The 72,089-nt window shown below is 39.6% G+C and overlaps 3 protein-coding genes across 4 annotated transcripts; 2 read left to right on the top strand and 1 right to left on the bottom strand.

Annotated features, from left to right (window-relative positions):
• Positions 1-6,076: 6,076 nt before the first annotated feature.
• Positions 6,077-7,582, top strand: LOC147616442 (uncharacterized). 2 transcript variants are annotated; one of them, XM_086777520.1, is made up of 2 exons: positions 6,077-6,661; positions 7,309-7,582. In XM_086777520.1, exon 1 carries the CDS (start codon positions 6,218-6,220, stop codon positions 6,653-6,655), a length of 438 nt encoding a protein of 145 aa, XP_086633646.1. In that variant the 5' UTR covers positions 6,077-6,217; the 3' UTR covers positions 6,656-6,661; positions 7,309-7,582. The 2 variants fall into 2 exon arrangements, with proteins under 2 accessions (XP_086633646.1, XP_086633645.1); XM_086777519.1 differs by having other exon boundaries at positions 6,079-6,661; positions 7,374-7,582.
• Positions 7,583-44,356: 36,774 nt separating this feature from the next.
• Positions 44,357-44,921, bottom strand: LOC147616443 (low temperature-induced protein lt101.2-like). Its single transcript, XM_086777082.1, has 2 exons — positions 44,691-44,921; positions 44,357-44,500 (listed from the first exon to the last, which is right to left on the bottom strand). Exons 1-2 carry the CDS (start codon positions 44,769-44,771, stop codon positions 44,417-44,419), a joined length of 165 nt encoding a protein of 54 aa, XP_086633208.1. The 5' UTR covers positions 44,772-44,921; the 3' UTR covers positions 44,357-44,416.
• A 21,539-nt stretch (positions 44,922-66,460) lies between these two features.
• Positions 66,461-67,012, top strand: LOC147616444 (low temperature-induced protein lt101.2-like). Its single transcript, XM_086777083.1, has 2 exons — positions 66,461-66,680; positions 66,871-67,012. The coding sequence occupies exons 1-2, from the start codon at positions 66,600-66,602 to the stop codon at positions 66,952-66,954; spliced, it is 165 nt and encodes a 54-aa protein (XP_086633209.1). The 5' UTR covers positions 66,461-66,599; the 3' UTR covers positions 66,955-67,012.
• Positions 67,013-72,089: the final 5,077 nt, after the last annotated feature.

Consider the following 72,089-nt stretch of genomic DNA (forward strand, 5'->3'; position numbering starts at 1 on the left):
AAAGCTTTGCAACAAGAAGCTTTGAAATTCTCTCATGAGAGAGTCTTTGTGAACATATCTGCTACACCATTTGTAACCACGTTTCTCATACCATGCTTTGGGAGCCGATTGAAGGTCATATAAAGCTTTTCTTAACCTGCTATCTTTAAATTCCCGCCCCTTCTCAACACAACCATGAGACTTAGATATATAAAACTCCCCATGTAAGTCACCATTTAATCCACTGATGTACATTCCAACCACAATGTAATAATACACCTAATCGTAGTCATACGAGATGTGGGTGTAAAGGTCTCATCATAATCTATGCCCTTACCTTGCACATAATATTTTACAACAAGCCTTATCTTATAGTGATCTCAATGCTACCATTATCTTTACACTACCATTAACTTTATACTTTATCTTTACACTACCATTAACTTTATACTTTAGCTTATAAACCCACTCCGTAAACGATGGTCGTTTTACCATAAGGCAAATTTACTAAATACCAAGTGTTATTTTTTAGGATTGAGTCGTACTCATCCTACATGGCCTATACCCAATAATTATTTTCATGTGCTTCCTCAAAGAAAACATGTCCTTCTTTATTGCATATGAATGGTAATGAGATCATGATCCACAAAAGAATAAGATGCATGAAATGAGAACCTGCACATGTCCTCCTAGGTAAAGGAGTAGCTAATTTTGTTGTCCTACAATGTTTGTACCAAACCATTTTACTCTTGGATGCCTATATGGCTGCCCTTTTCTCATCCACTACATCATCCATAATTACCTCATTAATAGGCTAATCAATGGGAGCTAATTTTCAGCCAGTATGGGCTGATTTATAGCACCTTTTGGTTGTCTGGCATTCTATAAAGGCAGGCGTGTATCAAAGATGTCGTTTGCATAAATTTTACTTTTTTTAATACATTAAAGTATGGGCTGAACTGAGTTCTCAACAAAGAAAACATCTCTACTCCACCAAAATCTACTTTGTGTGGCCAGATGGTATCCTTTGCTTTGTGGAGCCGTATCCCACAAAAATACATTTTACTGCCTTATCATCCATCTTATTACATTGTTTCTTAAACACAAGCACATAAGCAAGATAACCAAAAACACACAAAAATGAACCACAAAGGGCTTTTGGACATTCCAAACTTCATAAGGGGTAATTGTCTAAATGGCCTTGGTGGGGTATCTATTTAGCACATAAGTGATACACATAACTACCTCTATTTAGCACATAAGTGATACACATAACTACCTCTAACCAAAAAACATGAGGCAAAGCTTGGCCTTTAACCATGCAACATGCCATCTCCATGAGAGATATGTTCTTCCTCTTAGCCACACCATTTTGCTGAGGTGTATAAGGCATTGTGCATTGATGTTTTAGGCCTCTTTCAGCCATATATACATGAAATTCCTTTGACATATACTCCCTCCCTCAACCTAATAGTGCCAACTTTATATGCAGACACAGTTTTAGCCATAGAATCAAAGTGTCTAAGGCATGTAAAAACCTTGGAATTTACCTTCAAACAGATACACCCAAGTGTTCCTAGAGTAATCATTAATAAAATTCACAAAGGAGATATCCCATGATCGTTTTGGGAATGATTCCCATTCCACCTTGCCCAAAATGCACCCCCCTCACATACATGTTTAACGAGGCGGCCCCAAGTTTTGGCAACTCTAACACCATCTCTTGCCTGATCCATCTTTTGGGAATGATTCCCATTCCATCTTGCCCAAAATGCACCCCTCATATACATGTTTGATGGGGCCCCCCAAGCTTTGGCAACTCTAACACCATCTCTTACCTTTAAGGCATAACAAACTACCAATATTCAAGTGACCAAAGCGGGCCATAGCTTTATATCACTCATTGCACGCATTTAGTGCATTTCTAGCACACAGTTTACCTTCTAATCATTTTTTGTCAGCTTGAAATTATCATTACAAGAAAATCCAAAGCATATCGCCAATCTTGTACGAGATTAGACACTACCAATGAAGCAAAACACAAGCTCATTTGGTAAGACCTTCTCAAATGGCAGCATTTTGCACTTCAAATCCTTAGGAAACTCATCATAGAAAAATACATGTGCATAAACATCAAAAGCAAAGGAAACGTGCATTAAACACTATCATGAGCATGCTCAAAGAACAAGTGCATGAGATGACCATAGCACACATCATGGCATCCATACTAAATGCATCAAAGGCATATAAGAAAAGCAAGAACCAAGCATTAAGTGGCAACAAGAAGAACGATGTCCACATTAAAGAAGAAGAGCCAAGAGTCAAGCCAAAGAGAAAAGACCAAGAGCCAAGAAGTAGTCAACAAAGTGAAGAAGGTAATGACATCAACATGAAGAATAAAGGAAGCAACAAGGGATCTTCATTAAGCAAAAGCAAGGAGATCTTGAGCCAGCAGAAGCACTAAGCAACATCGAACTACCAACAACCACTACTTTAACCTAAATCATATGTTGTAAAGACCACCAAATGAGTAGGCCAAAACTCATTTATTATGTGTATCTACCCGACCACCTGAGAGTAGCCAGTTGAGCACCTAGGGGGGTAATGATTGTTGTAACCCTACTCTTAGAAGAGACCTCTAGACCTCAAAGATAGGTCAAGTCTCTATCAAGGGGGGGGACCTCACTCTTAGAGATGACCTCTAGGCCTCAAAGATAGGTCAAGTCACCATCAAGGGGGGGTGAAAATATGTTGTAAAACCTTGTATCATCCGACCACCTTGAGTAGCCCAAAGATTTGGCACCAAGGGGGGGTGTTGAGAAATGTGGTGCCAAAGAGCATAAGGAAAAGGTAGGGAGTGAGTTGAGTAAGCCAAGAAAGTGCAAAACATAACATAAAGCCACATGAGCAAAGGGATTTATCCCACATTGATGTACAAGCCCAAGGGTGTACTTCCTCATATAAAAGAGGGTGATTTCAAGCAATGAAATCATATCACTTGCATACATCTCAAGCCTCTTTATTATGAGTACAAGTCTTAATCTTGTAACCTAATTATGCTTGAGTCGATTGCACCTACTGATCATCATGAGAAAACTTAGATTACATCCACCTTAGATTAATTCACTCACATTAGATTAAGTGTAGGATTATCACTAATCATCCTGCTCATGCACATGATGTCCTTGGATTTCAATCACACAATCAACTAATCAAGGATTCTAAAATATATGAGACTCTAAAGTAAAAACAAAGTATGTGTGTGATTAGTATCAAGAAACCTTCCACATTTCAAAAACATAAGAAACTAGGCATATGTAAAAAGCAACAAGTTTGAGGTGTGCCCAGAAATGGTTTGCCTATGCTAGATAAAGTGATTTATGTAATCATGTAGAGTTGCAACGAGAGATGGTCTTAGTTTTGCATGCCTTCCTATAAAGGGGAACATTACAAACTAGCTAGTCTCTTAATCATGTAGAGTTGCAACGAGAGATGGTCTTGTAACCTAGTTTTGCATGCCTTCCTATAAAGGGGAACATTACAAACTAGCTAGTCTCTTAAAGTAGGCATGGTTAAATAGTATAAAGGGAAACATTACAAACTAGCTAGTCTCTTAAAGTAGGCATGGTTAAATAGTATTTTACACATCTAGCCATATTATTTAAAAAATATAGGATAAATTTATAATTGTGTTTGAGAACTATTTAACTTGATAGCTTCAAAATTTTGAAACTTTCACAACTTATCATGCCTTTGAGGTATTTAATGTGTGGAAGTTTAATATATTTGACGTGTGGAAGTTTAAATTTTCTATGACTCCATTTTCACACATAAACATTGAACACTGGCTCCATGTGAAAAAAAGACATGTTTAATTGAATCTCATATCTTTTTCAAACGAAAAAAGAATAGATAATTGATATGCTTTTTTCAATCTCATATATTTTAATTATAAAAAAGACATATTTAATTGAATCTCCTTGGATTGATATGAATGCACGCTTTGGAAATGAAGGTTGGAGGTATAATTCATGCATGTGAGGTAAAAGTTGAAACCTAAATATAAAGTTAAATATGCATGTACTTGGTCATCCTCCATTACTTATATGTACAAAATATGTACTCACTTATTGGTGGTGTTGTGAGGGATGACCTTTATAGGTTGGAAATTCAAGTGATGACTCTTTTTCAAACTTTATATCACTAGTTGATTTTTTCCAAACTTTATATCATCTAGTTGAAATTTGTACATGTTATTTAAAACTAGCTCTAGAAAATAACTACTTCTACACTATCATTTTGTATACATACATGTAGAGGGTTGTGCTCCTTCTTGGACCTACACATCTAGCTTGGAAACTTTTGTATGGACAATGTTGTAATCATATCTTAGTTTTGATTCCTATTTTCAAACCTCAAAACCTTGCCCAATATTGCAAATTCTAAAAGTAAATGCTTTTCTCTTGCCATTTTCATAGTACCTAGATAACATTACAATTGTATCTTGGTTTGAATTTCTATTTCCAAAAGTCAAAACCTTGCTCAATATTGCAATTCAAAAATACTAAATGTATGTCTTTTGGTCTTCCCTTGCTTGAGCAAGAAATATTCTTTTTGGTCACAACAACAATGAATAGATAGCATCTTAGCATTAGTTTAAATATTTTATTAAGATTCCAAGGTGTAGCCACAAGTTGGCTTGTAAAGAACTAGGTTAATGGACTAGCCATGTCCAAAAGTGGAAAGAAAGGGATGTATTTGGATGGCTTGATAGAAAAGTTGAGCAAGAATGGTGCGTAGGCTTTTCCTAAACCAATGTCTTTATTTAGATTATTTAATTTGTGCCTTGTTTTGTGCAAAACCTTGATAAAAAGGCACTTTAGAACTCATGGTGTGAGGAGAGCCTTGGATGGCTTGATAGAAAAGTTGAGCAAGAATGGTGCTTACATGCTTGAGCCCATAGCTTAGATAGGTAATAGAAAACAATATTGGAAAGCTAATCATATAGGCTACTCAACTTCCAATGGGACAACTTTAGGATAGAAGGCCACTCATTTTTTGCTTTGTTACAATTGTGTCTTGTCACTCTTCATCAGTAAACATTTCAATGAATTTGTTAGAATAGGGCTATGGTCCACATATATATAATGAAATGCTTTTGTTAGTAGAATCCCCCCATTATATCCCCCCCCCCTTCATCCTCCCTCCTCCCTCCTCCCTCCTCACACCCACACCCCTCTTCTCTTATCCCCCAAGGAAGATGTTATTAGGGCCTTTCTAGTTACGAATGGAATGATTCTGGATGTGTGTGGAGGCTCTTGGTTCTATCTAAATAGATAAAGACAACATTTTGCTACACTTTAAAAACCATGTCCTAGAGGGCTAGTTCAAAATATGAGTATATCCCCTAACAAATCTTGCATCCAAATGAACCCCCCCAAAACCTCGATAGCTCCCCCCCGCATTGTTGGCGTCACCACACACACACACACACACACACACACACAAGGAAAAAAGAACACATCAATTTTGAAATCTTCAATTGGGAAATTCGCCACCACTATTTATTTCTAATTTTTCCACACATAATAACCTTAACATTTTAGGCTTTTCATGCGAGCAAATAGGTATGCGGTTACCTGGCTTTAACTCTACGATAACATGAGATTGATTACACATAACTCCCTTGTTGTCAAGGGGATGTAGCTTGGCTTGATTCAACACTTTGGCTCATTCGAGTACTCATCCATGGGGGATGGGCAAGGAGATGCCAAATTGTAGGCTACCTACAAATATATGGATGCTCCCGGGCCACAATTTTCTCATGGATGGGCGATGTTGCTAGTCCTTTGCTTGCATGTCCTACCTGGAAGTGTGAGTGAAGGAACCTTTTTGGATGGCACAATTAAATACTTCTGTATGGGCATCAAAGGCAAAGATTGTTTGGTGAAAAGTAAGACTTGATAATTTGACATGGACACAATTAGTGGTGGGAAAGGACACAATTAGTGGGAAAGGGCTGGGGTGGGGTTTGTGTGAAGCCACCCTTAGTCTGAGGGGTGACTTATGAGGGTAGGTGAGAGAAGTTAAAACTACCCTTCACAAGGTGAGAGAGGCTGTCACGAGGCAACTCTTAAATTAAGGTTCACTTCTAGCCCACTTGTTATACTGTGTGTTGCTCTAGGTTACAATAATCGACAATTTTGTCATCCCTGTGTTGCGTGTGAAGCCGAGAGCTATGGCTACGCAAGTGGTGGCGGATGAACAGAGGGCCGGGGCAGAGGTGCTGAAGGGGCACGAGGCCTGCTTTGCGAAGGCAGTGTCTCTTTTGGAGAGCAATGGCCTGCCTGATGGGCTCTTGCCCTTGGAGGAGATCGAGGAGGTGGGATTTGTAGAGGAGACGGGCTACTTCTGGGTTAGGCAGAAGAAGAGCAGCTGCGACCACCTCTTCAAGGCCATCAAAACCAAGTGCTCCTACGCCAAGGTGGTTTCCGGCATCGTTGAGAAGCAGCGCCTCAAGAAGCTCAACGGCGTCAAGGCTAAAGAGCTCCTCCTCTGGGTCTCCATCACTGAGATCTACACCGATGATGCCCGCCCTGGCCAAACCTACTTCAAATCCGCTGCTGGCCTCGGTCGATGGCACCCTTCTGAGGCTTTCTCCCTCCAGCAAAAGTAGCAGGAGGTAAGGTCTCTTCCCCTCCTCCCTCTTTTTTGATATGTCGCTTCATGCCCATTGCTGTTCTGAAATGTATCATGCTCTCGGCCGTATGGTATGCGTCTTGTCTCGTCTGTAGTTGTGTCGAGTGCATCGTGTATCAAATGCATCATTGTGCGCATGTCCATCTTATATGTGTCATGGCATTAGGCCCATGGTCCAATTGAGTGCATCATGTATCCTTATGGTCTTACTGAAATGCTCCTTACCCTATGGGTGTATCGAGTTGCATCATCTATTGAATGTATCATGACCATGACTGTCTATAATGTATCATGATGTCGTGGCGATGGCCATATGAGTGCATCATGTATCAAATGCATCATGTGGACGGCCGTATTGAGATGCATCATACCCATATGGCCCTACTAAATGCACCATGCTCATATGGCCGTTCTGAATCTACCATGCCCATGGATGGCCTCATTTAAAGCACCATGCCCATGCCCATGCCCATAATGCATCTGTTTTGTCTACTGCCTACAATCATACTGAATGTGTTCTAACAGGAAGTAGGGCTCATGGTCCCCTACTATCTTATGTTACGGCCATGCTGGAAATGGCATTGACAGTGTGACTTGTGACGTAATACTATATTTTTTGAATGTATCCAGTTAAAAGCTTCCCCAATTTGCGGTCACAGTTTCACCTGCACTGTTTGCTTATTGTGAATGTCCAGGCAGAAACATGGCAGAAAGTCATGGTGTCTTGGCTGAAGGATACATCTCCCGTTTCTTGCTGGAAATGTGATATGGAAGCCATGGCTTTGAGCTCAGGGTCTCATCTCTGTTGCAAGACTTTTTTTGAATGTTCATGTCAAAATGTGGCTGTGGGCCCTAGTACTTATTGTGAATGCTCAAGTGATTATATGGTTGAAGGCGTTGGTCATTGCTCGGGGTTATTTGTTTTTAAGCTTTTCTATGGCCATCTTGGGCTACAGGAAGGTGTGTACCTTTGAGTAGGCTTTATTGGTTTTGTAGGTTGTGTTTGCTGAGTTTAGAATGAAAGAGGGTGGTGTACATTAAGTTGGGGGGTTATTGGTTGGCTGATTTTTAGATTGGAAGTGGGTGTATGGTAGTAGCCTAGGTGGTATTGTGGGAGAGGACTGAGAAATAATGACCTGTTGGTTGTAGGAATGTGGGGTAGATTGCCAGTGTGTGCCTGAACTCTCCTAGTAGTGTTTTGTGAATGTTCTTCAAAAAACTTTCGTGACCACTTGTTCTATGCATTGACTGCTTAAGCATTATCTCAGGAAGGTGGTAAATGAATTTCCATGTTCTTTGTAAAAAAACTGACTGCCATTTGGGCAGACTTGCATTCTCTTTGTAATGCTAAAGACTGCCATCCTATGCTTCTGGGTTGATGCTATAGGGGGTCTTTGGTACATGTATAGTTTGATTTGCCTGATGTTTTTGTGTGTGTGTGAGAGAGAGAGAGAGAGAGAGAGAGAGAGAGAGAGAGAGAGAGATGACAAGCAAGGGGCATGATTATCTTTTGTATCTTGATGATCAATAATCTAGCTGTATGATAAAACATGAGAGATTACGGATTTGGCAAGAAGTGCCTCAACCTTTTAGATGGAATGGGAGCTCTTAATGTAACAAACATCTCAAGCATAGTCACTAGAAGCGAGAAACAGGAATGGAAATGTTTGAGGAGTGGAAACGGGGAAACGAATTTTTAGGGGTGGAAACGGCCGTTTCCTGTGACAACATCACTTGGGAAACTAGAAATGGCCATGGAAACTGATGGGATCCTAAAACGGAGAAAAGCGTTTCTAGGGGCTGAAAGGGCTGTTTCCTGTGACTATGATTTCAGGTGCCCTAGACCTGTTTGCTCTTTAACCTTAGCATGCTAGTATTGTGTTTATGAGGCTGGTTCAAGGACCATGCCGCAGCAAATCAGCTCTGATGGTGGTGTGATTTTGTATGAGCTAGCTACATTACTTGATGCACAACATGTTGCAAAGTGGCTATTCAACTACATGTTTTATGTATGCTCTCTCTACATGCTACCAGAAGCAGCCAGCTACACAAGTAGTGTATGAATAGGGGTTTTCGATTAAGTCATTCTATTGCAATTTTTAATCTCTGATTGGTCTCTTGACATAGGAAAGGATTAGGATGTTCAGACTTGGGTTTGTAGAGAAGGATCTAAAGGTACAATTTGGTAAACCTCACCATCAGGCATCTTAAAAGCAACTCTAAGTTTGGTGGGGGGGGGGGGGGGTCGGAGATGCCAAATGTCCGAGTTAATTAAGGGTGATCTGTTACATAATGGATATCTGCATTCACCTTGTTTAGGAAACACCATAGCTCGAAATTTCAATGATATAGAATCTTGAAAAGAGAGAGAGAGAGAGAGAGAGAGAGAGAGAGAGAGAGAGGTTCTCCACAACAATAAAGCAATTGTTTTCATGTTGAATCAGGTTCTTTCATGACGGAAAATAGAAGTATATGATTTTTTAGGCATAATTGTATTTTTTCAAGTGCGAGTAGTAGAGTGATGTCTTTTCAAATAAGTTTGAAAAATGAGAGAATTTGGAATGGTTTTTTTGTTGTGTTGCATTTGAAAAGCTATAGCCAAGTGAGAAAGCATCCAGCGTGATATTGTTAGGGGGTTGATCATATGACGGGTTTCAAAAGCAACACGCAACATAACCATAGAAAAACATGTAGAAAATAATTTGGAAGCTCTCTCTCTCTCTCTCTCTCTCTCTCTCTCACCTCACACACTCAAAAGATAAGATAGAGTAGAGAAGCTACTACTTAATCTCATACAAGGGAAGTGTCTTCTCATTAAAGAAGTTACATTTTGTACAACTTTTGTAGTGTTAGACTTAGGGGCGAGGCTTAGTATAAATTGCACTTATGTGTTCATTCTCATTAGAGAAGTCCACCTTGGCCAAACATTATTGGAGAGCACCCAAAATTTGTACTTCGGGCAACTTGGGTGCTTTGTCCATAACTTTGGCAATAATAATGAATTTTGATAGGGTCCACCAAAGTCGTCCTCTTAGTTAATTGCTAAAATGGGGTAAACATCTCCTACTGTCCGGTGTAGGTCCATTCTCAAACCTATGCAATGAAGAGCATGGTTGAGAGATTGGATCATATATTGATGTAAAAGAAGTTGGAGACTTGAAGATGTAGTCCGCCAGTTTTGATGTAGTGCTCTAATTTGGGAATGCATCCATATGTGGTGGTAATTGTGAGAGTTGGATATCAAGTGCTATGAATGTGCATGGGTACAAACAAGAAAAGAGTATTTGCATGCATGCACCAGTAAGGTGCTAACACGTATGTGCTTAATAGAAAAGAAACATGTGGTGTAAGAAAAGCATATGGTAGGGTAATCGAGGTGATGGGTCATACCTTGGGCCAAGGTTGTCTCCACTAAATCACCCCCCCCATTTTGAAACATACTTGGATAATTTTTGATGTCCGAGTTTCTATTCTAGAAGGATTGTGCACGGTGTGTATAGAAGCTCTTTTTGTTTTACCTTTTCTTTTGATTTGTTGAATATTTTTAAAAAAGAATATTCCATTGCAAGTCTCAATTGCAAGTCTCAAAAGCAAGACTATGCCTTTGACCATGAATCTCAAGTGACTTTAGGCTCTTATATTAATATCTAGATTGGTGATTCGCTAATGTAAAAACAAGACTATGCTAATGGTTGGAAAACCAATTGGCATAGAAAATCTCAAGAGACTTTAGATTATTATACCAAGACTGATGACTCTCTACTTGCATATGTAAAAACAAGACTATGCCAATGTGGAAAACCAATTGGTGATTTTGTTGCAAAAGCTTTTTATGGTGCTTTTGGTATATTGTGCATGTGTTGTACGAGAAAAAGACCATGTCAACACCATATTGATGGTGACTTAGACTTTTGACTCTTATGCTAGGCATGACGACTAGAGCGTAGGATATTAATGCAAGAACTTTACTCTCTAGTGTAGATGTTTGAGCTCGAATATTGTGTTCTTCTAAGATTTTTGTAAGGGGGCCAAAACGTAGTGTTAGCCATAGTTTCAAAATCACAAAAAGCATATGACTTGGAAATAATTTGAGTTTGTGGGAATAGAAGGATGTTTGTTCAACATCATTTGGTTATGTGTTAAGATCAAACAATAGATTCTCATCTTACCGCTTTGTGTCTCCATGTGGCATGCCCTCAATGTGATGCTTGATAAGATGCAATGGCCACAAATGTTGCATTTGGATTTTGCTTCCAAGAATGATGTTTTCCCCTTAAATAAAAGTGGAAGGATGGTATGTTGGAAAGTTGAAAACACAGAGTGGATTTCTTTTAAGTCAAGGTAAATTATTCCTTGTTTAAGTAGGCTTTTCGCCATTCTGGTTGTATTCCGTGCGAATTCTCAGGTAGCTTGTCATGGTAACCCTTAGGCTTATTGTATCCTCCTTTGCTAGATTTAGGATGCTCATTCTTGCATTTTTTAAAAGGAATATTCTATCATGGAGGTCACTATGTGCACATCCAATAAATAAGCCATGTGGGGATTATGTAATTGGGTTTGCTTAGACAAAGGTAGCGACAAATCTTTGGTCCATGCTTTGTTCCATATACTCTTTCACACTTCCTATTGGTTGGTAGGCTAGTTAAGCTTCTTTTGAGCAACTTCTTTTGTAGGTTTAACTGCTTGCTCCTCGTTTGGATCAAAGGCTAGTTGGATCAAAAGTGGAGACTTGCATCAAAGCTTCATATAATCATTGATATCTAAGTTAAGTGTTTCTCTCTTTAAAGACTTTAAGATATGACGTGTTTGGCATGTCATTCAAAATATCAAAATTTTCTCAAATTAATGGTGTTAGGTGTTGATAATTACACAAGGAAGAGACTATACTTGGTTGGGACTTAGTATGTCCCTGTAGAGGTGGTTTTGATAGATTTGTTTCTGTTTGAGTATTATCTTTCATCCATGACTCTAGTTCTAGAAAGTCATAGTCAAGCTTACAACCTTGTCTAGCACATAAGGATTTCTCTAGATATTTCCTACATCTCTTGGTTGACATGATAGCACAGTTGCTTGGTGTTTTTCTAGACACAAGGAATTATCTGGACATGGATAAGTTAACATGCTTCACATGAGTTCTTCACTATAAAGTTCTTGGAGTTTTGGTATATCTTTTGCACCCTCTATATTCTATTCTGAGCTACTCTCTAGGAGATTCCTATGAAGTTCTTGGAGTTTTGGTATATCTTTTGCGTCCACTACATGCTACTTTACCAAATATGTATAGACATCACTCTAGATGTCATGTATTATTAAGTACTTTAGAATCTGAGAATATAGTTGGACTATGCCCAAAGGATGGAAATTACTATTGTCCTATGTTTGCAAGTGTAGGTGTGTATTTTTTACATATGCTACTCCAAACATGCTACTCTTATGTTTGCAAGTACAGTTGTATATTTGTTATGTCTGCAACTCCATATCTTTCCAAGTACCATATGTTATCGTGTACCCATTGTGAATTACTACCTAAAGGCCAACAACTCTATTGGAACTGTCAGACATTTTGTAATAATCCTTGCCCAGATCCTAAAATTGAATACTAAAGGGTGCATACTAGATCATTTGATACATTGAAGTGATGCAAATATAGCTCCTTGGTTGTTACTTCTATGCACATGATGAAGTTAGCCAATTGAAAAAAGAATGGTAAGCCAATGACCTTACCATTTAATGTGCTTGGCTATTGATGGCACTATAGTTTTTACATTGAAGTATTATAGCCACATAGATTATGAAATTCTCTTTAGTGTGACCTAGATGTGAGTGAAGCATGGATGGTTGGGGTTAATCTCTCATACTTTTCTCTATTTTTTTCTTTTACATTTTTTTAAAACATGGAAAACAAGATTGGGCTTTCACCGCATGAATATCTTGAGATATTTACGCTAAAAAAATCTTGTTCATGGATGTTTTAGTTTTCCATTTACTTTGAGATGGATGCATGGAATCCTCATTCTCTGATGTATTCCCAAAGAGTTGGTCTAAAACATAGTTTCCTACATTGTTGAGAGTACCCAATGTGATGCTTAATGTGAACAATGATACTAAAGGATAAGAACAAACCTTTATTCATTAAAAAAATATATCCCCTTATTGTTTTTATTGGGACTTGTTTAGAAGCATGTGAAGACCTTGGAGATTCACGTGCATTAGTAGAATACCCTTTGATGTAAGATTTTAGACTGCAATACAAGTCACGATTAGATTGGAGGGGTAAAATAATGGAGGTTACATAATCATAAGATGAGATTGTGTCTCCTCGTGCAAATTTGAGATGAGATGTCATCATAGACTCTCTAGATTTATCAATCTCATTCTTAGTTGAATACCGACTTGCAATATATCTATTGGAGCACACCTTTAATATTTATGCCTATGAAGCATTAGGGCAAAGGCACAAAAGGTCTAAAAGGTTATTTCCCAACTTTGTCTACTTATGGTTTCACTTTCATGATTGGTGAGGTGAAATTCCCACGAGGTCTGGAGCATCTTCTTGCATTTAATGTAGCCCACTATGTTGACTTGGGGGCTAGAATCAGGGAGAGCATTAAAGGGAGAGAATGTAGGAGTTGATCTAGGCATCTACTCACATCATCAATGATGTCACATCTATTATACTTGAGCCTATAAAAAGAGGCATCACATTCCACTAATGAAATGGTGTGATTATCATCACTTATGCCTCAACTTTGTTGTGATTAAACTCTAATCAATTTGTTAATCATGTCATTTTCATCAACATGAAGTGTATTTAATTTGAACCACCATAGCTAAATCTTACTCAATCTCCATTGATTCCAACAATTGGCATCAGTGCCTATGCAATTCCTCCTCAGTCCTCTAATCATAAATGATTAAGTGTAGCCCTCAAATCGCTTGGTTGTTGCCTTCTCTTAGTTTTGGCCATTTTGATAATAAACCAACATAGATCTACAAAAGAGAGAGCATCAAGGGAGAGAATGTAGGAGCTGATTTAGGCATTTGTGTAGATCATCAATATGATGTCACAACTATTATACTTGAGCCTTAGCTTTGTTTTGATTAAACTCTAATCAATTTATTAATCGTCTTTTTCATCAACATGAAGTATACTTGCTTTGAACCACCATAGGTGAAGCTTGCTCAATCTCCATTGATTCCAATAGTTGTAGCATTATATGTAGTCATGTGTGTGAACACACTTAGGACCGTCTCGGTACTTTTTCCCTCACTAGGTAGTTTTTTTCCCCGTGCGTATGTACACCCTCTTATCTACTCAATTTGGGATGTGTACTTATCTTTTGTATCTACTAGCACATATTTGTTCATTCTAATCTAGTGACTTTGTGTACTCTCAAGCTTCTCTATCTTGTGTGTGTGCATTGTTGCAATCCTAACCCTAATTCCAACAATTGGTAGTATCAGAGCTAACTTCTTTGACACTTGATCTAGTAGTCTGCCTCCCTCTTCAAGACCCTGTTTTTTTTTTTTGGTCTTCGATTGAGATACCCTCTTAGGAGAAGAAGGTATATACTGTAGTGTGATGTATATAAAGCATACAACGTTTTCGAGGTTCGCGACACGTTTTGGGTGCGTTTCGGGCGTGTTTTGAACATCGCATGATTTTAACAGATGTTTTGGAGAGGCATCATTTCGGATTGGTTCTACTCGATTTTGGGTGTTTGGACTGTGTAAGCGCCAAAGATTTGGTGTGCAGCAGCATCTACAGTGTCTTCAACAACATGGACCATCATACTTTCGTTAGTAACACTCTATTCTCTACTCTGTGTTATTTTTCATACACTTTGTAGGTGATTCAATCAGTTGGCAACCATCCAGGGTTGCATTCAGTGAATATTGAGTACTTGCAGTGTGTTGAAAGATTTTGCATTTGGTAGAAAGTCATAGTGATGTATTCAACATGTTGTCTACTGAGGAAAAACTTGATGGGACTAACTACCCATTGTAGTCCTATATGATGAGGCATGTATTGGTTGCTCAAGGCCTTTGGAATGTGGTTAATGATAGTGAAACTCGTCCTGTTTCACAACTACCAGTGCAACTAGGTACTGCAAGCATATCTAAAGTAGAATCTGATACACATATGGCTCCTTCATATGCACCACCAGTACCTCCCACTGCTGCTCAAACGAGATGGGATGGAAGAGATACACAAGCACATGCATTGCTTGCACTTCCTGTGTGAAGCGAAGCATTATTCATCATATTCGATCATGTTAGACTTCAAAACAGGCATGGGATGCACTTGCTGCATTATACCAGGTGTGCAATGAAGCACGTGTTGCATATCTGCGCAAACAGTTGGATTCTGAGCACATGAATGAGGAAGACTCAATGGACAACTTCTTGACTAAGATCAAAGATTTTAAGGAGCAGCTTGCTAGTATGTATGAGATATATCTTGATAGTACATTGGTGTGGCTTCAGTTCTCAATGCATTATCGAATTCTTATCAGAGTTTTGCCTCTACCCTTAGACTCATGATGAAGGGAAATCCAAATGTCCTTACATTTGATGAGCTAGTTTCAGTACTCTTGCAAGAAGAGCAGTCTAGGCAAAACAGATGTGTTATGCGAGTTGGTGACCAAGCTTTTGTTGCCAATCAGAAAAGTAAAGATAAAGCTTCTTCGCATGGTGGCTATAAGCAAAAGTCAAAATCCTCAAGTAAGGATGCAGAGAAAGAAAAGGAGATAAGCCTAAAAAGAAGGACAAGTGTCACTATTGCAGGAAACCAGGGCACTACATAAATGAGGCAAGAAAAGGCTAGAGAAGGAGAAAAAGAAAGAATCGGGCATGGCTGTGGTGGCTGATGCATCTGCACCAAGTAGTGGCAGAGAAGAAGGAATCTGTAAGTTTTGCTCAAGATGATTGGGCATGGACAATACATTGCAATTATGACCCTTCTGTTCATGATGTATGCATGTCAGTGGCAAAATCAGATGCTTGTTGGTACTTTGATAGTGGTGCTAGTAAGCACATTACTTCATAAAAAAAATTATTCTCATCTTTGGAATCTGTTCCAAGTGCAGGAACGGTCACATGTGCAAATGGTTCCTCATATCCTGTCAAAGGAGTTGGTAGAGTTGTGCTCACTGCTGCAAATGGGGGCGCATTTACTCTTTCTAAAGTTTCATATGTGCTAGACATTAAGAACTTGCTAATCAGTTTCAGCCTTAGCCTTATCAGGCTTGAAAGTGAAATTTATGGATGACAGATGTACAGTTCAGGATAGAAATGATGGTTATTCTATCATTGCCTTAGGTACCTTGTTTCATGGCCTATACAAGATGGATGTATTTGAGAAGTTGCAGCATAATGCTTGCTCAGTCTCTATACGACTTGTGCTATGAGTGATGCAAAATTATGGCATGCACGATTTGACCATTTGAATTATGGTAATTTGTGATGTCTTCAAAGGCATGATACGGTGTCTGAGTTGCCAACTCTTGAGACCCCTTCTAGACATGTATGTGAGGGGTGTATTCTTGATAAAATGCATCGCGCATCATTTCCAAAGGATGAATCTGTGAGAGCTGTTAAGAACTTACAGCTTATACATAGTGATGTATGTGGCCCGATGAGGACACCATCTATTGGGGGATATCTCTACTTCGTCACTTTTATTGTAGAAGTCAGAGGTTTTTATGTGCTTTAGGCACTTCGTATCCATGGCTAAAAATGCATGTGAATGTAAAGTTGGCACCCTTTTGTTCAGATCGAGGAGGGGAGTATTTGTCCAAGGAATTTCATGCATATATGGCTAGAAAAGGCATAAGACATCAATGTGCAGTGACATACATACCTCAATAAAATGGTGTGGTTGAGAGGAAGAACATCTCTCATGGAGATGGCACGATGTATAGTGAAAGCCCAAGATTTACCTCATGGTTTTTGGTTAGAGGCAACTATAAACTATTTGTTGAACAAATGCCCTACCAAGGCCTTGCAGTCTAAAACTCCTTATGAAGCTTGGCATGGTAGGAAGCCTTCTGTGGCTCATTTGCATGTTTTTGATTGTCTTGCTTACGCTCTTATGTCTGAGCAATAATGCGGTAAGCTTGATGATAAGCCAGTTAAATGTATATTTGTGGCATACAGTTCAGAAAGCAAGGGATATAGACTCTACCATCCGGCCTCAAAGCAGATTTTGGTAAATAGAGATGTTTTTGTTGAAAACTCAGTTCAGCCCATGCTTTCATGTAAAAAACAGTAGAACGTATGCTCACATGACATGTTTGATTCGCTCCTACCTTTGTTTAATGGAGGGTAGCCATATGTAGAGCAATTGAATGCTCAACCAAGTGCCGAAATTCAGCCTTTTGCAGGTGCAAAATCAGCCTTTTGATGAGGCAATTATTGAGGATGTAGTGGATGAGGAGAGAGCAGCCATAGAAGAATCTAGGCGTATGCCAAAATGGCTTGTGTAGACATTGAGGGATAGCAAGTTGGTAGCTCCTTTACCTAGTAGAACTCGTGCAAGTTCTCATCATGCATATTATTATCATGTGGATCATGTTCTCATTTCTACTTTATGTAATGAGGAGGAACCTATTTCCTTTGAGGAAGCACAGGATAATGATCATTGGATGCATGCTATGCAGGATGCGTATAACTCTATACTCAAGAATGACACCTGGTATTTGATAGATCTACCTCATGGCAAGAAGGCCATAAGTACTAAGTGGGTTTACAAGTTAAAATGTAAAGCAGATGGTAGCATTGATTGCTACAAGGCCATACTTGTTACAAAGGGATATGCCCAGCAAAAGGGCATTGATTATGATGAATCCTTTGCACCCACATCTCGTATGACTACCATTAGGTGTCTCATTGCTTTGGCAGCACATCATGGGTGGAATGTACATCAGTTGGACATTAAGACTGCATTCTGGAATGGTGATTTACATGAGGAGGTGTATGTATCGTAGCCTCCTGGTTTTGTTGTGAAAGGAGAAGAGTCTAAAGTATGCAGGTTGAAAAAGGCTCTTTATGGCCTTAAGTAGGATCCTAGAGCATGGTATGAGAAGATTCATACATACTTGGTTGCAAATGATTTTTGCAACAGTCCAACAGAGAGTAACCTCTATGTGAAGAGGAGTAAGGACACATTTTTGGTCATCGTTCTATACGTTGATGACATGCTGCTCACGGGGAGGACACATTTTTGGTCATCGTTCTATACGTTGATGACATGCTGCTCACGGGACCCGATATAGATCAGATTTCAGCCTTTAAGGGGCTGATTTGCATTCATCATTTGAGATGTTAGATTTGGAGCCGTTGCATTACTATTTGGGGATCATTGCATGAATTGAACAAGATTAGTAGATCCATCATATTTTCCCATGACCTTGGAAATTACTAGGACCATGATTCTAAAACTCCTCCTTTAGGTCATGTGTAATCCTTCTTGTGAAGGAAACATATAATCCTTTTGCAACATGCAATCCTTGTCCAAACCCCCTTCTTAGATTGTTCAATATTGCTAGAGTTTGGGCATCTAGGGTTTGCAAGGTTAATGGGGCACTCTTTGAGTATTTGTAACAAAGTTGGGCTAATTGTTGTAGTTAGCATAGGACTAATCACCGTGGGAATCAACATCATTAAGGGGTTGAAACTTGGTGGAAAAATTAAAGGCATAAGATTGGTCTAATGTATGGTAGATGTGATTAGTAGATCCATCATATTTACCCGCCATGAGCCTAGAAATTACTAAGGCAATGATTGGTCCAATGTATGACATATGTGATTACTAGGGCCATGATTTAAGGTAACTCCTTTGGGTCTCATGTGCAAGTCCTTCTTTTGTGAAGGTAACATGCAATCCTTGTGCAACTCACCTTCTTGGATTGTTCAATATTAATAGAGTTTGGGCATCAAGGTTTATGGGATACCATCTCTAAGCATTTCTAAAAAAGGTAGACTAGTTGTGGTGTAGTAGTTGGTATAAGACTAGTTACTGTGTAGTAGTCAGACCAGTTGTTGTTGTGTAGTAGTTGGTATAAAACCAATCAACCATAGGAATTGGCATCATCAAGGTTTTGAAACCTGTGGCATAATTAAGGTATAAGATTGGTCCAATGCATGGTAGATGTGATTGAGTGTTGTACTTAAGGCATGGGCCTTAAGGTCTGTTTTGAATTTTGATATTGGCACGTTTATTAACACCCCTAGTTTAGCCATTATATCCACCATTTTTTGTATTTTGTTTTGTTTTTTTGTTTTTGGTTTCCTTGTAGCCCAAAACAACCTTGTAGCCCAGAACAACCTTTGTATGCTTGGTCTATGCCCCTATATCTCAACCGAGGGGGTTCGTTAGTCCATTTGCATGGCTTTTCTCTTAGATGTTAGGACATGTGAACAATCCCTACGAAATATTTTTTCTAAAAAGTGTGTATGCCAGTAGCTTTCCATATGGTAGAGAAGGTCTCAAAACCTATTTTCCATCACTATCAAATCATGCATGTTTTTTCAAAAAATGTCAGTTTGCAATTCTTTTTCGATTGTGTTCTAGAAAAAATTTGAAAACAAGATCTATGTGAGAGTTGTAGTATTTCTGGAATACAACTTTGTTCCCTTGATCGTGTTAAAATTTTTTATTTGGTCTCTTAGAATTTAGTTTGAAGGTGGTCCACAAACTTGTTCTTGTCTGTTTTAGCACGTTTTTTTGTCTCGATTTTTGGGTTAATTTTTGTGATTATTGGTCAGAGGCTAAAACGATGGAAATTGGCTTGGTCTGTTGCCCAAGGAAAGATTTTAAGCGCTCATAAGGAACTTCAAGATTTTAAGCGCTTGGAAGGAACTTCAAGATGAGCACTAGGACACGTTTACCGACCTCACAGTTTGGGAGATGCAGGCTTACGAACATGGCTACTTTTTACCTACCCTTGGTTTTTTATGAGTGAATATCTCAGAGAGAGTCACAACCGAAAATACCAGATTTTTATAAAATTTTAAGGTTAATTTCACTAACAATAAACTTAGATGATCAGTCTAGATTATGTAGACACCTCATTAACCTCAAAAAATATTTTTAAAAAATGTAAAAAACTCAAGATAATCATAATCGTAAAAAGACTCGTTTTTCACTCCATTTTTTAAAAATTTTGGGTTCAAAATCGCTACCAATGAAGTTTAACAATCAATCCAAAACATGTTATTACCTTACCAACCTCAAAAAATAAAAAATTTGCAACCTGAAAAACTCAAGATACTTACATATGATTACCTAGCAGATAATCACGATTGTGAAAAACTCTGGCTTTTCATGCCATTTTTTTTATTTTTTAGGTTCAAAATCACTTCTAGAAGACTTTAACAGTTAGTCCTCCCTATTGTTTAATCACCTTCTCAACCATAATTTTTTAGTTTTTTAATGTGTAAAACTCGAGATATGCATGCATGAATATCTAGGAGAGAGTCGGCCATGAAAAACATTAGTTTTTCACACAAAAAATTCTTCAGTTTTTAGGTTCAAAATCACCTCTAGAGAACTTTGATAGTTAGTCCCTATCATTTGATCACCTTCCCAATCACAATTTGAATTTTTTTCAATGTGAAAAACTTGAGATACTCATGCATGAATATTTAAGAGTCATAGGCCATGAAAAAGTCTGGTTTTTCATGCCAAAAATTTTCATGTTTTGAGGATGAGATTTTCAAGATAAGAATCAATCAAAGTAGTTTTTATCTACTTATAATTAATCTAAAAGAATTATCCATTGTTTTGTTAACACAAAATCATGAAAATACCATTTTCTTATTCTCTACCTTAACAAGCCTAGAGTTTGGTTTTGGAATAAGAATTATCAAAGAGAAGCATTCTTTTGCTAAAGAATTAGTCATAGAAATGACTATTCTTTTTTATTCTCTACCTTAACAAGCCTAGAGTTTGGTTTTGGAATAAGAATTATCAAAGAGAAGCATTCTTTTGCTAAAGAATTAGTCATAGAAATGACTATTCTTTAGAGTTTGGTTTTGGAATAAGAATTATCAAAGAGAAGCATTCTTTTGCTAAAGAATTAGTCATAGAAATGACTATTCTTTTTGGAGAGAGAGATATAAGAAAGCATTCTAAATAAGCATAAAGATTAACTTTTTCTTGATTACACATTGAGATTCTTAGGGAAAGTTTGATTTGAATTTAGAACAACCATTTAGAAAACTTCTCAAGCTCAAGAGGAGTTGAGAAGAGAAGTCATTTGAGAAAATTAACAAAAAACCATAAAATTCATTCTTACCTCAAGGATTAGCTTGCTTCTTTTTCTAGAAGTGAAGCCCCCAACCAATCAATTGGTTTAGCAAGTGGAGAAGAGACCTCCAAGAGTTGTTGAAGAGAGAGAGAAGCTCCAAGCTCCCTAAAAGTAGAGAAAATTTAAGGGATAATAGAAAATATGATTATTTAAATGTAATACTGGCATGGTATAGCTCACAGATGAGGATACAAAAGAATGAGGGTCTATTTATAGGTGAGGGAGGCCACTAACTGAGTCCAGCTAGGTTCTAGAATTTTTCAGCTTGAGTTTGATTGAATTTGGACAAGATTTGGACCAGTTTGGGTCCCCTTGTGATCCAGTTTGATCTAGGAGAGAGGAGAGATAAAAATATCACAATTTGTTTGAATTAAAAACCCTTCCACACATGTGAAGGAGGTGCCTACCTCAAAGGTTCCCCTCTCCTTACAAAAATTCATCATTTCTCCAAAATATCTCATTTTTTTAGTATTATCTCTTACCTTTGTAAGGTATAACCCTTTGTAAGGTATAACCCTTTGAAGAAACCTTTGATTTTTTTTTCTTTTTTTAAATTATAAAACTCTTAGATTTGGTGAAGCTCCAGCGCTCCCTGTAACACGACATTTTTTCTGAATTGGCAACTTAACATTTTTTTTTTGTTTTTGAATTCTACAACTCGACGTTTTCTGTTTAGTGAGTGACTAAGGGTTGCATCAACCCACCTTAGCAAGCTATAATCATTGTGTGGAGATCTTTCCAATGGGGCTGGGCTTGTAACCCGCAAGGTCTCCAAGCTCCACACCTCCTTGGGTAGCATTTTTGTCACCATCTTTTGCCTGCAAGTATTGTCACATCATTGCATTGGACTACGGGTTCTCATCCCTCCTCTCATTTCACAACACTTACACACACTCACTAGAATGCATTAGAGAAGAAGATAAGAGAGAGTATTAGCATGAACAAGAATCAATTACACAATGTGAGAGTATCTTGCATTATGAGAGAAAATGACTTATATACATGGCCATACGTGTTTACAAACACACTTATACAAGGCCATACGTCTTCACACTGTTATGGGAATATATTTTAAGCCCTCTTAAAAATATTATTCTACCCTCTTAGATAATTCGAGGACGCTTGGATTATCTTTACGTCATGCCAAATTATCTTAATATCATGGGTGATACCATTATAAATATTAATATGTTTGGTGGATATTGACGTATGCTTGGGGTTTCCAATGTTTTCAGTTGGTTCATATATAGGGGTGATTTGCGGGTTACTTACGCTTGGCAAACATGTGTGATGATGGTTTATATGCTTATTAAATATTTATTTCACCAATTTATTGTTGTTATTTTATAGATGAAGAGGATTCCGAGGATTGAAGAAAAGTCACACAAATTTATTACTTTTAGCCAGGAGGAAAAACTCAACAAGTGGAGTCTCCAAAATAGTAAATCGCTAGATTAGTTTGTTTAAGGCCAAACTTGACAGGATGCTAGGACCGCTGAATGTAAGCCAACCCAACAGTCAGAATTAAAAAAGAGTAAATGGGGAGAGTTCTAGAGCCAGGCATGGAAAACCAGCCTCTTACATTTGTGCCCTAGTCTAGGGCTATCAAATACACATGGACTCCAATCCAAGATGTAAGTTGACACTAGGTTAGAGTATTACCATGCACTGAGCAAAGAACGGTTAAATCATGTGTTCCCTTAAACCAGACGAAAAAGTCCTATGGAAAGGGGTAAAAATATCTCATTAAGGTTCAAAATTTCAAGCCAGGAGTTATGTGATAGTCTCAGCGTAAGATACTGAGAAAACTAGACAAGGCAGACAAGCTAAATTTAGTAGTTTGTTACAAAAAGCAGGTGTCCTAGATGCCAACTTGCTTTTTGTCAACTAATGAGACCAGCGCGAAGAGCTTATCTTTATGTATAATTAATTTCACTAGACCAAATGGATGCAAAGAGAGTGTGAAGGATCCATCTAGTATAGCGAGGAAATAGCCAGATTCTTGCCCAAAAAAAAATAATGGCCATGTCTACATAACGACGTTAGAAAATCACAATCATGGTGGCTGCATAATCACACTAGAAAATTAGGATCGTGAGTGACTAGATAATCACGCTTGAAAATGAAGACCGATATTGCATAAAATAATCATGCCAAAAAAAAATCGAAGTGTGATCGCAGCTTGCATAATCACACATGAAAAATCATAGTGTTTAAAAAAAAAGTTAAAAAAGAAGAGTATAATAAATAATCATAGTGTTTAAAAAAAAAGTTAAAAAAGAAGAGTATAATAAATAGCTTGTTTGCAATCATATAGAGATAGAGCGGCTTGGAAGGGCCGTGCGAACGAGGACGCGGGCGTAGTTCAATCGGTAGAACGCATGTTTTGCAAGTATGAAGTTAATCTCCCAAAGTAGCCTATTTGTTGCGAGCCCAAATCGTGAGGTCTAGTGGAACTTGTTCTAGTGCCATCTTTAAGATCATTCTGGGCTCTTTAAATTTTTCATTGAGTGGACTAAACCAATTTCCATTATCTTCGCCTTTGATCAACCATCTCACAAAAGTCGACCTAGAAATTGAGGTTAAAAATGTGCTATAAATAGCAATCACGCTTATGGACCACTTTCAATTTATTATTTGAGCTACTAAGAACAAATATTTTGACATGGTTAGGGGAGCAAAGTTGTAGTACACTAAAAATCCTACAACTCTCTCATAGAACTTGCTTCCAGATTCTTTTTATAGCACGTTCGAAAAAGGGCTACAAGAATTTAAAAGTTCATTTTTTCAGGGAAAAGAGTAGGTGTAGAGCGTGAAGAAACTTCTATATCAACGTGTGCCTGGCATGAGGAGCTAGAAGCTTCATGTGGCTTCCCCCTTCCTGAGCTAGGTGGTATTGATCGATATTGTTTGGGAATCCAAACTAGCTCTGGAAGAAGTGGTGCGGAGCACTCTGTTACCTTTTCCTTACCCACGGTCTTGAATTGTCGTTGGGGTGGCAACATTTGGTTTGCAAGGTTTTACAGGTGATGTAGAGGGATTCAGCTTATGTTTAGGGACCCAAATCTAGTCATTCCCTTCGTAGTACCCTTGGGCTACTAATAATTTTTTCGAAATCCATCGTGATGTTACATTGCCTTTTCTCGGGCGGGTAGCTGCTGCTTTCCTTCTACGAGGCTTCTTGTCTGAACGAGATTGAACAGGGGAAGTAGCTATTAACGAAGCTTTTGGGACCCATTTGTATGTACTCTTTGGCATAGTAAGCGGAGCCTTGGAGACCACACTGCTTGTTTCCACTCTTGGCATTGCCACTTGACTTTGTGATTTTTCGTTATCTAGCATTTTGTCCAGAGTTGATGACTTGGGTGCGGAATTTTGAGCGGTCATACTGAGTGGTGGTTCTTGCGTTGTGACTTGTCTGGTTGCCCAATCGATATTGCACTTAGTGGCCAACATCTATTTGCACCCTAAGTTTACAGTCCCTTCCATGGTACCAGTAGGCATAACCAAAAAGCTTTGAATTATGGTCCCCTTGTCATAGGCAACCGGAGTGTGCAGAATTCCTGAGACAGGGGTTTTCTTCTTGTTGATTCCTTTAACTTGGATAGCACTCTTGGATAAAGGTGGTTTTCCCAGTTGACACCACACGCCATATGATAGTAAATTGTGTTGAGTTCCTGTATCCAATAATGCATTATACAGCACCTCCCCGTAAAAGGACTCTGTAACTCAATTGGGTATCTTAGAGGCGGGTTAGATTCCAGTGAATCCTCCTCTGCCTCCTCGAAAAATGCTTGTGTAATTCCCAAGTTGGCTTCTCATTTGGCGCCTAGCATGCTGTTGACATTCCTTGGCTTCAATTCTTGCTTGTATCTTCTTAAGCTCAGCTTGTTCTTTAGCTGCCTTCTTTTGATGGATTGCATGTAACTCCTCTTGGCTCAGGGGGTCATAGTATCTTTTGAATTTACTCCCATTAAGGAATCCAATAGTTTCAACTCTGTCGAGAGTCTCCACTCGGATGGTACCTTGCAGGGTAATTTCACATACTCTATACGGTCCCTTACCAGTATATTTGAGCTTCTTCTTTTCGTTATGCACTCCATACATCAGGACTTTATCCCCAACCTTGATGTCCTTATCTTTCAGGTGGCGATCAAACCATTTTTTTCTTCTATCCTTCTCCACAAGGGCATTGTACACAGCCAATTGTCTTTCTTCATTTAGCTGCTCAAGGATATACAGATGCTCTACTAAGGGATTACCATCCCAACCCTCTTGAGTAGCAACACGAAGACTAGGAATGACGAATTCCCACGGCATGATTGCTTCTTGGCCGTATACCATCTTGAATGGTGTGCAGTTAATCGCCACTTTGTACGCAGTACAATAGGCCCATAAAGCTGTCGTAAGCTTTAGATCCCAATCCGTACGATGAGCTTCAAGTGTTTTTGTCAAAACAGAGATTAAAGTCTTGTTGGTACTCTCGGCTTGGCCATTCGCTCTTGCGGATAATAAGGAGTAGATTTATGATGGGATATCATGAAATTTGTTGTGAGCTCCTTAATCACTTCATTTATAAAATGCATATGATTGGGTTGTCGCTCACAAGTTCAAAAGGACAACCAAAGCATGTGATTATATTTTCAAAGAGGAACTTGGCTGTTGTCCTCGCATCTGCCTTATGTGTCGCTTTCGCTTTAGCCCATTTGGTCATATAGTCAGTGGCCACAATAATATAGCGAGATTGTGTGTTGCGGGCCGCTGGGCTAATTGGACCTACAAAGTCTAAACCCCACCCTTCAAATGGTTGGTTTACTTTAATTGGGTGTAGGGGCATCTGATCTTTCCGCTAGGGTTTCTTGTAGTGTTGGCATTCATCACAACCCTTTACAAAAAGTGATGCATCTTGGAACATAGTGGGCCACCAATACCCTAATTGTAAGATCTTTCGTGCAATTAAGTCTCCTGAGAAGTGCCCACCGGCTCTACGCCCATATGTGCCTCTTGCAAAATGTATAGATACTCATCCTCTCGGGCACAATGCCTAAGAACATCATCCTTTCCTCTTTTATAAAGAGTCCCGGCTATCAGGCAATAGGGTTCGCATTCCTTGATCAGCTTTCGCGCTAGATCTTTATGAAGCTCCTTGGGTGGAAAGCCATTAACCAAAAAGTTAACAATCTTCTCACTCCATTTAGGCATTGTCTCCACCATGAACAAGGAAGTGTCAGGTAAGTCGTCATCAACTCCCGTAGGAGCTTCACCATTAGGTATGCGAGACAAATGATCAGCCCATGACATGTTTTTTGCCAGGTCTCACAACAACAGTGAAATCAAACTCAAGAAGAATCAATAACCATCGTGTGATTCTTCCTATGGAGCATGGTTTGTTTACCAGATACAACAATGCTTGATGATCCACATAGAAAACAAACTTGGTGGCAAGGAGGTAATAACGAAATTTCCTTACTGCATATATCATTGCCAACCCTTCTCGCTTCGTAGTAGTGGTGTAGTTCATCTCAGTATCGTTCAACTGGCGACTGGCAAAGCTAATGGGGTAGTTCATCTCAGCATTGTTCAACTGGCGACTGGCAAAGCTAATGGGGTAGTCTAGTTTGTGTTCTCCGGGTTGAGTTAACACACACCCAATAGCAAAGTTTGATGCATCAATATGCACATGGAAGATTAAATCCCAGTTAGGCATTCGCAAGATTGGAGCACTCGCCCAGGCCTTCTTTAATAGTCATACGCACGGTCACAATCTTCGGTCCAAATAAACTTGATGAGAAGCTTATACAATGGTCGAGCTATCTCGGCGAAGAATAGAATAAACCTTCGATAATAACCAACATGGCCCATAAAGCGTTGGACTCCCTTATAGTTGGTGGGTGGGGGCAATTCCACCAGAATGACCTTGATTTTACTCTCGTCAGTGGAAATCCCATTTTTGGACACTATATGTCCTAGAATGACTCCGTGTTTAACCCAGAATTGGCATTTGAAAGGATTCAATGAGATGCGATATAATCTACACCTTTCAAATATTTTTCGTAAACACATCAAGTGCTCGTCCCAAGAGGAATGAACACAAAGATCGTCTAAGAAAGCTTCACAAAAGTCCCTTAGATATTCCTTAAAGGCCGTGTTTATCAATAGTTGGAATGTTGCAGGTGCATTGGTCAAGCCAAAGGCATGAGGCGAAAGGCAAACACTCCAAACTCCGTGATAAATGCTGTTTTAGCTTGGTCCTCTACTGCAATTGTGATTTGATTGTAACCAGAGTACCCATCTAAAAAGCTATATGCCTCCTTGCCTGCAACTCTTTCAAGCACATGTTCAGAATACGGCAAGGGATAATGATCCCTTCTGGTGGCTGCATTAACCTTTTTGAGATCAATGCACACTCTGAGTTTCCCATTTTTCTTTGGTACAATGACTATCGGAGAAACCCATTATGAGTGCTCAATAGGGTATATGAATCCACATTTTACAAGCTTTTCAATTTCCTCTTGTACAATCTTTGCGTACTTAGGATTCATTGGGTAGGGACGTTGCTGGACTGGTTTAGCAGTGCTAATCATTGGAATCGTGTGTTGCACCACAGAGGAGGGTGGTATGTCCAAACAAATATGTCTTTGAATTCCTTAAGAAGCTTCTTGAGTGTAGCTTCCTCCGTCTGGGTGAGGTCTTGAGCAATAAAAACATGGTTAGATTCCTCACCTGGATCTGCTAGTTCTATCTCCTTAACTACCGCCGGGCCATCGTAGACACCGCTACTCCCATTGGTAGGCATTTGTTGGGCTTTTGTGTAGACCACTTTACGTTCCCCTATGGTAAATGATTTGAAATGCTCGGGTGCGGGGTGTAAGTCTACTAGTTCTTGTTGTGCTCGGCTTTTTTCTTTTAATTTTGCCTCCTTTTGTTGCTGAGCTAACTCTTGTTTTTGCCACCTTCTGGCAGTACGACTTAGTTTTGGTTTCTCTTCGATTTCTAATTGGGAGACGTCATGAGGTTGCGGAATACACCACATGATACTTTGGAGATATTGTCCCCAATTATCCGCTAACTTTCGATGAGCGTCAATAGCTCCTACATAACTAAGCCATTCTGCAGTGGATCTCTCTTTGTTTATTGCAATTCATACATTAGCTCGATAGCGTTGGCGCTTATGTCTCGTTTTCTTCTTACCAAGTTTTTTATTTTTGTTTCTATCAGATTCGGACTCACTTGGTCGATCTTCACTTGTGTCCCCCTCACTCTCGGATGAACTGCAGGGGGTCACTGTCCTAGGCCTTGAGCACCTTGCTTCCATACTTGGGTGAATATTTGATTTATCCCCCCCATTAGGCTCAGAGTCAGTTTCTTCTTGAGATTTAGACTCAGAATTGCATAGGTCAGAGTCTTCGCTACTTTCAGTGTTAGGGGAGTTTGCCTCTTTCTTGCCATCAGGAGTCAAGTGCATAACACCAATCATGTTTACTGGCACTAACGGTGGCATATCTTGCCCCTCAGGCGTTACCCAACTTGTGCCTCTATTTCCCCATGTGTCTATGGTTGCCGCTAGGTGTACCCAATCTACGTTATCCGATTTAGTTATACCCGGTAGGACATCCATATAAGGAGAATCTTTCCCATCATCAGTCTCTTTTTTGCATGTATAGCAATACCTTAATGGGGCGGAGTGAATAGTGGTATCCGATCGATTATCGATGATAACCTTGCTTCCTAAAGGATGCGCGCGGCCATTCTCAAGATCAACTCGAATGATAGAGTCCTGGAATTGTAGGTAGACATGGTTTTTCGACCAGTCATGTACCATTTGTGCTTCCCTCATGAAAGGACGTCCTAAGATAATTTGATATGATATAGGATGCTTAGAGAAATCCATTACAATGAAGGTATGTCTTACCTTGTATCCCAAAGCCTTGATCTTAAGGTCCCTTAACATTCCAATAGGTTTAGCTATGGTTCCGTTTGCCATCTTAACTACTATGTTTGTGACTTCGAGGTGAGGTCTTCCCATAGATTCCCAACAGTTTTTAGTCACAATGCTTACTCCAGCACCACCATCAAGGATTCCCTTTAGAGTTAATCCCTTGGTAGTAATGGGGAGGGTTACATTAGATTCGTCATCACCTTCAAAGTACTGTCCCAACTTGTTAACAGGTATTTCAACGACCGAGTCTTCATCTAGGTTGGGTTGTAGATCCCAATGTTCCCCTTTATCTTGAAGCGTGTCGGGTCTATCCATATTTGCAAATTGTGGTAACTCCGCCTTCAGTTCTCCATTGAGAAATGCCCGGAGAGCTAAGAATAACTCAGGATCTCCGTATAACTTGGATATGATCGTGGTTCTGATTTCAGAGGACATGAAATCCATTAGCTTGGACACATTCAACAGTACTTTTCGAGATATCGCCCCTTGACTAGGGACTGGTGAAGATGGAATCACTTCCTCTTCGATGGGGTCAGGCATTCCCTCACTAAACATTCTTTCCAGCAAGAAGGGTGGTTGCCCACTCCCTGATGTCCTATCCTCACTTTCTTCCCGAATGATACTAGGTATAGCTAACGGTTTATGGCTCCTGTGAGGCTGAACTTGTGTAGGAAACACTGTGTCTGGAATTTTGATTCTTCTAGGGTCTGGTGACTCCAGTTCTCTTTGTGTTTCTTCCACCAAACCCCTTAAGTGTTGCACTTGTTCAATCTCCTCAACTGGGTTTGGGTAAGTTCCAATCTTTTTCTTGAGGGTCTTTGGCCCACGTGGCTTGTCTCGGGTTGTCTCAGTCAGTTTGGGTAGCCGAGAGGGCATTAGCTGACTTGGTTGTGGGACCGAGGAAGTTTCTTTCTGTTTTCCCTGATTTATGTATTCGCTTGATTCTCCTTCGTTGAGCTCCCGAGTGGGTTCCTCCCTTAAGGTAGTGGCTTTGGTCCCCATGGTTTCTATTGAATCGGAATCATCTTCAGGATCATTCATATACACGGGGTCGTCTCCTGTCCCTATGCTAGTCTTTGAACTATGCTTGGAGCTCGTGGCATTAAGCGATCTCTTTCGCCGCGTTTTCTTCTTCTTTGCTCGAGCAATTGATGCAGTGTCTCTCTCTTTGAGAATGTAGTTTTGATTTTGAAGCATTGACCGTGTAACTACATTCGCGGGTACAACAGGTGTGGTTCCTCGTGCCTTGTTGGTGACCTCAAGCAAATTCAATGGCATAATCTTGGGTGCACTTGGATTATGTGGACATTGAGCAATCAAATGATCTATGCCACAATGATTACATGTAAGTACCGGCATTCCTGATGTGCTCCCTTGATTTGGTTGCATTTGAGTAGCGATCTTCTGTAGCCTATTAGGGCACTCCGCTACACGATGCGGTCCACCACAATCGTAGCATCGTTGAAGAGGTGGTCTCCTTGCCAAAGTATTAAGGTTTTGCCCTCTTGTGGCGAGAGCAGCTGCTTGATATACAGGCTTGACTTGCCCAAAATGATCCTCCATGTAGTACTGGGGAGTCATTTCAAACGTATCAATCCCATATGAAACAGTGGGGTCTATCTCCTCTTCTTCATAATCCCCACACGCACTATGTGACTCACAACCCATGTGGTTTATTGGGGTAATCCTTGGATGTGGAGGTTGTGGTCCTAGAATTGGCGGTGGTAACGGCATAGACTGGACTACATTCGGGTTCCTTGGAACTATGTGCTGTGACGGTTGCTCGATAGGTGGTGTAGGCATCAGCGCGGGTACTTGAGGTATGTGACCAGACTAGTGGTGTCTGATTTGCCAACATATACTTAAGTACCAGGCAATCCTTAGATTGATGGCCATACTTACCACACATGCATTGCAATTCTCATTGAATTTGACTCTAAATGTGGGACATTCACTCATGCTACTACCTAAGCAAACCGAACACCATTGTTGCTCTCTCCTTGGGTACATATGGCTATTTTGAGAAGCTCAATTACCCCTAAAGTATTCTTTGGAGAGCCGCCTTAGTAAGGTCGGTCTCACAGACATTTCGGATATCTTAGGCTCCTTGGCAATAGGTTTTACCGTCATTCGCTCATGCCCAGATACCTGCGAACTAACGGATTTTGTCTCCGAAGACACCTTTTTACCTGCAATCATCAAGTTGTCTTCTAACTGGATTGCATTGGCAGTGACTGCTTCCCACGTTGTAAGACCTCTAATGACTAGGCCATTGTATATGTCCTCGTGGCGCAATCCTCGGATGAATCTATCGAGCAGTTGGTTGTTATTGAAACGCTCATCGTCGGGAGTGCAAAGGGAATTTAGATACTTTAACTAACTAATAAAGTCTCTCACTGACTCCCCTTCCTCGCGTTCAGCTTTTTGGAGTTGAGATGCTACTCCCCAAAGCACACCTTCACGTATGTATTCTTTCAAGAACAATCTCTTGAGAGTGGGGTAGTGAGTACGCTCTTCAACCCTTAAGGTTCGATACCAATCTCCGGTCTTCCCACTCAAGGTTAAGCCTAAGGCTTTACACTTATGCAGCTCATTGTGCTCTTCCAAGGAATCACACACGTGTTCAAATACTTCAATGTTCTTCCTAACATCTTCGTTACCACTGAAGTTCTGAGTGAGCTTGGCAACTTGTACTGCCTTGCTTCTAGGTTCCCTCTCAGGCATGCCCTGCATGTTTTCCGCAATAGATCGTCCAATCGTCTGAGCAAACGCTACGAGATCACCTAGGTGAGCAGGCATAGCTGGTGGGGTCGCTTCTGGGATAGCCTGGTTGATAGGAGGTGGCGTTTGTCTTGGTATGTATGCAGCTGACGTAGGATATGATATGTGACTAGGCCTAGCTCCTCTTGGATAAGGGGTGTGATAAGGCGGTCGTGGAGCATACACCATTGGCATACTAAGAGGCATAGGAGCTACATGAGCATGAGTAGCGATAGGTACATATGGTCGATAGGCACTGTTGTAGGTACTGTTCCACTAGGTAGTGGTGTCGTACTAACTACAGTGGTAACAAGTGCGCTTTCTGTCATGCTCATCATTGGAGTAGGCATTGTGGATTCCCCAATGGAAAGTTGAGCCAAGGTTGGAAAGCTAAAGTTACTGCTCGTGGGCTCAACCTACATTGAGACTTCAGGCAAAACATCATACGAAGGGTCTATGGGACTCATCGCCAATTGTGACAGGCTTGGTTGTTTGGCCTTGCCCGTATCCAAAAATTTCATGGGGCCAGTGGAAACTAGGTTCACTCCCCTATTTTGCCTCTCAAATTAGATAATTCTATGAATAACCTCACATATCATTTGTTGTTGCTCCTCTAGATTAGCGGCACTAGATGTAGATCGTATGACTTCTAACCAACCCACATGGTATGTGTAACCCATGTATAGGTCAGTTAGAGTCTCCGTGTGTAGATCATATTCCCAATTTTCATTCAGAAATATCCCATCTAGACTTGACGTGCCAAACGGTTCTCTTGAAGTGGACGCAATGTCACTTCTTATGGATTGACTTCTAGGGACCTCTACTTTAGGAAGAGCATCAGAAGGTGGTAGCTCAGTAGGGCCTTCATTAAACGAAGTGGGTAGAATATCCACATGGACACTCTTTGGGAGGGTAGGGTCTACATAAGATGTGAATGGCGAATCTACTACCCCTCCTTCTTCATTTACTTCGCTTGTCACATGTTCAGAGCGTGTAGCTCTACTAAAGGTCTCTATTAGACAACTAAACATGCTAGATCCGGGCCCAACTTGGCATGTTTTGGCTTGCCTCCTCAGGGTTCTTGGTAGGGTGCCCTTCCATGGCTTCTGAGTCAGAGGACGAGTCACTATCCGCTATTCGTGGATCTTGGGTTGCACTTCCTTGGGTTCCAGCTGAAGGCCAAGATGCTAACATGGAGGGATGGTGCGAGCCTGCGTAAATTGAAACGCTTTCTAGTGGCTCAGACTCTAGCACCCAACTAGAGCGTAGATGCATGTGACGTGGGTACCGTACCCTACGGGGGCGTTAGTAACTTGAAGCCCACCCAAGTGGTTTCTTAGGCGTTTCGCACCCCGTTTTTACGTGTTTTTGTATTGTTTTTAACTCGTTTCTAACCCCCAAACCTGAACTAGGGCGTGTGATAGCTCGAGACGAGCATATCATTAAAGGGTCCTAGCGTGCTTTACAGCACAGTGTTCGCCTATCCGGAGCTCCTGTGGTCCTCAGAACAGTCTATTTGCGTGTGGGGGAAGGGTGAAAGCTTTATCCCACATGCTCACTCCACTCCTTGGGGGGTGGGCTACATATAAAGCTCCACTTCCCTTAAGCTCTCGCTTGAAAGAAAGCTATGGAGGCTCACTCTCCTATATATATATATCAAAAGACTAAGACCGAGGCCGGGGTCGGGGTCAATTGGGGGTTTTTTCTTTTCAACAATTTTTTTTTCAAATACAAAATCTTTCCTCTCCACACGAGTTTCAATTTCGTTTGGTTTTTTTTAGTAAGTAATTTTTTTAATTTAATTTAATTTTTTTAAAAGAAATATTTTCTAGGGTTTGTTTTCTAGGGTTTGGGCTTGACCGCGGGGGATTCAGAAATCCCCTCGTTCGTGTGACGCAGAAAACAGAAAACAGATCGCACACACTCTACGCACGAAATAGAAAAAACTAGAAAACCAGAGTTGCAGAAACAAATTGCAAAAAACAAAAATTGTCAACACCATACGCAATCGCCTTTTCTATAGTATAAATTTCACTTCACGCAGAAGCCTGAGCTGTAAACTGGAGCTTGGTGCAGGGCATCTCCCCGGTAGCAGCGCTAAAAATGTGCGCTTTTACCGCACGAGTCGGAGCTGGGGCCTTGCCAAACACCGTATGCGAGCCACGAATGGCTGCAAGCATACAACCAAAAACCTAGCAAGCTCAAACAGAAAGCAAAGGTGTGTCACTCACCGCTCAAACCGCCGCCGTGAAGGATTCTCGCGTTGCAGTGAAGAAGGAGCCGCCGTCGCCGCTCTACCGCCTCGCCTCCGCCGCGCCACCACACAGTACTCTCTCTCTCTCTCTCTCTCTCTCACACACACACACACACATACGCAGGAGAAGGGGACCGAGAAGAAGAGAAGGCAAGAGCACACTTTACATTCAACACATTGAGAATAAGAGTTTTAGGGTTACATTTGACTCTTATAGGTGACTTAGCCGTTCACACATGGGCGCCCATACATGGTCGGCCGATCCTAACCCTTATCCTGCTGATATTCAAGGTGCGCCTCTCATCGGCGATCACCCAATCCCTTTATCCTTTACATACGGTGCCGACAAGCCCGGCCCATGACTTAGAATATTTAAATTAATTACATGACGTAAAACATAGTATGTCTCGATGTCCCCGTCACTCTCTTCTTTTCAAAAGGGATATTGTGTTTCTTTTCTCACTCTCTTCTACTTTCTTATTTCTTTCTCCTCTATCAAGCTTTGTGGTGCAATCATGTCTCCTTTTATTAGTGATGGAGGGTGTGAGGATCAAGAAAGAACCATAGCTTAGTTGTATGTGTGCAATTTTTGGGCATAATCTTATGTTAATTACTCTCTTTTAATTCTTTCCAAAGGTTAAAGCAAAGTTTTCAGCATATACTTTCCTAGCTTTCTACTAATAAGATGCATTTCTGACTTTTAGCATCTAATTTAGTCCTCTGAGCATCTAGAATATGTATATAACATTCACGCCCAAAAACTTTCAAGTATGTAGCTGAAGGTTTCTGTCACGTAGGCTGTAACGCCTGTGATGACCGACGGCACGGATGGCCAGACGGGGCTTTAGTGTCAACGCCTCGGCTGAAGCGTCGAGGACGTGGCCATCCGGGGTTCAGTGGGAGAAGGACGCCCATGCAGAGTCATGGGCGGCCAGGCTAGTGTGGACGACAGGCCACACACTATATAGCCTGGTGGGGGATGAGGGGCAATTCTCATTCTTCCTCTGTGTGGCTGGGTGGTGAGCCAGAGGCCCCGTCCCCTCTTGTGGTAGCGCCTCTAGTGGTGTTACGGTGATCTAACATTGGTATCAGAGCATCAGTTCCATTTGGTTAGGGTCCGTGGTGACCGGGGACCAGAGCCCACTCAATGGTTTTCAACCATTCAATAAAAAATCTTATCCTTATCTTTCTACAGGGTACAATTGACTGTGTGGAGGGAGGCGGCCATAGCTAGAAGGAAGGTTTTCCTCTCTCTCTTTCTCTCTCTCTCTCTGTTGCACACACCCAAGCTCTCCATTTGCAGGTAAGCAATTTCTGTGTTTTTGTTTTTTGCTCTAGAGCTTGTCTGTGGGAGAAGAGGTCGTATGTGGAGGGAACTGGCGGCTTGCCTAGCGAACGACTGTCTCGTGCTGTCGGCTCTATGGACCGAACATTGTAAGGGCTGCAGCCTGCCTAGCGGGGGCGGCCTACCTGGTGCAGCCGCCGAGACGGCCAGCCAACAAGCGGCCAGCCAACAAGCGGCCAGCTCACAGGCCAGCGCCGGTCGGGGCGGCCAGCTAGGCCAGCGCAGCCCGACGGCCGGCCCACAGGCGGCCAGCCAAACTAGTGCCGGCGGCCAGCCCAAAATTTTTATTTTTGTTGTTTTTTAAAAAAAAAAATCCAATGAACACCTCTCTCCCGGTAGTGGAGGGATAATCTCGGCGAGGAGGGATAATCAAGGGTGGTTCAGGCACGAGTTCCCACGACGGGGAATAATTTTTTTATGAGTTGCAGGCACCTTTCTCTCGGATCAAAGCATCCCGGAGTAGCGACGCTTGTAGAGGCTTGCAGCGCAACACAAATCGACAGTCGCGCAGGCGACCGTAAGGGGGGTGACTACTCTCTCCATTGCTCATTTTATTAGCGTTTTTTTGGTAATTTCCAAGTTCTCGCATTTTTATTTGTGCAAGAATTAAAATATGTCTACTAGGCGTAGTGTGTCCCCACCGCCTTCTACTTCTCTAGGGTTTTCAGGTCTCTTGTCCTCGGTCTCGCGGGTTTGACCCCGATCGAATTGTCAGGCCGTATACGCCCGACCATTGTCCGGTCTCCGGATGTGCTCATCAATCCTCACGGGTGATCCGCTAGCGTCCTCCTCGTCTATTGACCTCGCCTTAGGACCCAGCGAGCCCGCAGCGGCCGTAGTAGTAGCAGATGACCCCTTTCTGGCCGATGAGCCAGATGACATGAACATTGTTGTCGTCGCGCGAGGGAACCCAGGAGGACCTCTTGGAATATGACGAACGACGATTATGACCTATTGGACCCTGCCGACGTTCTGAGAGAGACGGAGCTCTCTAGTGGACTTTTTAAATATCTTAATGCAAAACTGAACAATATGGGTAAAGTCCACGCTGACTTAGTCACGATGCTATAGAGCATCTCCACACTATTAGATGCACTAACAGCAGCCGCCTCGGCTAGTACTTCGACTCCTCGTGATAAACGAGCTCCTGCGGCACGGATGAGCGTAGCCTTGTCAGTGATTTTTGCAGGAGTACAGGGGTCGATGCGCTTGCAAGGCCGTCCGTAGAGACGCTTCGTCGTTTTTGAAAGACTTGAAGCCGCCTAGTTTTGGTTGGCGAAGAGAAGGAGAGAAATAAGAACTCGGTCAACATGTTTCTAGCGAAGTGGTCAGACTTGCATGCACTACGACAGCAGCCTACCGGGTGCAGCCCATAGAGGCTAGCCTCTCATTAACCGACAAAGCGTACAAGTGGTGGATGAGTTTGACAACTCGTCCTACCACTTGGACGGAGTTTGAAACGATGTTTCAAAAAGAGTTTTTGCGTGTTAATGAGGTGGAGAGAAGCTGAGACTTATGGGACAAGTGCTCGATGGAGAACAAATCCCTCACTCAGTACATCTTAGATTATAGGGAGATAGTACTCAAGCTAAAGGGGATCGATGAATTCCAGACATTGCGAGGCTTTAAAAGAGGCCTCAAAGATGATTACCTTGAGTACGTAGGAGCCCTTACAACCTAAAGACTTAGCAGAGGCAATTAAGTAAATGTAGATATTCGATGATATCAAGCGCCGTAGTGCGCGTGGTGGTTCGAGAGCAGGGCCGAGGGTAGTGAGAAAAGGAGGTCAGGCCTTAAAAGAAAAGGGTTCCGCATTGATAAGAAGGGGGATAGGATGGACCAGGAGAGAATAGGGTGGTCATTGGTCTAAAAAACCGCGACCATCCAGGAAGAAAAGAGACAGCGAAGTCCAAAAAAAGAGGAGTATATTAAAGTGCAAAAGAAAAATCGCTGCTTTAATTGCAACGATGTAGGGCACATGAAGGCTGAGTGTCCAAAGCTTAAAGCCAACACGAGCGGCAACGAACCCAAAAGAGATGGTAAATCCTCTAGACAGTTGCATATAGTGCAGAGACTCTCTCTCAATTCCGCAGAGTTCAGAGAGGTGACAGTGTGTCATTGTGATGATGAGCATCATGCTTGTTCGGTGACACCAGCGATGTGGCAGCCTATTGTAGGTCTGCATGACATGGTGCGCATGTATGGCACCATAGGTGGCCGTAGAGTCACAATTTTTATCGATGATGGAGCTAGCCACAACTTCTTGAACTACTCGTTAGTCAAGAAGTTGAGGTTGTCTGAGACCTAGAGCGATCATGCGTATACCCGTTGGCCTAGCCAACGGGTATGACAAAACGGTATGGAATACCGTAGTATTGGGGGTCCCATTATCTATGCAGGACTACGAGGCTCCGCTTGACTTTCAGGTCATGCACTTAGCCAGAGCAGACGTATATCTAGGTAGGGAGTGGCTGTATGGCTTGGGCCCTAGTCTAGCTCGGAGTTACTTACATAATACGCTACGTTTTGAGCATGGAGGTAGAGTCATTACCCTGCAGGGTGACCATACTGTTCCCGCCACACCACTCATTTCCTCCATGGAGCTGTGCATAGCGGTCCGCAGAGCAGAGGCCAGATAGCAGAGGTATATGCTTGTTACCCTCTTTTAAATTCTGTTTCTGTAGACAAACAAGGAAAACAAAATAGCCTTGGATGAGACCCATAGTTTGAAAACCTTGTTTGGCATGCATGCGATTCAAACAAGAAAAAATCCAAGGTGAAAGAGATATCAAAGAAATAGTACATGGATACTTTAATGAATTTATTAGAGGAATTTTAGGATGTTTTTCCTGATGATTTGCCAGATGGCTTACCACCATCTAGAGAAGTAGACCATGGCATCGAAGTTATGCCAGGATCAAAACCTATAAGCAAACCTGCTTGTAGATTAAGCCACTCCGAGGCACAGGAGGTGGAAAAACAATTGACAGAATATTTGAACAAAGGCTTCATTCGGCCTAGTTCAAGTCCGTGGGCATCGCCTATTCTTCTGGTAAAGAAGAAAGACGGATCTATGCGGATGTGCATAGACTATAGGGCTCTTAATCAGATAACAATTAAGAACAAGTATCCGATGAGTAGCTGCCTCCTCATCCCTGTCTGTCCATTTAACAAATACCTCCTGTACACTTTATGTCGGGTTTGTCTGTCGTCTCACGATACTCTAGAATCTTTTCAGGTTCATGTGGTATCTTTGGTGGCTCTATCAAGTCCACCAAAATCTCTGGAGAAACTGTGTTCTCTAACCCGTGAACTGATTTCTTCAGTTTACTGACATGGAAGACAGGATGGACTTGAGAACTCTCCGGTAACTCAAGTTTATATGCTACGTCGCCAATCTTCTTAAGGATTTTAAAAGGACCACAATATCTTGGGAAAAGTTTATCACACTTTCCCGTTTTCATGGTTTCAGACTGCATAGGAACCTTGAGGAATACAAAGTCACCTTTTGCAAAGGTCACCTTTCTACGTCCTTTATCCGCATAAGTTTTAGAGCGATCCTGAGCGCTACGAATGCTCTCACGTGCGGCTCTAAGCATATCATTCATATCTTCAAGGAAATCCTTGACAGATTGAATCTTCTCCTTTTCTATGCCTACAGCCATCGGAGATCTCCGCTGGAATCCATACATTAACATGAATGGTGTAAATCCCCAGTCGTCTCGCTGAGTGTTTGGAGCTGTTATAGGCAAACTCCAATAAGGGCAAGTACTCTTCCCAAATAGATTGCCTCTTACTAACATAAGAACGCAGCATATCCTCTAGAATTTGGTTAACTCTTTCAGTTTGACCATCAGACTCCGAATGATCTGTCGTACTCATACTCAGAGTAGTATCCAACTTTTTGAAGACTTCCCTCCAAAAATGACTGTTGAACTTTCTATCTCTATCCGACACTATATTTGCGGGCAAGCCATATAGCTTGTAGAGATGTTTAATAAAGAGTTTTGCCAACTCTGGCGTTTTAACAGTTTTTTTCATGGCGAGATAAACTTTGCCATTTTAGTTAACCTGTCCACCACTACCACCCACACCGAGTCATTCCCTCGACTTGTCTTGGGTAAACTGGTAATGAAATCCATGGAAATGCTTTCCCATTTCCCCTGAGGAATCTTTAGCGGATGGAGTAGTCCTCCAACCTTAAGACGTTTGTGTTTATTGACCTGGCACTTATTGCATTTCAGCACATAAGTCTGGACGTCCTTAAACAAACTAGGCCAATAAAATTATCTTTTTACTAGGCATAGGTCTTCTGAATCCCAGGATGACCCGCACTTGGACTAGCATGACTTTCTTTAAGAATTTGGGCCCGAAAGTCACCAATAGTTGGTGACTTTCTTTAAGAATTTGGGCCCGAAAGTCACCAATAGTTGGTACACATACTCTGCCCTTGTAGAGTAAGTACTCGTCGAGTCAATGGAGTAATTAGCATATTTCTCCCCCCGACAAAGTTTATCACCCCCCTTTGAAGCCGTGGCAGTCAAAGGTGATGAAGGCCTACGTCAAAGCTCTCCAGCTCCAAACTATACCCGGAAGACACGGCTAGTCTCTCCGAACTAACTCTCGCTTCCCTTCCCGTTCTTCCCTTCCTGTTGCACCTTCAGCCAGTCTCTCCGGACTAGCAATCCATGCCAACGAGGGAGGTGGTCGCGTTTGTGAAGAAGTGTGTACGTGTACAACGTGCCAGACCTTTGTAAAAGATGGATCGTGCTCACATAAACCACGTAGTGACTCCAAGAAATCATTCTTGAAGACTGTGAAACTAAGTTCATTAATCTGTGGCATGCGACTAAGTGCATCTGCCACCACGTTATACTTACCTTTCTGGTAATGTATCTGAAGGTCAAACTCCTATAGAATCTCCGCTCACCGAGCTTTTCAGTTCATTTTGACTTGAAAGCCATTTTAGACTTTCATGGTCCGTCCGGACCTCAAAAGAAGCACCATATAAATAGTGTCTCCACTTTTTCAATGCATGAACTATCGCTAGTAACTCTCGCTCGTAAGCCGAGTAGTTACGTTGCGCACGATCTAACTTTTTACTCTCAAATGCAATTGGGCGTCCCCTTTGCATAAGTGTGGCCCCAATGGCCTCATTACTAGCGTTTGTTTCCGAGAGACAAACGGCTCATTTGGATCGACAATAGAGTCAAAACAGGGGGTAGCTCTACGGTCACCTTGAGCTTATCAAAGCTCTTCTGTTGGGCTTCCCCCCAACTAATGTTTTTAGTTTTTTACCGTCTGGTCAGTCCAACGGGACTGCGATCTTTGCGTAGTCCTTCACATACTGTCGGTAGAACCCAAGAAAAATCTGCAGTTCCTCGAGATTCTTCGACGCTGGCCATTTAAGAATAGCCTCTACTTTTTCTGGCTCCATCCGCGTACCATCGGTGGATATAATATGGCCAAGGTAGTGAATTTTTGTTTTAAAAAATTCACATTTGCTCTTCTTTGCAAATAGTTTGTGCTCTCGCAACAACTCGAACACTAGATGCAAATGCTCTATGTGTTTTTTTTGTGTCTTACTGTACACAAGAATATCTTCTAAGAAAACTACTACAAATTTTCCCAGATATGGACGTAAACTGCTGTCCATCACAGCGTCATAAACATCGCTGGAGCATTGGTTAGTCCAAATGGCATAACCAAAACCTCAAAATGTGCGAAACGGGTCCTAAATGCAACATCTTCTGCTTTAATTTTAACCTGATGATACCCTGATCTCAAGTCTACTTTTGTAAAGTATCTCGATCCATAGAGTTGATCAAACAACTCATCCATGTGTGGCATCTGGGGGATGAGAGGCAATCCTCATTCTTCCTCTGTGGTGGCTAAGAGGTCGTCCCCTCCTGTGGTGGTAGCACCCATAGTGGTGTTACGACGGTGATCTAACAGTTTCTTACCCTAGTAAGCCTATAATGGAGTCCTTTCTTTTGACAACCTTTGTTGCACTCCTGTCTCAGGGGGTTCACTTAAAAATATGTAAGTCTACTACATGCGAGCATTAGGAGGGGCTTCTTTAACCAAGATTTGGAGAAAATTTTATATAAAAATCTACTTACACATAAGGGGATTTTGAATGGAATTTTGAAAAAAAAATCCACAATTTTATAAAGAAAAAGAGGTCATTTTATTAAGTTAAAATTCACAAAAAATTATATTTTTTAATACCCTTTGAACACATGTATGTAGATCTTTCTAAAAGTACACCCCCAAGATTCTTGTTAACAATGTACACAATCTTTTAAGTGCCTTAGCCCAAAAGGATTTAGGTAGATTCCCACCATTAAGAATACTCCTTGCCATCTCAATAATAGTGTAATTCTTGTGCTTTGCAACACCATGACCGGTAGTAAGCTGTTGCTCACACTCTTTCCTTACAAAAACTTAAGAATTCACATCATACGTAAATTTTGCTCTTTGGTCTATTTTGAACTACTTCAATATGTAATGATGTAAAAAAACTTTATCATCTCTAGTGACCTATGTAAGCTCAACATCTCTAGTGATAGGCTTTTTTCTTTCCCATTAATTACACTCCACATGCTCTCTCTCATTAGATGGTACTTAACCTTCGTTTTTTATTTATGGAAGACTTAACCATCAAGTTTGTTTGAATGCATAAAGTGGATGCCATTTTTTATGAGTAGGAAGGTCTTACCCTCTAGCTTTTCATAGTAGGGCAATGTCTAATTGCTTAATGAAACTCTTTAATGACTATTAGTGTAATGATGTCTCTTAATGACACTCCTTAATGACCATTAGTATAATGATGCCTCTTAATGACATAAGAAAAAATGTAGTACAAGTTAGAGGATCCAATTGAATGCCGAAATCAAAGGGGTTTGTAAAAGAATGATATAGTATGAAATAACAATTCCCCAATGTTAGGTTTTTGAACCCTCAATAACAGGGACTCGTATTTATACTTAGCTTTAATCCATTATTTATGACAGATAATAAAAATTTGAGAAAAAGATAAATTCTCACCAACCACCATAGAATGCTTCAAGATTTGATGTGTGTGCTTCTCATAGACCCAATTGATGATCCCTAGAAAAGTTTAGCTTCAACTTAGCTTAGGTGCAAAATGTTTGATTTTCTTCTAGACAGATTGTGCTGTTTGCAGAGCGTGACAAAATTCTCCAAATTGATTGATGTCCTTTTATATGGTCGAAGCTTAGGATCTTGGCAAGAGCCCCCTATGTGGTTGGTTTGAAGTAGTAGAAAGCTACAAAGAGGGAGATCAAAACTAATTTATAAAGAGGAGTTTTCTTGCTAAGAGAGAAAAGCTTAATTCAACCTTAAAGGTTGAAATCTTATCCTCATTAGGGCCCGTGAGCAACGTGTCATCAACATATAAAATGATGACCAAAAAGCAATCTTTACTCCTCTTTACATAGAGGGTACTTTTAGTTATATTGTTGTAAAAACCATCTGCAGCTAAGTATGCATTTATCTTCTCATACCATGCTCTGGGAACTTACTTAAGGCCATATAAAGCTTTTCTTAACCTACGTGCTTTAGATTCCCGCTCCTTCTCAACAAACCCATGAGGTTGAGATATATAAACCTCCTCATGCATGTCACCATTTAAAAAGATAGTCTTGATATCCAACCATGATGTGCTGCCAATGTAATAATACACCTAGTCATAGTCATACGAGACATGGGTGTAAAGGTCTCATCATAATCTATGCCGTTCTCTTGAACATAGCCTTTGCAACAAGCCTTAGCTATCACACCATCAACTTTACACTTTATCTTATAAACCCATTTTGTACCAATGGCCTTTTTACCATAAGGCAAATTTGCTAAAGACCAAGTGTCATTTTTTAGGATTGAGTCGTACTCATGCTGCATGGCTTACAACTTGCATCCAATGATGTGCTTCTTCAAAGGAAATATGTTCATTGCATATACTGGCAACGAGAGTATGATCCACAAAAAAATAAGATGCATGATGAGAACCTGCACGTGTCTTGCTAGGTAAAGGAGTAGCTAATTTGCTGTCTCGCAATGTCTGCACCAACCATTTTGGCATACTCTTGGATGCTTGTATGGCCGTCCTTTTCTCATTATCCATAATCTTCTCATCAGTAGGCTAATCTATGTGCTACAATTCGAGCTGATTTTCAACCAGTATGGACTGATTTGTGGTACCATTTTGAGCATTCCATTTACTTCACACATGGCTTTTACGTTAAAAAAACAACAAAATGTATGCTCACAGAATATCTTTGATATAGTCCTACCTTTGCCTATTCCCATGGGGCTTGATGTCATTTAAGATCCATAGGGCTTGATGTCATTTGAGATGACTGATTGGACTCGTTGCATTATTATTTGGGCATACAATTTATGTAGCGTGATAACGGTATTGTGATGTTATAATCAAAGTATATACAAAGGCTACTTACATGTTTGTCTTTAAGATTGTAAACCTATTACTACACCAGTAGAGATGTGATAGGCTTACCTATCTAGGATGTAAGTAAACCATTGATGCATCACTTTATCATGTGTGCCACAAAAACATAAATTTAAGAATGTAGTTTAAAGTTGGATTGCTTACACTATGCAACTTATGTGACATGGCACAACTATCTACACTATGCAACTTATGTGGCATGGCACAACTATCTACGCGCCAGAAAAACATAAATTTAAGGATGTAGTTTAAAGTTGGATTGCTTACACTATGCAACTTATGTGGCATGGCACAACTATCCTAGGCTACCCAAAAACTTATGCAACTTTACTAGCACAAGACTATCAAAATCACACCCGCCCCACGAAAAGATAAATTTAGGGATCCAATTTGAAGTTGGATTGCTTACACTATGCAACTTCCGTGGCATGGCACTACTATGCAACTTCCCTTTTTTTTAAAAAAAATAATAATCTTTCTAATTTTGGATTTGGGGTTTGCCATTTAGGGTGTGCCGTATTGCACTTCATAACATTCCGAATTCGTACATATTTCCCGCTCAAAATACAACGCCAAAGACACTGTTAATTATTCCAATATTTGCTTATAATGTAGGATTACAGTAGGATTTCCATTTCTAACCAACGAGCACATACAGGGCATAAATAATGCCTGGGATATACCCTAAAATCGTTAAGAGCAAGCAAATCCAGAACTCCGCCTGCAATAATAATACAGCATAAGGTTTAGGATTAGAAACATTGCTTACTTCGTAAAGAAACTAAATATATATTATCACAAATATTTAAAAAAACCATGGCCTGTTAGATCGGATTAAATCAGAAATAAAGCGCACAACCAACATTAATTCAGAAAATATACAATCAAAAATTAAGAAGCCATGGCCATACCCGGCATCCATATCTGAGGAAGACGCCCAATGGAGGTAAAAAGATTGCCAAGAGGACTTCTACAAAGGTAGCAGTGGCCATACTAATATTAGGAAGGCAGGGAAGAGATTAATTAGTGATTAAGGTAAGAAGATAGGATGGGAAAAAAGAAGGGAGGATAAATTTAAAAAATTAGCGCTAAATAAAACAACTGGATGCTCTAATCAGCAAGAGATGGTGCAAGAAGCGTTTGTTTCGGTAAGACGTTTGGGGATTATATAGAAAATATATATGTATTTAATTTCATTTCAAAATTAAATTTCGTAGCTTGACGCGTAGCCGTATGGCGGACACTTGTCAATATAAAGGCTACGATGCGAACCGGATTTTGCCTACGGGCGACACGTATATGCGCCTTGTTCCACACTCATCGATGTAGGTGGCTTTTACACGCTTTTTGGACTTTATTCCCAAAAAGAGTCCTTTAGTGTATTTTGCACTAGTTAAAATTAAAAAAACCGACTGTCTTTACAAAATCGGTATAATTTATAGGCTTTTATTTATAAAAACCGGTTAACAACGAGATTTTGAATAGCGGTAACCGATTGTACTCCAACTTGTCTTTTTTCTCACACTTGCAAAAAAAGTTTTTCTCGCCCCCAAGTTCCAAGTTCCAACACATGCTTTACAAAGATCGCCATCTACCTCTACAGACTACCACCCTCTTCAAGTACATTATTTAGCATTCCTTATCACCTAAAGTAAAGATCATCGATCTCACTCCGTTTGGAATGTGCAACACTGTACCCACCAATAGAGTCCCCACTCGTTTTTTTTTTATAAAGGGGGCTACTCAAAATATCTTATTTATCAAAGTACATGATCAATGAAATTTTTAAGTAGTGTTGTTTACTTCTACCAAAACCATCTCGATGGCAGGGGTAGAGGAGTGTCACCCACGTTGTAGAGGACTTGTTTAGAAAAAAATAGAGACATGCTAAAACAAAAAGAAGACAAAGTGCCATATATGAGGAGGAAGTGCAATACCTTTAATTAAATCACCCACATCACAAAGGTCTTTTTTAAAGAGAGTAGAGGCATGCTAGAAAGAAAGAAAAAAAGATAGCGCCCAATTCAAGGAGGAAATGAGAAAACATATTGCAATTGAAAAAAAGCTACATCTAGATTAACCTAGTTTATCTTAGCATGGATTAGCCTAGCTTAGAGAGATTAGCTTAGATTTAGAGAGAGAAAAGGTAATTTTCCATTAGTAAAGTGATTATCAAGGTTAACAAGAGATTAGGACCCATATTGCCTTATATACTAGGCCGCCCTTTCACACGACACTTAAAGTGTCCATGGGCATGCCCAAAACTAGTCCCAACCCTTGGCTCCTTTTACATACTCTTGATCCCTTGGCCTTGGGCCCAAATTGACTTAAGCCCCTTTTATCTTTGTTACAAACCATCCCCACCCTGAAGGTTTCATCCTCAAAACCTTTGATATGCATGTGCAATCTCACATGAATGAAGAATACCATCGAGGACTCAGCATGCTCATGCCTGAGCCATGTGTGTTAGAGTCGGAAACATGTGTTGTTACAGTTTGTACGTCCGTCCCTCTGTGGTTAATCGGGGATGTCTAATTACCACTATGTTTGTAGCATGGCACTTGGGTAATTTCGAATATTCCATGTGTAGGACATATGAAATTAGGGACAGTTGGAACTAAGTATTGGATTTAATGCTTATGTGATGTCGTGTAATTTTAATAACAGGTGTTGCTAATGTGTAATGTGTTTGAATGGACAACCTATAGGTTGGTGAGATTGACGAGCCTTGTGCTCGTCTCGTAAGCCAGTATGGACAAGAGGAAGAACATGTCTCTCATGGAGATGGCACGATGTATGGTGAAAGCCCAAGATTTACCTCATGGTTTTTGGTTAGAGGCAACTATGTGCACAAAAACTATTTGTTGAACAAATGCCCTACCAAGGCCTTGCAGTCTAAAACTCCTTATGAAGCTTGGCATGGTAGGAAGCCTTCTGTGGCTCATTTGCATGTTTTTGGTTGTCTTGCTTACGCTCTTATGCATGATTGAAGAGAAGTCGCACAAATTTATTACTTGGCAAAGGTAAACAAGCTTTATACATACATGTGCTAGCTTGTGCACATTTTGATTTACTTTGAAAAAGCCATAGTTTATCAAGCATAGACTTGATCTTTAATATTTGGTAAAACGTGATATGCTTTAAACACAAGCCTCAATTTATGGGCACTCTATTTTTGAAGATAAGAGAGTGTCGTGTGGTGCAAGAAAAGCATCCTTTTTGTATTTTGGAGGCTATGGCCTAAATTGGAATAAAGTATCTCATAAATACTCATGTGTGGGGGAAAATAGGCCATACGCACATGAGGGGAAATGATTACACCCAATCTTGAATGATTACACCCAATCTTGGAGTCGAGCCTTTGTGAGCTAAGTATTTTATTTGTTTTTGAATATATTGATCATGATCATGTGGTGTTTGATGAATTGTTTGAATTTAAATCAATTCTTGCAAATTTATTTAAATTCTATCTCCCTAGAAATTTAGATCCGTGTCAGTGGTATCAGAGCTAGACCTAGGGAGAAGGGGATAAGAATTGAGTGGTAAAAAGCTAAATTAAAAGGGTTTTGAAGGATTGCTTCTATTAACCAAAGGGCAAAAACCAAAGGTTAAGAGGAGGGTGGTAAACCACTTGACACCACTTTATATTTGAAAAGCAGTTTTACTAGATTCTTAACCTCATCCTGATCCATCTATATAGATGAAATCTATAATTTAGAGAAAATCCGGCTTAGCTTTTGGATTGCTAAACCACTGATGGGGGGAGAAATCTATAATGGACGGTGTTTGTGTCTCCATAAGTCAATTTGTGAGAAATATATACATTGGAAGGTTTTTAGAAAAAGAGGATTAGTTAATTAGATTTATTTTTTCTTTCTTCCTTTCCTTCTATCCACGACAACGGGAGTGGCAAGAACCTCCAAATTTTTTTTCTTCAATTAAACCCCCGTTGGGCTATGCTGCGTAAATCACTCCAGGGAGGAGAAGAAGGCGAACTAAGGCATAGCTAAGCTTTTGATAATAAAGCTTTAATAAACTTTATTAAACAAGCTTTATACCCACTCTACTTCTCTCTTTTTTTAGCGCATCCATGCGGCTAAAAAAAGCTTTATAAAGCTTTAATAAACTTTATTAAACAAGCTTTATATATATATAACCCACTCTACTCTCTTTTTTTAGCGCATCCATGCGGCTAAGTTCAATGGAGAGAAACTCCATTGTTTTTCTTAAAACAAGCTTTGAAATTAAACTTTCCCCATAAGCTTTAGAAACCTATAAAGCCTATCCTTAAAACACAATTTCAAGAGAACTCATCACTCCCCATAAAAAGGTAACAATTCAGAATATTTTAGAGGATGGAATCAAGCCAATCATTTCGTGACAAATTCAAAGGCTAAATTCTCCGTCTCAATTTAGTTGCAATGGCTACTTTACCCATTCCACCCATGGTACAAGAATAAATCTTAGCACTTCAAGAACAAATTACTAGTGAATGAGAACTCCGACACAAATTAGAGCGTCAAGTCAAGCGTACCAAATGCAAACGCGATGCTTCTAATTCTTTTGACTCAGATGAGGAGGAAAGTGATCATGTTAGACGCACTGTTAAAGCTACATTGCATGCTCAAAGTTCTAAGAAAAACTCATGAATTAGTCGAAAAATGCATTCACTTTCCAAAATTATAATGGCAAGAAGGATGCACGGGTCCTCATTGCTTGGTTTTGCCAACTAGATGACTATTTCTCTGGCGAGAAGTTCTTAGAAAAGGATAAAATTAAATGTGCTTGTAATCATTTGATCGAAAGTGCAGCTTTATGGTGGAATGTGATTAAGCAAGGTAAACATCGACCTTCAACATGGAAAGAGTTTCAAAAAAGAAACATTTTCTACCATCGCAGTAGAAAGCGAATTTTGGTAGAGAATGTCTAAATTTTGGGATATTCTTTTACAAGTTCAAGTAATTGAAAAAGTCAAGGAAAAATAGCAACGAAGAAAATTCATTGCAAGACTTAAGTCTACCATTAGGGTTGTCATTAACATGTTTCAACCACATGACCTTAGCACTGCTATGGACCTTGTCCTAAATTCAGAACGTAAAACAGCTATATCTATAGATTTCAAGATGCAAGATAAAACTTTTACAAAATCTACTAAATCTTCTTTCCCTTTTAGTACTTTTGATAAATCCAGGATGCAAAAGGGTAAAGATATGACTAAAGGAGGTATTCGGAAGGACAACAACAACAAACCTTTAAATGGACAACCAAAGAATCGAATCTTCAGATGCTACAATTGTTATGAGGAAGAACACCTCGCGTAGGATTTCTCTGACAAAAAGAAGAATTCCACATTGATGGCTCGACTCAACGTTATTGAAGAAGACGATGAGGATTCTTTCAACCAAGAGGGTAACTTTGATCCCGGCTATTCAGATCATGGTAAGTTTTCAATTCATGCTTTATTGAAAATTTAAGGGAAAATAAAAGGAAAATCAATTTCTATATTGCATGATGATGGTAGTTCGCATGATTTTATTTCTAAGAAAGCATTGAAAGTACTTCACCTAGATGTATTCTACTCTAGTTACAAAGTAAAAGCTGCATTTCAAGGTACTAAGTACAACTACACCAAGGAGGTTAAAGATTTAGAATTACAAATGGGTTCACTAAAAGAAAAGAGAACATTCCTAGTGGTAAATAACTTCAAGACAAAGATAGACCAATGTTATATAACCACTCATGACCTAGAAGAATAACATCCGCTCGAGTGATATGCATACCTTGAAAATCCAAATGCATCTCATGACCTTGAATGACTAATGTGACATCACAAACTACTATATCCCAGACATCTTTATCATAGCCATTAATCAAAGAAACCACATACTTATGATCACTTGGACTTTGAGGTAACCTTAATTTCTTGACTAAAGTATAGTTCAAGAAATTGTGCGTGGTACTATCATTAGTCATAAATCACACCTTGTGACCTTTAACATGACCATAAATCACACCTTGTGACCTTTAACATGACCATACATTCAAACCAACTCATGTGGTCCAAATGTTGGCACCCACATCGATGACATGACACAACACACATGAGTAAAATCAACATGATAAACTTGAACCTCTTTAAACTTACGGAGAAGTCTCTAGAGAGAGAGCACTTGAATAGTATGCACTTGCTTTTCTTTACTTTAATCACTCTGATTTTCCTCATTTTCTTTTAGCTTAGGACACTGTAGTTTACTATGACCCTTTTCCATGCAGTGAAAACATAAAGTTTCTTTTTTAGCTCTTTCAAAATCTTCATGCTTTAGAAATATTTATGGTCCTTCAGTCTTCTTAGATTGGTCATTCTTTTGATTAGGTTCCTTTATTTTATTTTGATCTTGATGCTTGGAACCCTCGGACATACTAGATGTCCGTTGTGCATTCTGTGCACGCTTTTTCTTTTCGGACGGTGTCGAAAATCTTAGCACTTAATTGCTGCTTCTAAAGTTTTCAGCTCATTTTGTTTAACTTAATTCTTATAGTCCGAATCTAATCCGCGAATAAATCCATGTCATCCATACCTTGAAACTTGAGAATGATTTCTCTATAATTGGAAATATACCAAGTCAATGTGAGATTTCTCTATAATTGGAAATATACCAAGTCAATGTGAGATTTCTCATCTCACAATTGTCCCATGCGTCCCAATTACGATCCATCTCATTCTCTGCCAAGAAATTCTTTCATGAATGCACTTTCAAATTCAGCCCATGTATTAGGCCAATTTCCAGACTCCAAGCTCATCCACCACTTGTATGCTTTACCTCCAAGACTTAAGCTTACTTCAAGTGCGGGTATCTCCTCTAGAGTTTGGCATAGTCAATGCAAATCCTACCACTTTAGTAAAAAACTGTTGACCGCATCCTTATTGCGTTCCTTCTCCTCCCCATTAAAAGTTGGAGGTTTCATATCTTTTAGAATAGCACCAACATCTCTAGAATGAGATGTACCAACATTCATGTTGCCCCCTTGGTGGGCGGGAGCCACTGGCATCCCTCCCACTGAAGTACTTTCACCTGGTAGAAGCTTGCATATTATCCTTTAACTCCTAAAGAAAGAGCAGTATCTTATTGTACTTGGCCTTAATGCCTAAGGTACAGGACTCTAGAGCCTTACACTGTTTAGTGCTGACCAAATTATCATAAAAAAGATCATCATCGGTCATCATGACATCAAGATTGGCCACTACCTTTTTCGTGTCCGACAAACGACTAAGATCTCCACTTACAAACTCATTAGGGTTATTAGACTCCATATGAACCCTCTAAATGCGATGCAAGAGAATAAACACAAGCACCAACCTCGAGTGTGCAAGCTCTTGGAAACAAATCGAATCGTTAGCTCGAAGTGAAATCACCGATGCGGTATAAAAAGCTGAGAGTTGTCATGGCAAAACACCTCTCGGTCATTGTAAAAAGGCTCGAAGTTCCACTTGAAGAAGTCATAGTGGGAACATCCTCTAACCTTTGTAAGGTATAACCCTTCGAAGAAACCTTTGATTGTTTTTTTCTTTTTTTAAATTATAAAACTCTGAGATTTGTTGGTGAAGCTCCAGCGCTACGACGTTTTTTTCTGAATCGGCAACTTGACACGTGGGTTGCATCAACCCACGTTGATGATGGTTGGGGGTTGGATCAACCCTCGTTGATGACATCTGCAGCACTGGCTATTGGTCGGCCCCCGTTTTGATGATGTCGGTGCTAGCTATTGTGACCATTTGCTATGGTGGCAGCTATGGACATCATAGGTGGATGACAAATCCGATTGGTTTATGGGCAGTTGGTCTCCTTCCCAATTCACAACATTCAACGCTTAGGGATCCAAGCTCTGATACCAGTGTGTAGAGGCAGCCTCAGCTGCACGACTTCTACCCAAGGTAAGGGTGTTGAGAGCTCTTGGTTCTCCTCCCAACCCCACAGTCAAAATAAACTCTAGACCCTCTACGATTGGACCCAACTCTTTTATTAGTTGCTCTTCACATGTGCCCGGCCACTCTCACTAGTGTCCCGTCTTCTTGTTGCTCTCCAAACTCTTTCTCTCTCTAGAGAAAAAAGGCAAGAAATTGAGTCTAATGCTTCTACCAATGTTGTAGTGAATTGGAAACTTTAGAGTCTAATTCTCTCGTAATGCTTCCGCTAGTGTTATAGTGATTTGGAAACCCTCATCGCATTGTAGTGGTTTCGTTTTCCTAGTCTTTTGGCAATGTTATGCACCTAATGCTTCTATGAGTGCTATAGTGATTTGGAATCTTTGGAGTCTAAGTCTCCCGTAATGCTTCTATTAGTGTTCTAGTGATTTGAAAACTTTGCCAAATCACAACAATGCGATAGGGGTCATCATGTCCAAATATTGAATCCTTATCGCATTGTACTAATTTGACAAACTTTGACAAATCACTACAATGCCGATAGGGATCGTTGTGTCCAATCGTTGGACCCTTATCGTGTTGTAGTGATTTGGAAACTTTCCTAAATCACTACAACACGATAGGGGTCGTCATGTCCATTCTTTGGACCCTTATCGCGTTGTAGTAGTGATTTTGTTTTTCTAGGACTCTCCTCCTGGTGGTCCAAACTCTTTCACTCTCTAGAGAAACAACACCTAAAATTTTATCTATTATAATGCAATAGGAGTCGTCATGTCCAATTGTTGGACCCTTATCGCGTTATAGTGATTTTGTTTTCCTAGTCTTTTGTGGCAACATTATGCACCTAATGCTTATGTCAATGTTGTAGTGATTTGGAAACTTTGGAGTCTAACTCGTAGTAATTTGGAAACTTTGGAGTCTAACTCTCCCCTAATGCTTCTACTAGTATTGTAGTGATTTGGAAACTTTGCTAAATCACTACAATGTGATAGGGGTCATCATGTCCAATTTTTGGACCCTTATCATGTTGTAGTGATTTGGCAAACTTTGCCAAATCATTACAATGTGATAGGGGTCGTCATGTCCAATTGTTGGACCCTTATCGCATTGTAGTGATTTTATTCTCCTAGTCTTTTGGTAACATTCTGCACCAATGCTTATAGTTACTTTCTTTTAAATGGATCCATTCGAAATTATTGAGAGAATAACTCTTGAAATTAAATTATAGATAGAAAGGTTACAATCTCAAGGTGATTCCACAACCTCTAAGATATGTGGTTTGATACAAACAGAGTAGGTTTTGGAAGCTTCACTCCTACTTCTGATTTTCCTACTATCTAACTTAAAATAGAAATCCCTTGGTGTATCACTACACATCAATTAGATCTCTTTTTCTAAGAAGGGCCAATGGCCAATGGCTTTCTAGATTGTCCACTAACGGGTCTGGACCTTGTGATTGGATTACAACCTCTATATGTGATGGGGAAGAGTGAATTCCATCCCGCATGTCTTGATCAGCTTTGCTAGATGCCTCTCCCATAGCAGTCGCTATCTTTTGTAACGAAATTTCAATCCTCCCAATGAAATGCACGGTCATAGAAAAAACTAATGCTAAAAATTAACGACGATCACCCTAATAGAATTTGCTACAAACATTATGTTCTGATTTCACCTAAATGTATCATCTGGCATGTTTATTTTGCATTCAATGGCATCTTCACAACAAAGGTCCTCTTTATATCCCATCCCTCAGTTCATCCAATCATTATCAAAGTGACCTCACTTAATATGTTATCTTTGTTTTCTTGCATGATGCAAATATCTGTGCAAAAACACTAAATGATATAAACCAAATCATATGGATGCCCTCAGAACCTCTTGATGGTTTCATTACTACATGCATATCTGTTCTTATCTTATTCTTACATGCTACGATGATGTCTATGCAAGAACAAACCCATTCTTGGCTAGAAAATGGTGGTATTGGGATAGACTCCAGTCTACTGAAATTATCATTTGCATTAGCCAAAACATACATGGCATTGTAAAAGAAGATTCTTTGTGTTGCTAAATGGATGGGTGGGTTGTCATATACTAATGTGCCTATCTCTATGTGAAAGACATTGATTCTTCCACTAATGCACTCTGCATTTTGCCACTCCTACATATTCGATGGATTTAAAGTTATAAGAAAATGTTAATTCTTAGCTATAAAGCACAAAAAACAAAGACTACTTACTGAATCTTACTGTTTGTCTTAGATCTTATACTTTGATCGTTGGTGATGTAGCATTATGTCCTTGTGCATGTAAACATGTTGCACAAGGATCTCTATTTCACCATCTGGCCACCTTGTAGAACTCCAATCCTACCTTCCAATGCCTGTTAAGATCACCAATGTCTTTTTGTTTTACCTATGCTCATCGAGTGTTGGGTCTCTCATGATCCAATATAACTTCTTAAACCATTGAGGAATCTAGCTGCCATCAGCATCCTTCCTTTTGAAAAGCTTCACACTTTCAATGTTGTAAATGTGTTTTCTCCTAGAGCTCATCTACAAAGGGAGAACAGAAAAGTATTACCATAGAGCTCATCTACAAAGGGAGAATACCATTCCAATGGGCTTAACAATCTAAATAACTATAATAAAACTTAAAAAAATTTGTGAACCATACCTTGCACTCAGTTTTCTTTGTAGTTGAGTTGACAAATAACCCTATAAGTTTTCACAAATGACATCATGGTTAGAAAACATAGCTTAAAGAAGTTTACTAGACTATTAAGTGGAAACAGGCTTAGAGAAAGAAACATATTGTATATTTCTACACAACAAGAGAAGAAGAAGATATGGCAAAAAATGAGTAACGCACAGGAGAGGCGGGAAAGTGAAAAGAACAAAGTTCAAATTGTGAAGAAAGTGAAAATATTTTTTATTTTTCTTAAACAACTAAAACTCAAGTTTCTTCTAGTCTCTAGACTAGTTTTCAATCAGTCTGGCTTCTTTTCCTGAGATTTCTTCTGACATAAGTTGTTTTTAAAGTTTGGTAGTAGGTAGTATTCAAGCTTAACATTCTTCTATTTTTTGAGTGGTTTTGTTTAGAAGGGCTCAGAGGGGAAGGTATACCATCTTATTAAAACCTTATATGGTTTGAAACAAGCACCATGGGCATCATCGTATCAAAAAATCATACTCACTTGATTTCTCTTAGTTTTAAACAATAGTCCGATAGAAATCACACTTTATGTTTGCAAAGTTAATGAGGATTTGATTATTCTGATATTTTATGTGGACGACATGCTCTTAACTGGTCCCAATGAGGAGAAAGGCTAAATTGTAGCACTCATTTGATGTGACTGATCTGGGTCATTTTCACTATTATCTTAGTATACAGTTTATATTAGGTGAGGGGAGTCTTATCATGCATCAATCCAAGTACATTGGACAACTTCTTCAAAGGTTTGAGTTTGAAGATTGCAAGCTAGTTTCTACACCTGTAGAAACTGACAGATTTGGGTTTTCATCACACTAGAAGATGCTAGAGAAGCACTTGATGCCTCTCTTTATTAGCAAGTTGTGGGATGCTTAATTTACTTGTACAATACTTGATTGGATATTCAATTTGGGGTTTCCCAGTTGAGACGATTTATGCCCCACAACCCTAGCACAAAACATTGGTAAGCTGTGAAACGTGTCTTTCATTATCTGAAAGGCACTTAGACATTGGGTCTCTTCTATGGCAAAGGTTGATCATCCTCCCCGCATGCTTTTACTACTACAGAAAGCGATTAGGTTGGTTGTTTATGGCACAAGAGTTTCCAATAGTGAAAAATGTTTCATCCTTGGTGGATCATGTATATCATGGGTTAGCAAGAAACAACCTATTGTGGCCACTTCTAGCTGTGATGCTAAATAGAGAGAATTATTTATAACTACAGTTGAATGTGAGGGATTAGAAAAACATTGATTGCATAAAGCACATTTAAGTACATTATTATTATATCAAGGCTCCATGTTGGGAGATATCAACATGGTGTATGTGTCTACAAAAGAAAATGTGGTAAATCTATTTATAAAAGCTCTTTTGAGAGAAAAGTTTTAAGTCTTCCATAAGGCTTTAGGCTTACTACCATTTGGGGATTGATATGCTATTCCTTGTATACATTCATATCATTCACTTAAGTGGGGTTTGTTACACATGTGTATACTCATATGCTTGTTTTTGTGTGAATGGACTCTTGTACATGGGATCTTTTTACCTTCTTATTGGGAAGGGTTTTTTCCCTGTGTGACCGCCCTCCTAGGTGGTGATACTTAAGTACCGTAGAGTATTGTACTTTGTACTTCTTACATTTTTGCTCATCTATAAGAACTATTCCAGCTCTCTTGCTCTCGTGTGTCTCAAGCTATGTGTGTGTGAGATCTTGGTCCCCCACAGCCCAATAACACATGTACGTGTGCACACACACACATGATAAGGGATCCTAAGAGGAAACGACTACACACACACACATACACACACACACACAGAGGCCAATGCATAGGAGATAACATGAGGCTTAATATATACTAGTGGCATGACCCATCTCCAATGGGCAAGGGTATTCTGGCCTTGTAAGAAGAGGAGAAAAAGGCCTTATATTTAGAGCCCACTTTCGACCTCATGGTCGTCGACTTAACAACCTACATATATATATCCACACCATGCTTGGCACAACATCAAAATTCCCAAAACACTTGGTTTTCTTTGAATAAGCACCAAAATTAGCATACATATGTATCTAGCATTCCAACCCAAGGTAGGGGTGACAACCAAACACACGTGCAAACCATTAAAACAATCTTCGAGCAACTAGATTATCTCTCCTTGGAAGCCTATGCTCCTCGTCCCCATCTATCCAAAAAATATATATATGACAATAACATTGGCTATGACAAGATATAATTTTAAAGAAAAAAAAAGAGCTAAAAGATAGAACCTTACAAAACTCATTCGGTGGATCAACATTTGAGACGAATGGCATTTGAACAGGCTTGTAAATGCCAAATCAAAAAATTATGTATTGTCCAGTGCCTATGCACTCAAAATCTATCATGTTAGGCCTTTCATAGCCTACAAACATTAGATGTACATGAAGCTGATCCGCAATATTTCGTAATCTTAGATTGTAAATTCCAAGCAGCCCAAAGCTCTCGTTGTAAGCATCTAGACCATACAAACCTAGCATTAATCTAGGTTCCAAAATATAAAGATATTCCCTGTTTCAAGAAAACGTATCAATATCATTTTTTATATGCATTAAAACGCCCAAAAAGTATATTTTTATACCATAATACACTTGTACACTCTAATAATTCGATCATTAGAGATGTAACTTGTCCTTTCCAAGATAGAGGGTCTACAATTGAGCCATGAAAATTAAATAGATTATAGCCTTAAACAATGATGACTGTTATAGCAAACGTCAGGACCAATACCTTCAATATCTTGTCCATCACCATAAGTAAATGGAAATGATCTCCTTGCCACATCCATCCTATGCAGTATTACCTGTGATATCAAATACAACAATACCTTCACTAATCATTTACACATGATTATGAGGTTAGTCTATAACTCTCTCTCTCTCTCTCTCTCTCTCTCTCTCTCTCTCTCTCTCTCTATCTCTCTATGGATGTTAATTATTTCGAACTAAGCAAAAAATATTAATAATGCCACAGTAGTAAAGGAAAGCAAGTCAAAAGCAAAATATTTTCTTATTTGAAGGTTATAAAAACAAAGAAGAGCTCACCATGTCCCTATAGCCATCCCAAAATTTTAAACCACCCCTTCAGCAATAGATGGGGACATTGCATACTTTTGGATCTGCATGGTGGCTTTACCTCAATGTCAACCATTTATTCCAGACAATGTAAGTATATTTATATATATCAATTAAATATTACCGGCAATAGAAACGCCAGTGTTGTGGGAGACAAATTGCAGGAATTTTGCAATCCAACTCCTATTTATCTTCATGTCTTTGCATCACAAAAATAAAAACGTCAATCTAAAAGAAACATCAAATCAACTTGAAAGCATGCACACTTACTAAAAGACAACATAGATTGCATATGTCACTTATTTGCAAACATTCTCCTTCCAAATGTTTGCTTGATTAATACATTCTCCTTCCAAATGTTTGCTTGATTAATACAACGATAGTTAGGAATGTAGTCTCTAGCATTTGTAGGCTACCTTATGGGCATACATTACATTTACATTTTTTTCTAGATACCATTTGTAGTACTGCTTTGTAGACAACATTAGCTGTGTAGACTTCATTTGTACCTTCATTGCTTCTTTCATGGTCCACGATATCTTTTACACACCCTTTCACTACAACTGATAATCTAACACGTAACATAGCAACATACATGTGTCCATGCCTGAATACTTATGTGGCCAAATAAAGTCCCAACACACTCAATGTTTGACCTTGGAACTAGCCAAAAGCTAGCCTCACAAGAAATTGTCTCCTTCTCATGTCAAAAGGCAATTGAAGCACTGATGGAATGAATGTTATCCTCAAAATGAAGACCCTATCTCCAATGTTTGTACTTGTAATAATTTATACTTCTATCACCTGTGTGAACATAGCACATTTAGTGTGTGGTGTGTAGTCCTCTTCTATTATGCATTGTGTGAGAGTGGATATGGCTTCCCTCTATGGTTAAGGTTACACTAATGGATTAGGGTTTGCTCTCTTATGTGTGTGCTCTCTCTTTATCAGTCTTTTATCATGGTATCAAAGCCTGGTTCTCTCTATTAGGGTTTTGTGAGTGAGTACAGAAGAGAGAAAATTTCTATTTAGGAGCTATCCATTGGAGCTTGGAGCTTGGAGTAAAGATAAGCTTGGAGCACACCCCTACTCAACAGATTTGAAAGCGAAGGACCATGGGTAAGCAAAGCTAAACACCCTTGAGCGGATTGCAGGTGATTTGGCACAAGCAAAGCAGGATTTGAGTTGCCCAAAGCAAGTGAAAATTCTAGTTTTTTGTAAGCTTTAATGGAATTCTTGAGAGCTTGATTGGAAGAGGCAAATGCATGTATTAGTTGAAGGGCATATGTATCTAGCATTGGGGAATGGAATAGAAATTCATATGCAATCCCTTGCTTAATTTAGAGCAAACCTATGTGATATTAAAGAGGTCAAATTCTAGTTTTTGAGCTACACAAGAACAGATGATGTATGCAAGAAATTGGAGCCATTGGAGGGTCAACCTATGCACATTGGTGTGATTAGGGTATAGTGCAAGGTCCCATATCTCATCCCATATGCTTGCCACACTCAACCATGCTATTGTGGAGTAATTAAATCATCAACAAAGAGGCTAAAAATCAGTACAGAAATCCACTATGGAGAAGAAAAATTGAAGCAAGCCCAAATGGATGTTCCCAACCAAAACAGAGAGCTATTTTTGGCATGTACTTGGCACTTTGTGAGCTCGATGATGTTTATATGCTACATGGAGGATGTATGGATGTCAATGCATATCTTCCACACTTGATTTGATCATTTTCCAATGTTTTGGAAGATTGGAAGGCTTGAAAACCACAACAAGGCAAAGTGGATTGTTCGTACATAGTTGAGCTCAAATGCTATGTGGATGATCTTGTATGCATAATATGAGCAAATTAAAGGTTTTTGAAAAGTGGATGACTTTTTTTGGATGCATTTCTTAGAATTTGTGAGCAGCGCAACCTTTTTTTTAGCATTTGCAAAACAGTGTTTTTGATTCCAAGAAGTTATCGCCATAAAAATTATGGGTTGTGTGGACAGCATTGGTGCTGAGGTTTATGTATGTATGTGCATGTGCAAAACAGTGTTTTTGATTCCAAGAAGTTATTGCCATAAAAATTGTGGGTTGTGTGGACAGCATTGGTGCTGAGGTTTATGTATGTATGTGCATGTGCAAAACAGTGTTTTTGATTCCAAGAAGTTATCGCCATAAAAATTGTGGGTTGTGTGAACAGCATTGGTGCTGAGGTTTATGTATGTGCATGTTTGAGTTGATTATTGGAAATCCTCAGTGAGCATTGTGGTAAAAAAAATGAGTGACAGTCTTGATAAAATTGTTGGTGAGTAGCTTGAAAGGCACGACTTCTGCATTTGGGAGTATCGTATGACAAATTTTCTCAAAGGCAAAGGCCTACGGAACTTGGTCACAGGCGATGAGGCGGAGCCAACGGTTCCCCAAATGAATGCAACACTTTCCCATCGTACAGCACATCAAAATTTGACAGAGAGAGCCTTCAAAGTGTTGCATTACTTCTCGATATGTGTTACAAACACCATGTTATGCCATATACAAGATACACATAATCCCAAGGATGAATGGGATACTTTGGTAAAGTTGTATAATACGACTACAGCACCAAAGAAGATGCAATTTGAAGCAGAAGATTCATGGTGTGACTCGCAGAGCAATAGAAGTGTAAATGATTATGTGCAAGAGATTAAAGAATGTGCTGATGCACTAGCATCCATTGGTGCTCCTATGGATGATGATGACTTGGTATCCATTAAATTGAATGGCTTGGGTAAAGAGCACAAGGCATTTGAAACCTCTAACAGGGTTAGAGGTGGAGACTCCCCAAACTTTGATGAGCTGATTTCATTGCTTATTGTGGAAGAGATGAAACTTGGATTAGGTGCCTCATCTAGCACAAATGAAAATGCAAGGGATCAAACATTTTACACTTATAGTGGTGCTAGAGGCAAGGGGAGGTTCATCCCGAGAGGACGTGCAGGTGGACATGGATGGCAGGATAGGTCACCACAGTCTCAACAAAATTTTCAGCTATCATTCGGTGCTAGGTGGTCGTGGTTATACCCCTCAAAGAGGTCATGGGGTAACGCTCGTGGAAGAGGTCTTTGGCAAGGCCAATAATCATCTATGCAGCATGTGGATTGTCACAATTGTGGAAAGTTTGGTCACATGGCACGTGATTGCAAACCACATTATTTGAGAGAGGGTAGAGCACATGGTGGTGATTTTTCATCCAGCAATCATGATGGTAGTGCAAATTATTTGTTTGCAATGAAGCATGTAAGTGGGTTCCATGATGACACATGGAGACAGTGATGATACATGGTATATGGATTCAGGAGCATCAAATCACATGACTTGCCATGGTGAATGGTTTGAGCATATGAAACTAATGGATGTAAAAGGATATCTGGAGATAGGTGATGACACTCAACATGCTATCACTCATGTTGGGAGTGTGCCATTGGTGATGTATAATGGCGAGGTAATGTCTATGTCAGATGTTTTGTATGTGCCTTCCATTATAAAGAGTTTGGCTTCAGTTGGTCAAATGGTTGAGCAAGGATTACATGTATGCTTCAAAGAGCATGGATGCTTCGTTGAAAACTTTAAGAATGGTTGTAGAGTTATTGGCAAAGGGCAAGAAGGAAGGCATGTTATTCAAATTGGATGCAGGCATTCCAAAGTTGAAGTCGGCTATGTTTTCTAAAAGCCGTAATGTAGTACAAGATATTGAGATGTGGCACAAACATATTGGGCATGTGAACATACAGAAGTTGAAGAATATGCAATCAAGAGGCATAGATGATGGGTTGCCCAGATTCAAATATGATGGGAGTATGCATGTATGTAATGCTTGCCAGTTTGGAAAGCAAGCAAGGTTGCCATTCCCTAGAGAAGGAAACATGAGTAGCAGGCCACTTGAGATTGTTCACAGTGATGTATGGGGGCCTGCACAAAGCCCATCCATTAGTGGCAGTAGGTACTATGTAACCTTCATTGATGATTATAGCAGGATGACTTGGATCTACTTTTTCAAAGAGCAGAGTGAAGTGTTGGTAAAGTTCATGTATTTCAAAGCATTTGAAGAAAAGAAATATGGTTGTTGGATCAAATGCTTGAGGACAGATGGAGGTGGTGAATACACCTCACATGCATTTAAGGACTTCTTGAGGAAGAATGGCATTAGAAGGCAGCTTTCATGTAGGTACACACCTCAGCAAAATGGTGTTGTTGGATCAAATGCTTGAGGACAGATGGAGGTGGTGAATACACCTCACATGCATTTAAGGACTTCTTGAGGAAGAATGGCATTAGAAGGCAGCTTTCATGTATGTACACACCTCAGCAAAATGGTGTTGTTGAGAGGAAAAACAGGGTCATAGGTGATGTGGCTAGGGAAATGCTAAATGAGAAGAGCTAAACTGTTAGTGGTGTATTTGCTTAACAAGACACCTACAACTGCCATACATGAGAGTATGCCAGAGATGCATCTTACAGGATATAGGCAAACGTTGGGCATCTAAAAGTGTTTGGTAGCATTGCTTATGTTCATGTGCCAGATGAGAAGAGGAAGAAGCCTGATCCAAAGGTAGAAAAGTGTATCTTTGTTGGGTATGCATAGGATCGCAAAGCATATAAATGTTACAATCCCCATACTAGGCAAGTGCTTATTTCACGAGATGTGGTGTTTGATGAGCTTGCCAGTTGGTATAAAGCAAAAGATAAGGATGCCAGTGATACCGGTGATGATGATGTGCATGTGGACTTGCCACAAGCAAGTTCTACTTCTATGTCTAGGCCACAAGAGTCAAGTGATAGTAGTAGTGTATGTCCAGGGTTAGGGCATTTGAGGCATGATGGTGCAAGCACTAGTAGTAGTGCTATGGAAAAAGGAAAGAAGAAAGTTGAAGGTATTGGCATTACAAGATATGAGTCATCTAGTTCAGAGAGTTTGGATGAGGAACTTGTCATGCCAGTCTTACGCACACTAGCAAAGCAAGAGAGATATGTGCCTCCACATGCTAGAGTGGCAGGTGTCCAGAGTGATCCACAGGTTTTTGAGGAGATCACAGAGAGCTAAGTATCCAGTTGATAGGTTGACATACCATGGTTATGCTATGCACTATGCATATATGACTTCCTTAGTAAAGCATGTGGAACCTACATGCTATGCATGGAAAGCATGTATGGGAAAAGGCAATGGATGAGGAGATGGATGCATTGGTTCATAATGATACTTGGGATTCGGTTGCCTTACCACAAGGCAAGAATGTCATTGGTTGTAAATGGGTTTATAAGGTGAAATGCAAGTCAGATGGTTCGATTGTGTGTCATAAAGCACGGCTGGTTGCTAAGGGTTATGCACAAACCCAAGGCTTAGATTATGATGAGATGTTTCGTCCAGTGAGGTCAGTTATTATCATGGCTACCGGCAAATGGTTGGAAATGCATCAAATGGATGTCAAGAATGCATTTCTAAATGGTGATTTGCAAGAGGAAGTTTTTATGGAGAAACCAGAGGGTTATGTATGTAGGTTGAAGAAAGCACTTTATGGGCTAAAACAAGCACCTCGTGCTTGGAGTGATAAGATAAGCCAATATCTTATCTCTATTGGTTTTCAGGTTTTGATGGTAGATTCTTCACTATATGTGAAGAAGACAGATCATGGGATTGTTGTGGTTGTCATCTGTGGATGACTTGATTCTCATAGGTGGTCATGCAGATATTATGCATTTCAAGAAGGCATTGAGTGGGCAGTTTGATATGAAAGACTTGGGTGATTTGAGGTATTTTCTTGGCATTGAAGTGGTCAAAGATCATGGAGCAATATGGCTAGTCCAGCGTCAATATGCATTGGATATGTTGGCTAGATATGGAATGACTGGGTGTAAACCCATTAGTACACCCTTGGAGCAAAATGTGACCTGCACAAATACCAAAAGGTGAGAAAAAGGGCGACAACATAAAACACAAAAGAGAGAGGTTTGAAGAGCCTGAGCGCCAGCCGCCCACGCAACATGCAGAGAGAGAGATCACCCTTGCGAGCTTCATTCCTCAAGGCACGACACTTGGACGGCAAGGAGAGGGGACTAAAAAACTCGCCACCTGGCAATAGTCTAAAAGTTAACTTTGTTCTCCCGTTATATTAGAACTAAGCTTAGTACTAAGGCTTTCAAAGAAAGCCTCTCCCCACGGCTGTGCACTTTAGTGGGAAAAAAAACAAAAACAGTAAAAATTCTGCCATCGCTTGCTGTGCAAGGAGGAAAAACTACCGCATAGCACAAATGAAGAGGAGAAGGGGAATTCGTGCCATTGAATGGAGGAGGAAAAGGACGAAATAATTTTTTAATTAAGAGAATTATTATAAAATTTTAAATTTCCCTTATTTCTTCAAAAAGGGATATCCACCAACGCAGCATCGATTATTGGAGAAGGGAAGAAGAAAAATTGTGAGCCCTCCATTATAGATTTCGAGCATGCAAAGTACTTAGCAATTCTGAAATTAGGCCTTTGATCTCCTCAATTTGCTGATTCTGTCCATACTGATGGATTATGGTGAGGATTGAAATTCAGAAAGGTGGTTTTGGGAAGAAGAAGGGTGGTTTCTCTTCAAAAAGAGTGGTTTTCTAATCAAAGTTTATATTAAAAGATAGCCCTTGATCTAAATTTTCATCAAAGGGCTCAGAAAATTCCCATGAGTTCTTGAATCTTCTCTACTTTACCCTTTGGATTTTAGCAAGCTTCCCCCTATTCTTCAAATCCAAGTAACCCTATGCTTTGATACCAATAACACTAGATCTCAAATACTTTTTGAAGAATAATACAAAACTCACATATACAACAAAGACTAGACCATAGAATTGAATTTAAATTAACAAGATGAGCATAAAATAACATAAAAACAAGAAATAGAATAGACATCACCTTCAACATAGTATTGGGTACAATCTCCCCCCCTCCCCCCCAATAAGTGTCGGCATCCTCCCACTTCTTGGGTATTTATGTCTTAAGTCATAAAAATAGCCCACATGCCAAAAATAGTTGCACGCTTATGCAAGGGCTTGCCCTTTACAAAAATAGGAGTTGCTTTTACCAAAAGCTTATATAAATTCTTCATGTCTAAACCACTAAAAATTATAAACAACCCCAAGGGCTGATTCACGTGCAACAAAATTAATAGGTCCACACCCAAGTATAATAAAAGTGGGCGGCCAACAATAGTACAAAATATTTTGTAGTAAATACTACGGCTAAAATACCAAAAAGGAGAACCTTCCTGGTAATTGCTCACACCAAATCACTGCCATCATGTCTAGCCGTACCAGCTTACGAGCACAAGGCTTGTCGATCTCACCAACCTATAGGTTGTCCATTCAAACACATTACACATTAGCAACACCTGTTATTAAAATTACACGACATCACATAAGCATTAAATCCAATACTTAGTTCCAGCTGTCCCTAATTTCATATGTCCTACATATGGAATATTCGGAATCACCCAAGTGCCATGCTACAAACATAGTGGTAATTAGACATCCCCGATTAACCACAGAGGGACGGACGTACAAACTGTAACAACACATGTTTTCGACTCTAACACACATGGCTCACGCATGAGCATGCTGAATCCTTGATGGTATTCTCCATTCATGTGAGATTGCACATGCATATCTAAGGTTTCGAGGATGAAACCTTTTGGGTGGGGATGGTTTGTAACAAAGATAAAAGGGGCTTGAGTCAATTTGGGCCCAAGGCCAAGGGATCAAGAGTATGTAAAAGGAGCCAAGGGTTGGGACTAGTTTTGGGCATGCCCATGGACACTTTAAGTGTCGTGTGAAAGGGCGGCCTAGTATATAAGGCAATATGGGTCCTAATCTCTTGTTAACCTTGATAATCACTTTACTAATGGAAAATTACCTTTTCTCTCTCTAAATCTAAGCTAATCTCTCTAAGCTAGGCTAATCCATGCTAAGATAGACTAGGTTAATCTAGATGTAGCTTTTTTTCAATTGCAATATGTTTTCTCATTTCCTCCTTGAATTGGACACTATCTTTCTTTCTTTCTTTCTTTCTTTCTAGCATGCCTCTACTCTCTTTAAAAAAGACCTTTGTGATGTGGGTGATTTAATTAAAGGTATTGCACTTCCTCCTCATATATGGCACTTTGTCTTCTTTTTGTTTTAGCATGTCTCTATTTTTTCTAAACAAGTCCTCTACAACGTGGGTGACACTCCTCTACCCCTGCCATTGAGATGGTTTTGGTAGAAGTAAACAATACTACTTAAAAATTTCATTGATCATGTACTTTGATAAATAAGATATTTTGAGTAGCCCCCTTTTTAAAAAAAATGAGTGGGGACTCTATTGGGTATACAGTTGCACATTCCAAACAGAGTGAGATCGATGATCTTTACTTTAGGTGATAAGGAATGCTAAATAATGTACTTGAAGAGGGTGTGGTAGTCTGTAGAGGTAAAAGCACGCCCTAGATGGCGATCTTTGTAAAGCATGTGTTGGAACTTGGAACTTGGGGGCAGTGCTAGAGAAAAACTTTTCTTGCAAAAGTGAGAAAAAAGACAAGTTGGAGTACAATCGGTTTCCGCTATTCAAAATCTCATTGTTAACCAGTTTTTATAAATAAAAGCCTATAAATTATACCGATTTTTGTAAAGACAAGTCGGTTTTTTTAATTTTAACTAGTGCAAAATACACTAAAGGACTCTTTTTGGGAGGAATTTGTTCTCGTCACGCGTAAAAGCCACCTACATCGATGAGTGTGGAACAACGCGCATACGTGTCGCCCGTAGGCGAAATCCGGTTCGCATCGTAGCCTTTATATTGACAAGTGTCCGCCATACGGCTACGCGAAATTTAATTTTGAAATGAAATTAAATACATATATATTTACTATATAATCCCCAAAGGTCTTACCGAAACAAAGGCTTCTTGCACCATCTCTTGCATCCAGTTGTTTTATTTAGCGCTAATTATTTAAATTTATCCTCCCTTCTTTTTCCCCATCCTATCTTCTTACCTTAATCACTAATTAATCTCTTCCCTGCCTTCATAATATTAGTATGGCCACTGCTACCTTTGTAGAAGTCCTCTTGGCAATCTTTTTACCTCCATTGGGCGTCTTCCTCAGATATGGATGCCGGGTATGGCCATGGCTTCTTAATTTTTGATTATATATTTTCTGAATTAATGTTGGTTGTGCGCTTTATTTCTGATTTAATCCGATCTAACAGGCCATGGTTTTTTTAATTATTTGTGATAATATATATTTAGTTTCTTTACGAATTAAGCAATGTTTCTAATCCTAAACCTTATGCTGTATTATTATTACAGGCGGAGTTCTGGATTTGCTTGCTCTTAACGATTTTAGGGTATATCCCAGGCATTATTTATGCCCTGTATGTGCTCGTTGGTTAGAAATGGAAATCCTACTGTAATCCTACATTATAAGCAAATATTGGAATAATTAACAGTGTCTTTGGCGTTGTATTTTGAGCGGCAAATATGTACGAATTCGGAATGTTATGAAGTGCAATACGGCACACCCTAAATGGCAAACCCCAAATCCAAAATTAGAAATAGATTTTTTCTTTTTCTTTTTTTTAAAGGGAAGTTGCATAGAAGTTTTTGGGTAGCCTAGGATAAGCCTAGGATAGTCGTGCCATGCCACGGTAGTGTAAGCAATCCAACTTCAAATTGGATCCCCAAATTTATCTTTACGTGGGCCGGGTGTGTTTTTGATAGTCTTGTGCTAGAGAAGTTGCATAAGTTTTTGGGTAGCCTAGGATAGTTGTGCCTTGCCACATAAGTTGCATAGTGTAAGCAATCCAGCTTTAAACTACATCCTTAGATTTATGTTTTTGTGGCGCGCATGATAAAGTGATGCATCAATGGTTTACTTACATCCTAGATAGGTAAGCCTAGCACATCTCTACTGGTGTAGTAATAGGTTTACGGTCTTAAAGACTAAAACATGTAAGTAGCCTTTGTATATACTTTGATTATAACATCACAATACCGTTATCACGTTGCATAAATTGTATGCCCAAATAATAATGTAACGAGTCCGATCCATCATCTCAAATGACATCAAACCTCATGGGAATAAGCAAAGGTAGGACTGTATTAAAGATATCCTGTGAGCATACATTTTGTTGTTTTTTTTACGTAAAAGCCGTGTGTGTGAAGCAAATGAATGCTCAAAATGGTACCACAAATCAGTCCATACTGGTTGAAAATCAGCTTAGCCTACTGATGAGAAAATTATGGATGATGAGGAAAGGACGGCCATACAAGCATCCAAGAGTATGCCAAAATGGCTGGTGCAGACATTGCGAGACAACAAATTAGTTACTCCTTTACTTAGCAAGACACGTGCAAGTTCTCATCATGCATCTTATTCTTTTGTGGATCATGCTCTCGTTGCCAGTATATGCAATGAAGAATATATTTCCTTTGAAGAAGCACATCATTGGATGCAAGTTGTAAGCCATGCAGGATGAGTACAACTCAATCCTAAAAAATGACACTTGGTCTTTAACAAATTTGTCTTATGGTAAAAAGGCCATTGGTACGAATTGGGTTTATAAGATAAAAGTGTAAACTTGATGGTGTGATAGCTTAAGACAAGGCTTGTTGCAAAGACTATGCTCAAGAGAAGGGCATAGATTATGATGAGACCTTTACACCCACGTCTCGTATGACTACGACTAGGTGTATTATTACATTGGCAGCACATCATGGTTGGATATCAAGACTATCTTCTTAAATGGTGACATGCATGAGGAGGTTTATGTATTGGGTTTGTTGAGAAGGAGCGAGAATCTAAAGTACGTAGGTTAAGAAAAGCTTTATATGGCCTTAAGTTCCCAGAGCATGGTATGAGAAGATAAATGCATACGTAGTTGCAAATGGTTTTTACAACAATACAACTAAAAGTACCCTCTATGTAAAGAGGAGTAAAGATTACTTTTTGGTCATCATTTTATATGTTGATGACACGTTGCTCCTCACGGGTCCTAACGAGGAAAACATTTCAACCTTTAAGGTTGAATTAAGCTTTTCTCTCTTAGCAAGAAAATCCCTCTTTATAAATTAGTTTTAATCTCCCTCTTTGTAGCTTTCTACTACTTCAAACCAACCACATAGGGGGCTCTTGCCAAGATTCTAAGCTTCGACCATATAAAAGGGCATCAACCAATTTGGAGAATTTTGTCACACTCTGCAAACAACACAATTTGTCTAGAAGAAAATCAAACATTTTGCACCTAAGCTAAGTTGAAGCTAAACTCTTTTAGGGATCATTAATTGGGTCTATGAGAAGCACACACATCAAATCTTGAAGCATTCTATGGTGGTTGGTGAGAATTAATCTTTTTCTCAATTTTCTATTATCTGTCATAAATAATGGATTAAGGCTAAGTATAAATACGAGTCCCTATTATTGAGGGTTCAAAAACCTAACGTTGGGGAATTGTTATTTCATACTATATCATTCTTTTACAAACCCCTTTGATTTTGGCATTCAATTGCATCCTCTAACTTGCACTACATTTTTCTTATGTCATTAAGAGACATCATTACACTAATGGTCATTAAGGAGTGTCATTAAGAGACGTCATTACATTAATAGTAATTAAAGAGTTTCATTAAGCACCTAATATCTAATGTAAAGAATTAGACATTGCCCTACTGTGAAAATATATACACATATACACACACACACACACACACACATATATATGTATATACACACATATATATGTATACACACATATATATGTATATACACAGACATATATATATATACACACACACACACACACACACATATGTATATACACACACACACACACACATATGTATTACACATATACATACATACATACATACATATATATATATGTATGTATGTAATAGAGAAATGGTAATAGATAGAGAGAGAAAGGGATGAGCTAGGTTAGAGGGAAGGACCTAGGCTCTGGGCTGCTAGGAGGTGGTGGGGGAGAATTAGAGAGAGAGTGTTCAAAGTAGAGAGAGGGAGAGGTTGCCAAGAAAAGCTCCCTCCACCAAGCTCCCTCATTAACAACCCCTAAGGATGGCTAGCCTACTTTGCCTAGGTCACCTAAAAAACTTCTACATAATCTATAATGGTTCCCACCTGGACTGAATATTATTGAAGAAGCAGTAGGGAAACTGCAACTGTGAAGGGAAATACATGCTCATCAACAAAGCATAAGGTGGAAATGTTAGTATAAAACATCAAGGACTTCCTCTACTTTTACAAGATTAGGGAACATGCGAAGATGCAGATGATAACATGTTGGCACAAGCCTTGCCCAATACCAATAAGAAAGCCTCACACCAAGGCATTAATTTCAACAAGATGTAAAATCAAGGAGAGGTGTCTTTTTACTGTTTTGCTGCTCAAATACTACTCAAGAAGGATGTCACAACCATCACAATCAAAGTCCGTAAGACCTTCCTACTCATAAAAAACGCCATCCACTCTATGCATTCAAACAAATTTAATGGTCAAGTCTTCCATACATGAAAACCGAAGGTTAAGTACCATCTAATGAGGGAGAGCATGTGGAGTGTAATTAATGGGAAAGAAAAAAGCCTATCACTAGAGATGTTGAGCTTACATAGGTCACTAGAGATGATAAATGTTTTTTTGCATCATTACATTTTGAAGTAGTTCAAAATAGACCAAGGAGCAAAATTTACGTATGATGTGAATTCTTAGGTTTTTGTAAGGAAAGATTGTGAGCAACAGCTTACTACCGCTCATGGTGTTGCAAAGCATAAGAATTATACTATTATTGAGATGGCAAGGAGTATTCTTAATGGTGGGAATCTACCTAAATCCTTTTGGGCTAAGGTAGTTAAAAGATTGTGTACATTGTTAACAAGAATCTTGGGGGTGTACTTTTAGGAAAATCTACATACAACATGTGTTCAAAGGGTATTAAAAAATATTATTTTTTGTGAATTTTAACTTAATAAAATAACCCCTTTTTCTTTATAAAATTGTGGTTTTGTTTTTTCAAAATTCCATTCAAAACCCCCTTATGTGTAAGTAGATTTTTATAAAATTACATTCAAAACCCCCTTATGTGTAAGTAGATTTTTATAAAATTTTCTCAAAATCTTGGTTAAAGAAGCCCCTCCTAATGCTCGCATGTAGTAGACTTACATATTTTTAAGTAAACCCCCTGAGACAGGAGTGCAACAAAGATTGTCAAAAGAAAGGACTCCATTATAGGCTTACTAGGGTAACAAACCTTCAGCTACATACTCGAAAAATTATGCCCAAAAATTGCACACATACAACTAAGCTATGGTTCTTTCTTGATCCTCACACCCTTCATCACTAATAAAAGGAGACATGATTGCACCACAAAGCTTGATAGAGGAGAAAGAAACAAGAAAGTAGAAGAGAGTGAGAAAAGAAACACAACCTCCCTTTTGAAAAAGAAGAGGCGTGCAAATCCTCAACCACCAAAAACACCTTTTTCACATTGAAAAGTATACATCTATTTCTTTTCCTAAGGTTTTAGATTGCTTTGTCCTTATATTTGATCCGGATGAGACATTACACCCTTTTGCTAGACATTTATAAGGTCTAGTCAGGCATTACATCGAAACCTGAAATGGAGAACTTGTGCATCCGAGAAGCATGAACCAAAGAAATTATATCTAAAGGTCAGTTTTCCATGCCTACTTCTATCTCCTGCCCTGGTGTCGGATTTTAGAACAAGTAATTGCACTTTGATACTACCTGCCACTTGCTCTAGGCCCATGCCAACTTTAGCCCTATTCTGACAAGTTTAAGTTTTAAGTTTAAGTTTTTACCATTCATCCAAGTGTCGTAGGATAGTTACGCTGAAGAACTTGAATTGGTTGTTCAAAAGAAGGCGAAGAATAAAGATATAAACTCACCTCCAAAGTAGTTGGAGAACGAAGATACAAGATTTCCTCCAAAGCACTCGGGTAATATTGTTGACCTATTTTGGGGTTAGCAGGAGTTGCCATTATAATTGCACATACAGCAAGGTTGGAGACACCAAGAGCATATACTATCAATCTATGAAGCAAGAGTGTCCAAATCTACAACTTGGATGGGCATCCAAAAATGGTATTTGACAGAATACTTATGGTGATTCCTGCTCCAAGAACAAGTGGCAACAAGGTAGAATGAATTCCCTCTAAATGAATTTCATGCATGTAATATGAGACATACAAGAAATAGGGCACTTATTAATCTTGGATACCCAACCGGCCATAGTATAAGTGTGTGTGAATACTCATGGCCTAGTATATGTATGTGTGTGTGACACGGATCTAAATTTCTAGGGAGATAGAATTTAAATAAATTTACAAGAATTGATTTAAATTCAAACAATTCATCAAACACCACATGATCATGCTCAATATATTCAAAAACAAATAAAATACTTAGCTCACAAAGGCTCGACTCCAAGATTGGGTGCAATCACCCCCCTCATGTGTGTATGGCCTATTTTCCCCCACACATGAGTATTTACGAG

Source organism: Cibotium barometz, chromosome 38, assembly GCF_041138505.1.
Source record: "Cibotium barometz isolate CiBa-2024 chromosome 38, ASM4113850v1, whole genome shotgun sequence".
Lineage (NCBI taxonomy): Eukaryota > Viridiplantae > Streptophyta > Polypodiopsida > Cyatheales > Cibotiaceae > Cibotium > Cibotium barometz.

Excerpts from the sequence above, each read along its gene's own strand:
- LOC147616443 (XM_086777082.1), bottom strand. The coding sequence starts at position 44,771 with ATGGCCACTGCTACCTTTGTAGAAGTCCTCTTGGCAATCTTTTTACCT. Across the intron at positions 44,501-44,690 it reads TCCTCAGATATGGATGCCGG|GCGGAGTTCTGGATTTGCTT; the intron begins GTATGGCCATGG and ends TTATTATTGCAG.
- LOC147616442 (XM_086777520.1), top strand. The coding sequence starts at position 6,218 with ATGGCTACGCAAGTGGTGGCGGATGAACAGAGGGCCGGGGCAGAGGTG.
- LOC147616444 (XM_086777083.1), top strand. The coding sequence starts at position 66,600 with ATGGCCACTGCTACCTTTGTAGAAGTCCTCTTGGCAATCTTTTTACCT. Across the intron at positions 66,681-66,870 it reads TCCTCAGATATGGATGCCGG|GCGGAGTTCTGGATTTGCTT; the intron begins GTATGGCCATGG and ends TTATTATTACAG.